At 51.1% G+C, this 52076-nt stretch overlaps 3 protein-coding genes across 3 annotated transcripts in view; 2 read left to right on the top strand and 1 right to left on the bottom strand.

Annotated features, from left to right (window-relative positions):
- Positions 1–6360, bottom strand: part of CEACAM18 (CEA cell adhesion molecule 18) — an 8231-nt gene extending 1871 nt beyond the window's left edge. The window contains exons 1-4 of the mRNA XM_036295951.1: positions 6309–6360; positions 4738–5088; positions 2849–3130; positions 1603–1875 (exon numbers count right to left, since the gene is read on the bottom strand). Of these exons, the coding sequence (XP_036151844.1) occupies positions 1603–1875; positions 2849–3130; positions 4738–5088; positions 6309–6360 (958 nt within the window). The remainder of the gene's footprint in view (positions 1–1602; positions 1876–2848; positions 3131–4737; positions 5089–6308) is intronic.
- A 10954-nt stretch (positions 6361–17314) lies between these two features.
- LOC118649152 (myeloid cell surface antigen CD33-like) lies at positions 17315–28694 on the top strand. The gene is made up of 8 exons (XM_036295950.1): positions 17315–17406; positions 18280–18336; positions 18367–18791; positions 18993–19271; positions 19500–19547; positions 20794–20890; positions 21155–21233; positions 27995–28694. Exons 1-8 carry the CDS (start codon positions 17315–17317, stop codon positions 28169–28171), a joined length of 1254 nt encoding a protein of 417 aa, XP_036151843.1. The 3' UTR covers positions 28172–28694.
- Positions 28695–39511: 10817 nt separating this feature from the next.
- On the top strand, positions 39512–41881 carry LOC118649151 (myeloid cell surface antigen CD33-like). The gene is made up of 5 exons (XM_036295949.1): positions 39512–39585; positions 39651–40040; positions 40242–40520; positions 40748–40795; positions 41829–41881. The coding sequence occupies exons 1-5, from the start codon at positions 39546–39548 to the stop codon at positions 41879–41881; spliced, it is 810 nt and encodes a 269-aa protein (XP_036151842.1). The 5' UTR covers positions 39512–39545.
- Positions 41882–52076: the final 10195 nt, after the last annotated feature.

The raw sequence follows: 52076 nt of genomic DNA, 5'->3' as shown, positions 1-52076 counted from the left end.
GAGAAGAACAGACCATGGAAGGTGACAGAGGGTGAGAGGGCGAGGGCGTGCTGGGGACACAGGGTCACGCACTCGTTGCACAGATGGTGCAAATATTCACTGAGCAGCAACCATATACCTGCACCCTCTCACAATCCGGGACCCCCCGGGAGATGTCAGAGAGCCGGTTTTGGCCCCATCCCTGCAGGCCAGGCTGAGGGATCCCACCGGTGCACAAATTTGTGCACCGGGCCTCTAGTCTGATTAATAAATGCTCCTAAAGGATTCAACCTTGCCTCTGTGTGTTGGCTTAGTGGCGACAGGCAGCCACGGACCTGTGTTGTGTCTGCTATAAAAGCCACGCTTCAGACACCATTACCGTGGTGAACATCTCCTTTCCCTGCACCACTTCCCCTCCATCTTCCCACTTCCCTCATTGTGGAGGCAGCCTGGGGAGGAGGGGTTGTGGGGGGGGGAGGGGGATGGTTGAGGGCAAGGGCTGTGTGGCCAGACTGCCAGGGTTTGAATCCTGCTCCTTGGCTGACTAGAACTGGAACCTTGAGTAAAGCACCCCAGCTCCCCAGCTCCCCGAGCCTCGGTTTTCTCGCCTGTACAATGGAGGCGATGTGTGCAACAGGCACCTGCTCCAGAGGGAGTCTGTGAGGCTCACCCAGGTCGGAAGGGTGGCTGGCACAGAGTATGTGCTCAGCCAATGTCCACTGACCCTTATCTTCCTGGAATTCACATCAACTCGGGTCTGCCCCAGCCAGTTTGGCTCAGTGGATAGAGCATCAGCCTACAGACTGAAGGGTCCCGGGTTCAATTCCGGTCAAGGGCACATGCCTGGGTTGCAGGCTCAATCCCCAGTAGGGGGAGTGTAGGAGGCAGCCGATTAATGATTCTCTCTCATCATTGATGTTTCTATCTCTCTCTCTCCCTCTTCCTTCCTCTCTGAAATTAATACAAATGCATCCTATATAATAAAGCCTAATATGCTAAGTGTCCAGTCATCCATTCAACCAAAGTATAATATGCTAATGATATGCTAAGGCCACTCAACCTTTCACTATGACGTGCACTGACCACCAGGGGGCAGACACTTCGGCTGGTAGGTTAGCTTGCTGCTGGGGTCCGGCTGATCAGGACTGAGCGAGACAGGCCGGACATACCTTGGAGCCCTCCCGTGGTCTCTCCCCAGCTGGCCAACCTCCTGCGTTCCTCCCTGGCCCCAATTGTGCACTGATGGGGTCCCCCAGCCTGGCCTATGCCTGCTTGCAATCTGGGACCCCTCAAGGGATGTCGGAGGGCCAGTTTTGGCCTAATCCTGCAGGCCAGGCTGAAGTACCCCACTGGTGCACGAAATCATGCACCGGGCCTCTAGTTAAAAAATAAAACAAAGAAAAAAGAAAAAGAAAAACTCAGATCTGAGGACTCTGGGGCCTTCCTAGAGGAGGCAACTTTGGGCTCTGACCTCAGAGGATGGGAGGACGTCACCCAACTGTTGGGAGCAGGGCCTGGCCAGGTGGCAATGGCACTGTTGAGGATGGGCACTCGCTAGGCAAAGGCCTGGGGGTGGAAAGACGTGGAGTGTGTGAGCCCCAGAGGGGTAGCGGCTGCACTTACGGGGCCTCCGGATCTGGATGTCCCTGTAGAACCTCAGCTGGGCCACTGGGTTCTCCACGATGCACCTGTACCTGCCCATCTGCTCCCAGGTCAGACTTGGGAAGCTGAGGCTCGCCGCCGAGCTCAGGAAGGAGCCATTGTGGATCCAGTGGTATGTGGGCCTCGGGGAGGAGGTGGAGGTGCAGTCCAGCTCCACCGCGGAGCCGACCTCAGCGGCCAGGAAGCTGCTGAACTTGGAGGGCTTGGTCCTCAGCAGCACGCTGTCGGGTCCATCTGCGGAGACGGGGGCTAAGTGTCTGACCTCCTGGGGCCCTGTCTCCTTCCCTCAGTCCACACAAAGTCCTCCCCCAGGTGGAGGAACCCCACTCTGCACCCTGAGCAGGCCCCTAGACCTGCCCCCAGGCAAGGCAGCTGGGCCAACAACAACAACAACAACAATAATAATGTCTTCCATGATGAAGCATGTACACTATGGGCCAGTCCTGTGGTAGCCCTTTACATCCTCATAAAATAGGTGTAGCCCGGCTGGCGTGGCTCAGTGGTTAAGTGTTGACCTATGAACCAGGAGGTCACCATCCGGTTCTGGTCAAGGGCATATGCCTGGGCTGCAGGCTCAGTCCCCAGTAGGGAGGGTGCAGGAGGCAGCCAATCAATGATTCTCTCTCATCATTGATGTTTCTATCTCTCCCACTCATTTCCTCTCTGAAATCAATAAAAATATATTTTAAAACAACTAAACAAACAAATAAATAAGTAAATAAAATAGGTTTAGAGTAGAAACAGACACATCATGCCCGCTGCATGCCAGGCACCACTCTAAATACTTTACACAGTCACTTCATGCCCAAGGCAACCCACGGGATGGATCCATTTTATGGTTGAGGAAGATGAGGCTCAGAGGAGAGGACTGGGGATTTAACAGTCTTCTATTGACCTACAAAAAGGTTAAGCAAGTCCCCCTATGGCCCCCGGGGGCGGGGGTGGTATTTCCCTGAGCAGCTGTAGCCCCTGGCACCTGGGGCCTGGGGTCTGGTTCAAACCTCCAACTAGTAAACAATGAATGAAGGTCGGAAATTGTCTTCTCTGTGAAGATCCAGAACTGGGGTATGAACCCAGATCCAGCTGGACTGCAGGCTGGCTCAGGATGCTATTACCTTTTTCCGGTTCTGCCCGTCTTACCCCGACACCCCTGGAAGGCCCGGAGCCCAGCCCTGGCGTCACACCCATGACCCCCCAGAACACTTACAGAACACCTTCGGAGAGATGGCATCACTTTTCTGAGGCAACCCTACGACGTTCTCTATGCCACACCAAATTGTGAAGTCATAGCGGCTGAGCTGGTGGAGGGTGAGGGTCTTGCGGTCTGGCGAAATCGTCATCTGCTCATTGCTGGACACATTTAAGGCATTCACATACCACTGGATTCTGGTGGCGTCGGTGACGTTGGTGTCGCAGAAGACGGCCATGGGGTCCCTGTACTCCACTACGGAAGTGGTGTTGGCCGAGATGCCGGGATCGCCTTCCCACTCTGTGTGAAGAGGGGAAGATTAGAGATGGGGTCTGCCTCCCCAAGCCCTGCTTTGTCTCCAAGGGGGAGGGGGTGTGGGGTATGTTGGGGAGAAAGCAAGAGTTGTAAAATCGGGGCGGGGGAGTGTCTGGGGTCTTGGCAGGAGAGCACCCCTGAAACTAAGAGGGACAGAAAAGTAGGGAGTGGGCGCAAGGCGGCCGAGATGGGGGTGCCTGCCTGGGCCCATCATCCTCTGCACTGAGCCTTTGCTGTGGCATACCCTGCAATCGTGGCCAGTTCTTGGCATAAGCATGTGGCGGAAGGGTTGTTTCTGAACCCCCAAATCGGGACATCCCCACCTGGAGAGCCATGAGTGGAATTCACAGGGAGAGGTGGTATTTGGACTCTCCGTCATAATTGCTCTGAGTCCCATTTCTTGTACCAGTGCTCCCTCCAACTTTACGACAGACCACAGGTGTGTATGCTACTCCCATTCTACAGATGAGAAGGCTGAGGATCACAGAGGGAAGACAAAGTCCCAAGGCCATGCAATATATACAGCTGGGACCTGTGACTAACATATAGAATATAGTGAAGGTGATGGCTGTCACACCCATCATTACCTTGTGTCCTATAAGGCTGCCTAGTAGCCGAGAGAGAGAGAGAGAGAGAGAGAGAGAGAGAGAGAGAGAGAGAGAGAGAGAGAGTTTGGCTGACCTTGAGGGAGCAAACAACCAAGACGTGAAACGCCTGTGTACTGAGCCACACTCGAGAACACAGCCATGGGGCCAGCATTTATGAGCCAACATTTATGAGGCTAGGACTTAGCGAAGCCACGCCTGAAATTGTTTTCATATATATTTTTTTATTGATTTCAGAGAGGAAGGGAGAGAGACAGAGATAGAAACATCAATGATGAGAGAGAATTATTGATCGGCTTCCTCCTGCACGTTCCCTACTGGGGGGGCCAGGGGAGGGGGGTTGAGCCCACAACCTGGGCATGTGCCCTTGGCCGGAATTGAGCCTGAGACTCTTTAGTCTGCAGGCCAACGGTCTATCCACTGAGCCAAACCAGCTAGGGCCACACCTGAAATCTTGACACAGAAACTGTGCAATAAAAAAAAAAGGAGTTGTTGCCCTAGCTAGTTTTGCTCAGTGGATAGAGCGTTGGCCTACGGACTGAAGGATCCCGGGTTCGATTCCAGTCAAGGGCACATGCCCAGGTTGTGGGCTCGATCCTCAGTGTGGGCCATGTAGGAGGCAGCCGATCAGTGGTTCTCTCTCATCATTGATGTTTCTATCTCTCCCTCTCCCTTCCTCTCTGAAATCGATAAAAAATATATTTTTAAAAAATGGGGTGGTTCTTTTTTTTTAGCTGCTAAGCCAGTGGCTATTTGTTGTGCTGCTCTACTCACAGATAACTAACTGACAATGAAACTCTAGCCCCGTGAAGGTAGTGAGTGGCCCATCTTGGGCGGGGGAGAAGCTAAGCTACCATCTGCCAAGGCACGCGGGGTCGTCCGGAGGTGGGTGGGAGACTTGGGCGGTAAGATCTCCAAGGCACCCCACTCCCAAAGCCACCAGGTCCAACTCTGGAGTTCAGGGAGTGGGGTGACCTGTCAACTCACTGTGAATCTCCAGCCAGCCGGTTGCTCTTTGGGTCTCGTTGCCAAGGTCTACCCTCACGGTGTAGCTCCCCGTATCGTTTAACAGAGAGTCCTTGATCACCAGGTGGCCTTTCACGGTCACGTTCTCCCGGCTGCTGTACATGGGCCCACGCTGCCAGGCATGGGAGGGAGGTTGGTAGCTGACAATCATCGAGTCTGCACTGTCGTTTGCACCCCGGTGCCAGCTGTATTCCTGCACACCCTCGGGGACATTCTGAAGTTCCAGGAGGGCCTCAAATCCCTCAATCCATGGGGATGAGATGATGGAGACTTGGCCAGAGGCCTGGCAGATCCCACATGCCAGCAGACTTGCTGAGGAAGAGAGGGGGGAGGGGTGCGGAGAATAATTTATATCATCCAGGGAATGACCCACAGACAACCTGTCCTCTCCTCTCCATCCACTCAGCCTCCACCCTCGTCCATTCTTTCCTCTTTGTCTTCCAGCCTGGACTCTTTCTTGGGACACTTCCAAGTGTCCTCCAATCCATCCTCACACGGCAGTTCTGCAGATCCTTATAAAGGCCCAGTTGTGGCCCTGCTCTCTCCCTCTGCTCAGCTACTTACTATGGCTCCCCGTGCTCTCTCGTGATGAAGTTCAAACTCAGAGTGGCCTTTGGGACACCCTGAGAGAGAGCTGGTCTTTCGGACTCATTGAGACTCCTTTCCCATCCCATCTATCCCACCCCCTCACCCCATGCCCTCCCTCATCCATCCATCCATCCATCCATCCATCCATTCATCCATCCATCTATCCATCCATCTATCCATCCATTCATTCATTCATCTGAAGCCATAGCATCCCTCCACACCGTGTGTCCTAGTCATACACACAGCCCTCTTGACCCACCACCCTCTCTCCTGACCGGGCTTTCACATGAGCTGTTCCCCATTTCTGTCCCCCACTTCCTCTTTGCTGACTGACTTCTACTCATCCCTCCGCTCTCAGCGTTGATGTCGCCTCCTCCCCAGCCTGGGTCTGATGGCCCCTGGGTGCTGCCCCAGCCTCCTGAGCCCCCCTTCTCCTGTCCCCACCACTCTGGGTTAAGGGGATAGGGTGGCCGATGGGCACCTGGCCCTGGAAGTGAGCCCCAGGAGGGCGGTATTGGCCACCACTGCAGCCCCAGTCCCCCTGAGCACGGGGCAGAACCCAAAGGGAGTCCTTGGCAGTCCTGGATAAAAGTCCCCCAAGACTTTGATTTAGTGTCTAAATCCAGTGGAGTGGATGTGGACAGAGCTGGAGATCTGTTATCATCTACTGCTTGTGAGCCCGAAGCCTTGGTTCTATGGAGGAGGCAGAGATACTTGAGGCCTCAGCTCCAGGCCTCCAGGTGAGGGGTTGGGAAGGGGCCCAGTTGGAGAGGTGGAGGAGGGGGTCAGGAAGATGGGGCACCCAGGGAAAAGTTCTGTGTGTGTGGGTGGCGGGGGGGGGGGGCTGTATGTCCAGGTTTGTGAGCTCATGAAAGTCCTGGCGAGGGCCCCGTCCCCCCCCCCCACCTCCCCCATCCAGCTCTGCTAGGTCCACTTTCTCTTACCCACAAGGACCAGTTCCCTCCAGGGGATGCGTCTAGGTCTGGAAAGGTGCATGAGTGCCCGTGGGTCCTCCCGGTGGAGGGATCTCTCCAGAGCCTGGGATCCGCCTCTGCTGCGCCAGCACCCACCTGTGTCTCAGGTCTAGAGCTGCTGTGTGTCCATCACCCTCCCACCTCCAGGGTTGGACTCTGCACCACGGATGGGAGGGGCTGGGCAGGAGGGCCTCCGGGGAGCCAGTCATTATCTTTATGACTTTGTGTTGCCTTTATTGACTTAGTTATTTATTTATTATGTATTCACACTATTCTGTCCCGGTTACAAAAACAAAGCAAAACAAAAACCACCAACTCACTTTTATGAAAACTTGAAGATACCAAGCAACAGAACAAGGACAAGACGCTGGACTTTTTTTGTTTGTTTGTTTAACGTGTCTTGTCACATTCAGCTGAAACACACACACACAAATAAACAAGACAGTCTTAAGGCAGTCATTGATTTCTCTATCATATAAGGACTCTAGTGGGGAGCAGCCCCCGGGGAGTTTGGGAGCTTTGTGATAACAAGGAACCCAGGCTCCTTCAGTGTTGTTGCTCTGCATCCCTGTGGCTCCCACCGCCTGATCCAACATGGTTGCTCGAGCTCCACCAGCACTTTCACATGCCAGACAGGAAGGAGGAGGAAGGGGTGGGTATGACTCCCCTGAAGGGTCCCTTCCTGAGAAGGGCTCACAACAGTTCCGTGTATATCTCATTGGCCACAATGTTGTCATGCGGCCACACTTACCTGCAGGGGAAGCTGGAGAGTGCAGCCTTTTTGTGGGGTTCCCCTGTGTCTAGCTTCCTTATTATTAAGGAAAGGGGGGGGGGACTGGGAGGAGATGAGCCACCTCTGCCATGCAGAGCAGCTGAGTGGCTCTATTTGGCAACACCCAACATGGAGCATCTCTGTCTATCACGCAGAGCTTGGTGCCAAGTCATGGCAGAAAAATGTCCCCCATCCCCCCTCATATCCAGACTGTACTGGCCTCTGATGGCGGGTCCACTTACCCAGGACCAAGATGGCAAAGCTGGTTTTATTCACAGCCCATGGCATGAATCTGAGTGGGGGTTTTTTTTTTGTTTGTTTGTCTTAATTGATTTTTTTACAGAGAGGAAGGGAGAGGAATAGAGAGTTAGAAACATCCATGAGAGAGAAACATCAATCAGCCGCCTCCTGCACACCCCTTACTGGAGATGTGCCCGCAACCAAGGTACATGCCCTTGACCGGAATCGAACCTGGGACCCTTCAGTCCACAGACTGACGCTCTATCCACTGAGCCAAACTGGTCAGGGCGGATCTGAGTGTTTAATGCAATGAGACCCTCGTGAGGCCCGTGCCCTTGGGAGGTGACTGCAGGCTTGGCACATCCCTCAGGCTCCAGAGACTCACACTTACTCGCTCAAGCAGACCCCAGAGCTGGACATGGCCCACCTGTCCTGGGTCCCCCACAACTTGGAACACCTGAAACTCTGTCTCTTCAGTCAATGGTGGGCTTCCTATGTCATCAGTCTCTGAACATCTCTAAGCTGAGAAGCCCGATGCATGTGGAGAAGTGATTCCTGTCACCAATGCAGACACTATTTTCTTTCATCTGGCCTTTGTCTAAAGTAATTTTTTATTATTTTTCATTGAGTGAGTGAGAGAGAGAGAGAGAGAAACACATCGATTTGTAGTTCCACTTAGTTATGCATTCATTGGTTGCTTTTTGTATGTGCCATGACCAGAGATTAAACTGCAACCTTGGCATATCAGTAAGATGCTCTAAGCAGCGGAGCTACCCAGACAGGACTCATTTGGCCTTTTTCTCTTGATTTTTTTTTTCTTTGACTCAAACTGGCCTCACCTAGCACCCTGACTCACTCACACACCTCCCTCGGGACAATAACCTTCTAGTCAGCATTCAGGAGTCTTAGAAACAAGGTCTTGAGTCTACTGACGATTGAGTCACAGAGCTCAATCAAGCTAAACATAATAGCTTGGCCTCGGTTGAGTTTTAGCTCCAGACCCAGGAAAGCAGAAGGACCCCACAGAACCAATCCTTCCAAAATTGGACAGAACAACTCCATGACTGACGCCAGGACCAGATGCAATGAGATCCATTATCCCTCCCCTAGCACCAACCAATTAGTAGAGACCATGACCCTAACTCTATTAGTCACCATGGTGAATGATTTTTCCCCCTATATAATCCATCCCCTGAAAGCCATTGGGGAGCCAGGTCTTTGAGCATGAGCCACCTGTGACTGCAGGCATGGTGCCATCTCCTTAATAAGTCTTCACTTTCTTGGCTGAGAACTCCTTATTGCCCTTTGATTTGCACAGGAAAATGGACCCCTTTTGTCTGGTAAGATTCCCTCCAGAAAGACGTGTCCATAGTGCATGTGGTAGCTCCCCTCAGCCACATGCACGATGGGGCAGGTGACAGCCTGGGGAACAGCTTCACGGAGCCCTTCATCTCCTTCTGGAGCTGCCTGATGACCAATGCTGTGGCTGGACCGGCCCTCATGGTTCTTATTATGATTATAAGATACCCTCTGCAATAAGCATCAGGAAACCTTGAGAAAATAAAGGTTTATTGCTTATCGGCCCTGGAAATTACACAGCACACTTGGGGCCACATAGCAAGGTCACAGGAGGGGAGGGAGGGAAAGAGAGAGAGAGAGGTTTTGTTTTTTTATTGGTGAATTTAAAACATAGGGCAGGGATTTAAAGCACCAAAGAGAAAGAAAAAACAACAACAACAACAAGTAGCCTAAATGGTCAGTTATTGAAATGAACCAAGATCTGTAAAGCAGCGGAGCCTGGACAGGTAACTCAGGTGGTTAGCGCATTGTCCTGCTATGACAAGGTGGCAGGTTTGATCCCTGGTCAGAACACATACAGGAATGAACCAACGAATGCACGAATAAGTGGAACAACAAATCAATGTTTCTCTCTATCTCTCTCTAAAAATCAATCAATAAATTTAAAAAAAAAAAAAAAACCTCATGGAGAGAAGTGGCTGGGGTCTTATCTAGTTGTGTGGCTGGCAATGTGTTTTTTCCAGAAAGCCATCTTTGATGTGAATGCCTTGGCCACCAAAGCTGGAGTCAGGCACTTGCATTAGAGAGAGAAAGAGAGAGGGAGAGAGAGAACGGAACTGTCAGAGCTTACAGTACCAGAGCCCTGCTTTGTTCCTTGTTATCAAGAGAGTAAAATGTCACGGCCCCTCCCAGGGCAAGGTACTGCCCAGCACAGCCGGAATGTACTCTCATAAAACAGGCCCTCCTCCCTGCTTATCAGGCCTGGAGACCACAAGGAATGCTCACCTGGAATCTCTATGGACCTGTAAACCTTGTGCGACCATGACCACCAACAGACCCATCTTTGTGCCCCTCCGGACAAACCCCACCACCCCAATGCATCAGGCCACCAGGGGGAGCCCTGGAGCTGTGAACCAAAGCAGCCCTGATCTTGGTCTAAAGACTGACTCATGCGTGAGATAGATAGGGTAAGAGGCGGGCACCCCCTCAGAGAAGAAGACAGTGGGATGGGAAAATAATAATTATAGTAACGATAGCATTGTTAATAATAACATCTATCCATATAAAAGCCTAAGTGACCATTATGACCAGACGACCACCAGGGGGCAGACGCTCAATGCACAGGATCAGGCTCCCTCCTGTCTGGATCGGACCTGTGGGGATCGGGCCGAAACTGGCTATCCGACATCCCCCGAGGGGTCCTGGATTGCGAGAGGGCGCAGGCCAGGCCGAGGGACCCACTGGTGCACGAATCCGTGCACCGGGCCTCTAGTTAATAACAATTTCCTATGTATCGTTCCTGTGTAGCGAGAATGTACATCTTGAGAAAGGTTTGCCTCTGAGTGACAGTGGAAGGAGGCGTCAAGAAGCAGTGTGTGGTGAAATAGGGTGGATTGCAAGAGATGGACTGAGACAGGAGACAGGTGCGATGATCCCAGTAATTCTCTGGGTGAGCAGCAGAGGGCGCCCTCACCAGGGCAGGGAACATGGAGACAGGTGCAGGGACGCAGGTGGGCATTGTGGGCCCGTGCAGCCTGCACACACTCCGCCTTCCAGAGGAGCGTTACCTGATCGCTGAGGGCCTCAGTGTCCTCGCCTGAAAAGTGGACATCATAGCTTCTACTTTTATGAATTGAAGAACAAAAACCCAGCTGAATAAAAGTCAGCAACAGCAGCCTGGCTGGCGTGGCTCAGCAGTTGAGTGTCGACGTATGACTCCCAATCAGGTCACATGCCCGGGTTTCAGGCTCCATCCCCAGTGTGGGGTGTGCAGGAGGCAGCCAATCAATGATTCTCTCTCATCATTGATGTTTCTCTCTCTCTCTCTCCCTTCCTCTCTGAAATCAATAAAAAGATATATTTTAAAAACCAGCAGCAGCAACAACAACACACACACACACACACAGAGGAGAAAATTTGTGTTTGTATCATAATAGAAACCAGCTTCATCCCAAGCTAAGTCAAATTAGGGCCTGAATTTTATTTTTTTAAATAAGAGGCAGAAAGATATAAGATAGGAGTCCCAGATCTGGTGGACAAGTCAGTAATTACTCCAATCCACAATTTGTCCCTCTCTCTATATTTTCTTCTTTGTGGGTTTGGGGATTTGGAGTGTAAAGTTAAAAACATATGTTCCAGAAACAGGAAGATAAGATTCAAATCCCGGCTCCAGCATGCTAGAAAGCAAGATCATAAAATATCTCAATATGACAGTCTACTATTATAAGTGTCAATATAAGAACACCCAAACCTATAGAGAATTATAAAAATATATTTTTATTGATTTGCAGAGAGAGAGAGAGAGAGAGAGAGAGAGAGAGAGAGAGGAAGGGAGAGGGAGAGGGAGGTAGAAACGTTGATGAGAGAGAGACATTAATCGGTTGCCTCCTGCACATCCTCTACTAAGGACCCAGCCCAAAGTCCTGGCCAGAAATTGAACTGGGGACCTCTTGGTTCATGGATTGATGCTCACCCACTGAGTCACACTGGCCGGGCAAGTTTTTTCTTTTAATGTCACCATTTATACCTTTTTATATTGTGTATCCATTAACAAATGGTTGCTTTAAAACATTTGTCTTTTTTAAAAAAAATCCTCACCCAAGAATATGTTTTTATTGATTTGAGAGGAGAGAGAGGAAGGGAGAGGGGGAAAGAGAGAGAGAGAGAGAGAGAGAGAGAGAGAGAGATCAATGTGAGAGAGAAATAATGATCGGTTGCCTCCATACTTGCCCCGATGTGGGATGGAATCTGCAACCGAGGTATGTGCCCTGACCCGGAATCGAACCCACAACCTTTTGTTGTACGGGACGAGGCTCTAACCAACTGAGCCACTCTGCCAGGGCAATACTTTTGTCCTTTAACTTTTATACAGAAATTAAAAGTGATAACGACGTCTCAGTCAACAATGGACAGCACATATGACGGTGGTTTACCAGTTGGCTGAGGCTGCACCATCGAGGTCTGTGTACGGGAGTGCTGTGATGTCCGCATGGTGACAAAGTCCCGGGGGACACAGTGCTCGGAACCTGTAAGCAGCGCATGACTGCGTTGAACATCCCGTCCTCTCAGCTGGAAGAACTCTCTTACGCATTTCCTGTCAAACTTTATGCTAAGTGGAATAAGCCAGTCACAGAAGGACAAATGCTTCATGATTCCACTCGTATCAAGTATCTAAGATACTCAGGCTCATAGGGGCAGAGGATAGAGTGGGGGCTGCCCGGGCCTGGAGGGAGGGGAAATGGTGAGTGTGTGTTCAGCAGGTATAAAGTGTCAGTTATGCAAGATGTATAACTACTGGAGACTGGCTGTACAACCGAATGCCTGTATCATGCACTTAAAATTTTTGTAAGAAAGTAGATCTCACATTAAAGTTTTTTTTATTTAGTTATTAAGTTTTTTTAATGTATTTTTTATTGATTTCAGAGAAGAAGGGAGAGGGAGAGAGCGATAGAAATATCCATGATGAGAGGGAATCATTGATTGGATGTCCCCTGCACGCACCCCATTGGGGATGGACCCCGCAACCTGGGCATGTGCCCTGGCTGGGAATTGAACCTTGACCTCCTGGTTCATAGGTTGAGGATCAACCACTGATTCCTGCCAGCTGGGTTATTTATTAAGTTTTTTTAGAGAAAGAGAGAGAGAGAGAGAGAGAGAGAGAGAGAGAGAGAGAGAGAGAGAGATCAATTTCTTGTTCTACTTATTTACGCATTCTTTGGTTGCTTCCTGTCTGTGTCCTGACTGGGGATCGAACCCACAACCTTGGTGTATCAGGAAGACGCTCTCACCTACTGAGCTACCGGCCAGGGCTTACATTTTCTTACGACAAACAAACAAAGCTCCCCAAAACAAGAGACACAGGGAAACACTGAGAAGTGACAGATATATTTCTTACCTTGACTATGGTCATGGTTTCAACGGGTATATGCATAAGTCCAAACACATCACATTGCATGCATTAACTGGGTGCCATTTTTTTGTCTATCAACTGTACCTCAATAAATCTATTTTTGAAAAATAGAGACACATCTGTGAACCTCATTATCGCTCCTACAGTGGAAAACGGATCATTACTCTGGACCTCAGTGGGTGGTCCTAAAGCTCAAAGGGGCTTTTGTGGATAAAGTAGTCAGAAGAGTAATTAATCGATGCTAAGTATTCACACGAACTGGCTTCAAGCAATTAGCGGGACCCGCTCCAGCTGATGACGGAAGTCTCGGCTGACCTTTCCCCTGATTCCAATGGCTGGTTGAACAGGACCAGAGCTGGAAGGGCCACTGCTGCCACCTGGTGGCGGAAACATGAATTTCTGCCTCTGCAGGTTCTCTTGGCTGAGCTGAAGTTTCCCAGGAGGTTCTAATTTGGTTTGCTGGGCATTGGATGGGAGGTGGTTGCAAAGTAGGGTGTCAGGAACCTCTGGGGAGGAGGGATTGGGGAGAGAGAGAAGGGAGAGAGAAAAGAGAGAGGAGGGGAGAGAGGGAGAGAGAGGGGGAGGGAGGAGAGAGAGAAGGGAAGAGAGGGGGAGGGGGAGAGAGAGAAGAAGTGGGAGAGGGAGGGGGGGTGGGTTTCCCTGGTGCTGCTGGGAAGCTGTAACTAAGCTTACTGCACACAGATACCAGCTCATTTCCTGCGCATTTGTACCAGACACAACATGACCTCTGGGTGACCCCCGGTGGCTCAGAGGAACAGTTGCAGGGTGCTGGGGCCTGTGAAAAGCTAGAGAAACAGCCACAGAGACCAGCCTGGACCAGAGGAGGTGCTGCCCAAAGCAAACGCGGGAGGCCAAGTGCAGAGGAAAACCCGCACTGTGGCTTAGAAGGGGCGTTCCCAGCAGCCTTCAAGCCCTCCCCCAGCCCCGCCCTCATGTGGTGGTGGAGAGAGGCTGGCCAGGGGCCCAGGCCATGAGTGCATTTTGTGTAATGGCATGGCTTGTGGCTTCATCCCCTTTCTCCACTTTCTCTCTCTCTCCCTTGATTTCAGAGAGGAATGGAGAAGGAGAGAGAAATAGAAACATCGATGATGAGAAAGAATCTGATCGGCTGCCTCCTGCACGCGGCCCCTATCGGGGATTCAGCCCGCAACCCGGGCATGTGCCCTGACCTGGATCAAACCCAGGACCCTTCATTCAGCAGGCCGACACTCTATCCACTGAGCCAAACCCGCTGGGGCCTCTTTCTCCACTTCTTAGCAGGATTCAGATGCCTCGGTCGCTGGTACAGAGAGCAGGTGGCAAAGGACAGGCTACGGGAAGGAGCCAGGAGAGAGACGGGGCAGGTGCTGCCCTCCCAGGCTCTGGTGGCCTGCCTGTGGCCCTCTCAGAACCGCAGGCTCCGCCTCTGAGAAATGAGGAAGCGAGCAAGTCTCCCAGGGCAGCACACGCGGTTGTGATGGAGAGCGGCCCGAGGTTCCTCTCCTGTGTGCACCGAAACCTCCTCACCTTATTGTCGGGGCTTCCTCTGGGCTCTGCAGCTCTTCGTTCCTTGAAAGAGGAAACTTCGACATCAGACTAAACCAGGAATGGGTGTGAGAGGTCCCGCTCCAGAGGGGACCCCTGCCCCTGGCATCTGGGGTGAGCTGGAAGGGCAGGGGGTGAGGCCGAGCCGCCCACCCTGGGGTCCCAGGCCCAGCACCTGGATTTCAAGCTGGAAGTGATGATACAGGAGGGCTTGTGCGTCCCCGCACCCTGCACCATCTCCTGCCCTCGGGCGGGTGGCTGGAGCAAACCCGCACCTGCCTGTGGCTACTGGTTCCAGAGCTGGGAGGAGCCTGGGGAGGGTGCCCTCAGGGCCGCAGCCCGCCTTAATCAAGTCTCTGGAAATATAACCGTGCTTTGAATATCCCCTGGATGATGGAGATGGACGTATTTCTTTCAACGGGGAAGAAGGAATGATGCAATTACTTACATGCTTGCTTTCTCTGCACGTACCAGGTGTGTGGTACCGCCTGTAATAAGGACAAGGTTGGCCCTAATCTGTTTGGCTCAGTGGATAGAGCCTCGGCCTGTAGACTGAAGGTCCCAGGTTCAATTCCTGGTCAGGGCACATGCCCGGGTTGCAGGCTCGATCCCCAGGAGGGGATGTGCAGGAGGCAGCTGATCAATGATTCTCTGTCATCATTGATGTTTCTATCTCTCTCTCCCTCTCCCTTCCTCTCTGAAATCAATAAAAATACATACAATAAAATAATAAATACAAGGATGGATGGAAGGTGGGGACCCCAGGAACCTGGATGTTCTAGACAGAATTGGGTCCCCTCCCCCCCACATTCATCTCTTGAAGCCTTAACCCCCAACGGGAATGTTCTTTCAGAAAGAGTGACATTAAAGGAGTCCATGACGGTGGCCCTCTAAAACTGAGGGCCTGATAAGGAAAGGAAGAGAGGACACAGACACTGGGGGGTGGGGGCTTGCCCGGGATGGGAATGACTGGGGGCGGGGGGTCAATCGGAGAAAAAGGAGACCTATGTAAAACTTTTGACAATTTAAAAGAAAAACCAAAAATCCGAAAAAACCAAAAAAACCTCAGAGCCAAATCTGACAAGAAAAAAAAAAGAAAAGAAAGCAAAGGAAGAGAAAGTGATCTTCCATTTCTCTCCCCACATGTAATAATCTATAATAATAAAAGGCTAATATGCTAATTAGACTTGACAGCCAAACGACCTTCTGCATGAAGCCATGGTGGCGGGGGTTGAGGCAGAGGCAGTTAGGGGCGATCAGGCATCAGGCAGGCAGGCAAGCAGTTAGGAGCCAGCAGTCCCGGATTGCGAGAGGGATGTCCCACTGCCAGTTTAGGCCCAATCTGCAGTCAGACATCCCCTGAGGGGTCCTGGATTGTGAGAGGGAGCAGGCCAGGCTGAGGGAACACTCCCCCCCCCCCAACCCCATGCACGACTTTCATGCCCTGGGCCTCTAGTAATAATAATAAAACATAGGCCATGTGAGGCCCAGAGGCGGGCTCACACCAGGAACCCAATCTGCCGGCATTTGACCCTGGGCCTCCCAGCCTCCAAAGCCGAAAGAAACACAGCTCCATCCTTTGAGCTGCGGGTCCTAGGATGCTGTCACGGAGCCTGGAGCCTGCGCTGGCCGAGTTCCCAGTCCACCCGCGGAGTCACATCAACAAGTCCGTGCAATCCTGCCCTGGGAGTCAGGCTCGCTCCCTCCTGTCACTGCAGAGCCTCCTGCACAGCGGGTCGTGTTCACGCTGCCCTTGCCTCCTCCGGGGCAGCCCGCTGGGCCTGCATGGTGGGGGGTCCTACCCCCTAAACTCATATACTGCTGTGCACCTAGTCTGTTCCATGTGAACTGCCAGGAGCGCAGCCTTTCCCGGGACCCGGGGAGAGGGTGTCCTCGCTCCAGGTTGGGGGACTAGGAGATGATATGAATGTCAGAGGCCACGCCCTGAGCCCTGCCAGTCCTCCCTGCCCAGGTGCGGAGCTGTCCCGGGCAGCAGGGCTGGAGACCTGGGGAGCTCACCTTCTGGCATGGCACCTGTGGGAGCCCAGGTCTCCTTGCATGGGGGGTTTGGGGGGGCGGGGCGAGAGAAAGCTGGGGTCTGAGCTGCTCCTGCTTGGGAGATATAAGTGAGGATGGGGAAGGGAGCAGAGGATGGCTACTCCAGGCCAATGGGGACCCCAGTTCAGCCGGGATGGGGTCCAACAGCTCTACCTTATTCTCCGGTTCAGCTTCAGGGATGCGGGGGACACACAGGGGTGTGTGTGTGGTGGTGGGGCGGGGCGCTTGTCCTGGGGGGCCTGGTCCTGGATGAAGGGCCTGGGGCCTGTCTCGTGTGTGGCTGCAGCACTGGGGTTCTGGGGAGAGAGACACGGGAAGGGGGATGTGAGCGAGCCCAGGGCTGGGCAACAGCAGCTGAGCTTCCCTGGTATAGCTGCTGAGAGCTCCCTGCACTCGCCCCCACAGTAGCCTGGCCAGGGGTCAGGGTGTGTCTGTCTGTCCACCCCCAGCTCCAGCACAGGGAATGCCGGGAGAATGGACAGGCCGGTCACTACGTGGAGGGTCAGAGAGTTGATGACAAAGAGGGAGGGATGGCTTCAGAAGAGGTGGGCGGCTGCACTGCCGGAGCTAGCGCCCCTGGTGCCCAGGGATGGCTTCCAGCAGAGGTGACAGGGCAGGAGGAAGGGAAGTGAGAAAGGAGGCCAGACCTGGGGGCCGATGTCATGTGAGCAGGGAGAAAGCAGAGCGCTTCCTACCCACCGCCCTCAGCGACTTCACCCCCTCACTGTCCCTGGGCCCACAGCAGGTCCCATAGCTGGGAATGTTCCTCCTTGTCCCCTCAGAGTCCAGGCCACGTCCAGTCTGCCCTGTTGTGCCCAAGAGCCACCAGCCAGCGGGGCCTCCAGTCATGGCCGCAGCCTTGTAGCACCATCATGGCCTCTACCAGGCAGGTCCTAGGGTCATCTGCCCCCCCCTCCCCGCCCGCCCGCCGCCATGGGGAGCATCGCTGAGCGTGGACAGAGGGCATCTGCACATCTTCTCTCCTCCAGCGCCCACACAGGGCACAGGCTCAGTCTGTTTGTGGGGTGAGTGAATCGATGAGTGAATGAATAAACAAATGAGTGAATGATTGAATGGGTGAATGAATTGATGAATGGCTGAATGAATGAATGAATGAATGGGTAAATGCATGAATGGATGAATGAATGGGTGAGTGGGTGAGTGAGTGACTAAATGAATGGGTGAATGAAAGAGTGAGTGAATGGGTGAATGAATGAATGGGTAAATGCATGACAACTCCCCAGTGCCCACTGAAGGCACCAACAACAACTCTGCCTGTGCAGGACTCAGACACCCACCCGTGGTCTGGCAAGCCTCGGATCTGCAGAGGCCCCTGCTTTCACCCTCATAGGTCAGGCGGGCCTCACCCAGGTCCAGAACATGCTGGATGGACCCGTGTCTGAGGATCTCTGGGCTGTGGGGTGTCCTCCCACTCTGTGCAGAATGAATGGATGAGGGAGAGAATGGGTGAGTGAATGAATGAATGAGTGAATGAATGAATGAGTGAGTGAATGAATGAATTCCTGACATAATGGCTGCCCCTGACACTTTACCTAAGACCCAACTGTACATTTACATGCCTGGTGTAGACACCAGAGCTCAGAAAAGCCCCTAATGGGAGGACGTTAGGAGACTCCTGTGTCCCCTCCTCAGATGTCCTCAGTGGTTCTGGCTCTGCTCTGGAGCTGCAGGAAAGACCCGAGATTGGGCAGGACGCGGGGCTGGCTTTCTGTCTGTCCTGGGCTGTGGGGTGTCTGCCTGCTCTGTGCAGAGAGAGGAAGGGCTTGCACTCTGAGGTTCCTCTTTTGTGAACGGCCGAGATCTCGTGCTCCTCCCCAGCTTCCGTGGTCTCACCACGGTCTCCTCTCCCACTGTCTTGATTCTTTTTTCACCCACAGGAGCCCAGAAACCCTCCATGTCAGAGATGCTGTGGCTGCTGCCCCTGCTGTGGGCAGGTGAGTGTATGAGAGGAGAAGGGGGTGTAGGGTGGGGGCTGTGGCTGACCCTCCTTTTCCTGCAGGATCCCTGGCTCTCCAAGATAGAAGATACACGGTGACAGTGCAGACACCTGTGACAGTGCAGGAGGGCCTGTGTGTTTCTGTGTCCTGCACCTTCACTGCCCTGTGGTTCTATGGGAATTCTATCACTACATATGGCTCCTGGTTCCCAGAAGGAGCTAAGGCAGACACAGATGCTGCTGTGGCCACAAACAACCAGACTCGTAATGTGCTGGAGGAGACCCAGGGCCGATTCCACCTCCTCGGGGATCCCCAGACCAAGAACTGCTCCCTGGACATCAGAGATGCCCGGAGGACAGATGACGGATTATATTTTTTTCGAGTGGAGAGGGCAGGTTACCAAGAGTTTAAATATTCTTACACACAGGACATGCTCACCGTGCGAGTGACGGGTAAGGAATGGGCTCCAGGAGAGGCCTTGGGAGAAGTTCACGGTGGCCCCGGACAGGGCTGGGATGGGACCCCATCCTGGGAGGGGGTCGGGGTACAGTGTGTTGGGCTCAGAGGCAGGAGCTGGACCAAAGCCCGAGGCTGCTCTCAGGGCTGCACCTGGGACTCTCCCTCCTGATCCCCTGTCTCCCCCTCCTCACCAGCCCTCAACCACACACCCCACATCTTCATCCCGGAGACCCTGGAGAGCGGCCTCCCCAGGAACCTGACCTGCTCTGTGCCCTGGGCCTGTGAGAGGGGCACGCCCCCCATCTTCTCCTGGACGTCAGCTGCCCACAGCTCCCTGGGCCCCAGGACGCGCCTCTCCTCCGTGCTCACACTCACCCCACAGCCCCAGGACCATGGCACTAACCTCACCTGTCAGGTGCATTTTCCTGCCACTGGTGTGACCGTGGAGACAACCATCCAGCTCAACGTCACCTGTGAGTGCTGGGTCGGAACAGCCAGTCCCTGAGGGTGTGCAGAGCAGGAGGGCCAGGCAGGTGTGGTCGGTGCTTTTGGCCTGGGGACCTTGCTGTGTAGGTGACTTGCACGAGAAAGCCCTGTCCCTCTTGCATTTCTGTGGTCTCTGAGGGTGGAGCGGGAATGCCTTAATGATCCTTACTCCATCTCAGCCCACTGAAGAAGGAATTCCTCTCTTCCTGTCCTAGGTGCCACGGAGAACCCAACACCAGGTGGTTGCCTAGGAGACAGTGCAGGTGGGAAGGAGCCTTCTGTCATGGGGCATTGACTGACATAGGTCTCTGTCTGGGTGATTCAGAGCTGGACTTCAGAGTTCAGCAGGGGGGTGTGGGTGCGGTTAAACATGAGCACCTCTATCTGACCTCTTCCCCAATACCCTCCAACTGCTGTCTGGCCAGAGTGACCACAACCTTCTCCTTGCCCATCCTAACAGATGCTCTTTATCTTCCCCCAGTTACAAATGCCTTGGGGCATTTTAGAGTAGACTTTAGTTTTAAGAGCAGTTATAAATTAACAGCAATATTGAGCAGGAGACAGAAGGCAGAGAGATTTCCCCTAAACCTATCACACCCTCCCTCACACGCACATCCCCCACCAGAGGGGACATTTGTACAATCAATGAACCGACACTGACACATCATTGTCAACTAAAACTCAAAATTACGGTTTGCTCTTGGTGTTGTACACTCGATGGGCTTGGACATTGTATCATGGCATGTGTACACCATTATAGTGTCATGTAGAGCAGTTTCACTTCTCTGATAATCTCTATTTTTTGCCGGCCCTCCCCTTGGCCCTCACCTTGACCTGTCTCTGGAGCCCTATCCTCCTCCTGCCCTATTCCCATTGGTGATGGCATCTGGTCCCCACCCCGACTGGTCAGTGACCCTGTTAGGACTCTCTGAGCAGTTCCATCAGACTGCAACAGGTGATGCTCAGAGACACATCCCTGACCCCAGGGCTCCTGGGAGGCATGGCCAAACAAGACCAGGAGAGCTCTCTGAGTCTCACCCGAAGGTCTGAGAACCTGGATTTCACCTTCTTCTGGAGGCACAAAAGACCACCTTTGACCCTGAGTGACAGGGCCAGTGGAGGCCAGGAGAGAAGATTCTGACACCTTCCTAGGAAGGAAGAAGAGAGGTCTTTCAGCAACCCACAGCGCTCTGTGTGTGTCTCTCCCTGGAGTGACCATGGGACACTGAGGCTCAAGATCCTACTACAGCCAGCTCTGGGGTCTGTGGCAGGGAAACCCTAGATGGAGAAGAACCCAGGTCCTAGAAAAGATGAGGTTTGCTGCACAGGAGTGTGGGGACTGGATAGGAGATGTCACGTAGACCGTGTCCTTCACCCCATGGTTCTGGAGGACCTAGTTGCTCAGCCCTGGATGGAAGGAGAGGGGAACCCATCTCTTCCTGCTTGAGAAGAGGGGATACATGCCTGCTCATCAAGCTTGGAGTTCACCCATGTCTCTCTTGTCTGCAGTGGAACCAAGGACGAGGGCAGATGTGGTTGGGGCGGCCGTCGGGGGAGCCGGTGTCACTGCACTGCTGGCTGGCTGTCTCTGCCTCATCTATTTTGTGTGAGATGGGACAGGTGTGGGCCAGGGGTGGAGAATAGGGACCTGGAGAGGTTGTGAGGGCCCTGAGCAAGGGTAAGGGGTGCCGTGGTGGTGAGAATCCAGCCCGTAGCCACTGAGCCAGGCTTGAATCAGGAGGTGTGGGGGAAAACCATGTTCCAAAGTCTTGTTATGAAGGCTCCTGGTCTTGCCCCACCCTTGACCTTCCCTAGTCACTCCAGCCTCAAAGAGTGACCCTGTGTCAAAGACCCTGGTGTCTCCCAACAGAGTGAAGACCCACGGGAAGAAAGCCAGGACAGCCATGGGCATGGACAACATCCACACTGCCATGGGGCCAGCTTCCCTGGTGAGTAACATGGACATCCTGGCATGCAACCCTGCCCCCACTTCCTGGGTGGCCCACATTTGCATTGCATTAAGCATGTCCAGAAATGAGCTCTTCACCTTCCCACTCTTTTGGAAAATGTAGGTTTTCTTATTATTCAGGTATGTCAGGCCAACAGATCAGGAGACAACTTGTCGATTTGTTCCTCACAGTTCCCAAGAGGAGGGCAAAAGGTCACACCACAGGGCCACACAGGGCAGCACCAGGGTCGGTCAGGAGGCAGAAGGAGTGAAGGGGAAAATGTGGGCAGGAACCTTGATGGTGGTTTCCATGGGGAAGGTGAGGTGAGGCAGGGGAAGCAGGCTTAGGATTATCTAGTTTGAATAATTTCAACAGGCTCTGGGGTGTAGGGGCTGTCTCTCATTGTCTGGTCCCTGGTCCTGGTGTGATTAGGGCAGGGAGAGCCTGGTCGGAAGTGTAAGAGTTCCATAAAGGAGATGGTTGGAGGCATGGAGTTTGGATTGGACTGGTTGGTTTGCAATATGAAAGTCACACTTAGAGGCAAGTCCTTTACTATCTCTAGCAATTATCTAGTCCTGGCAGGGACAGTTTCTCTAGGGTTATCAAAGCCCCAGATATCAGGACATAAAATGCACATGATTAATACACCCCCAAAATACACTTCTGCTGGTCTCTCCATCTCACCAATGGTATTCTTGTCCCTGAAATCCAAAAGGGACCCAGCCCTGTCCTGCCCAGTCCTCCACCAGCTCTTTCTGCACTAATACACTGCAAAGCATGTCTATTGAAGCCCTCCTGCCTCTCCTCCCCAGCACTGCCACATCACACCCAAGTCTGAAATGCACTGGTTCTCCACACTGCCGAGCACCCAGACAACTTGATCTGGCATTTGAGGCAGGAAAAACCAGTCACTTTCCATGCTTTGTGCCTCCCACACTCGCCTGCTCATTTGCCTCCAACAAAGTAAACTTTTTGCATCTCAGAATCATCGCTTGGCTGTCCCCTCCTCTTCACATGCCTGCCTCAACCCACCCTGCTCCTGCTCATCCTCCAACTTCTGACTCTCATCGAACTCTAACTTATGTGGGTACCACTGTGAGGTTTTTGAGCAGACGATCAGCCATCACCCATGCATTTATCTTTTCCTTCGGCCAATATCTCCCACTTGTCAATATCTGTATTTTTACAAATCATTACGTTACAAATGTAAAATGTCCCTCCTGAGCTTGCAGATGGCCACCTTCTTGCTCTCTCATGGCCTTTTCTCTGTGCCCATGCATTCCTGGGCTCTCTTCTTTTTATGAAGACTTAAGTCATATTGGGTCCTACTCTAATGGCCCCATTTAAAAAATTAAGTACCTCTTTAAAGGCCCTATCACCAAATATAGTCACATTGGGAGTTAAAGCTTCAACATATGAATTTGGGAGACACAGTTCAGTCCATAAAACAGACTTAATCAGGGCATGAGTGATGGATCTGGTGTGAAGCAGTTGGAGTCTGGATACATTTTGCAGGTGGGGTCAACAGGATTTGCCAATAGAATGTTAGGGTACACTTGGGTGTGAGCTCACTGCCTTTATCTCATAGGTGTCATAGATATCAAGGAGGACTCCATAGATGTCATGGGTGTCCAGTGATGTCATAGAGGTCTATCTCTAGTCATAAATGCTCTTAATACTTATAGATGTCCATAGATGTCAAAGATAACTCTATGGATAGTATAGATGTCCAGAAATGTCATAGATATTCAAAGACGGTCAGAGATGTCCATTGATTGTCATGGATATATTCATGGAAGTCACAGATGTCCCACGATGTGAGAGGGGTCCATAGATAGCCATAGATGTCCACAAATGTCCATAGATACCAAGGGTGATTCTAATGTGGTTGCCCTGAGAAACTTAAAGAATTGAAGTACCAATTCTTGAAATTACCAACTCTGCAGGAAGAGTATGTTTTTGAGAGGCGGTCAAACTTTGTTTTGGTTACGATAAGTTTGAGGCACTTCTGAGATGTTTATGTGAAGATGACAAGTAGATGGCCGGAGTCTGTAGTTCAGGAGAGGGGTCCAGGTGGGAGGCACGGAGATTTGGGGGTCTCCCACATGAAGGTCTGAGAGTGGATGAATCCAGCAAGGAAAGAAGGGGCCTGCGGACAGAGCCCTGGGGCCCTCCAGCACTTAGAGTCAGGGAGACGTGGTGGAAAGAGCAAAAAGATCACTGAAAAAAAATAATTCACCAGGAGAGTGTAGAGTTGGGTCCTGGTGGCCACGTGGGGATGGAACTTCAAGGGGGCGAGAGTGCTCACCTTTTTTCAAATGCTAATAAGTCTGGTAAAATAGGGTCTGAGAAATGACTTTAAATCAGTGGTTCCCAACCTTTCTTTGGCCACTCCGCACTTAAGCATCTCTAAAATCCTGATACCCTTCTACCCCTGTGACATATAATTCTTATTATTCAAAAAGTGAACTCCTATTCACGTGGAGGAAGCCTAAAAGGCCATTAAATGGTCTAAACAAGATTCCAAAGAACATAGCATCCGTGAAATAGAAAAATAAAAGAATGAAAGGGCAGTTGAAGTACTGAGGAAGAAATCACTAAGAAATTGTTTTTATTTTATTTTATTTTATTTTTATTAAATCTTTATTGTTCAGATTATTACATTTGTTCCTCTTTTCCCCCCCCATAACTCCCCTCCTCCCAGTTCCCGCCCCACCCTCCGCCCTCACTCCCCACCCACTGTCCTCATCCATAGGTGCACGATTTTTGTCCAGTCTCTTCCCGCATCTCCCACACCCCTTTTCCCCCCAGGAATAGTCAGTCCATTCCCTTTCTATGTCCCTGATTCTATTATAATCAACAGTTCATTCTGCTCATCAGATTATTTATTCACTTGATTCTTAGATTCACTTGTTGATAGATGCATATTTGTTGTTCATAATTTGTATCTTTACCTTTTTCTTCCTCTTCCTCTTCCTCTTCTTAAAGGATACCTTTCAGCATTTCATATAATCCTGGTTTGGTGGTGATGAACTCCTTTAGCTTTTCCTTATCTGTGAAGCTCTTTATCTGACCTTCAATTCTGAATGATAGCTTTGATGGATAAAGTAATCTTGGTTGTAGGTTCTTGGTATTCATCACTTTGAATATTTCTTGCCACTCCCTTCTGGCCTGCAAAGTTTGTGTTGAGAAATCAGCTGACAGTCGTATGGGTATTCCCTTGTAGGTAACTGAGTTTCTTTCTCTTGCTGTTTTTAAGATTCTCTCTTTATCTTTTGCTCTTGGCATTTTAATTATGATGTGTCTTGGTATGGTCCTCTTTGGATTCCTTTTGTTTGGGGTTCTCCGCGCTTCTTGGACCTGTAAGTCCATTTCTTTCACCAGGTGGGGGAAGTTTTCTGTCATTATTTCTTCAAATAGGTTTTCAATATCTTGCTCTCTCTCATCTTCTGGCACCCCTATAATTCTGATGTTGGTACGCTTGAAGCTGTCCCAGAGGCTCCTTACACTATCCTCGAATTTTTGGATTCTTTTTTCATTTTGCTTTTCCAGTTGGGTGTTTTTTGCTTCCTCGCATTTCAAATCATTGACTTGATTCTTGCGCTCCTCTGGTCTGCTGTCGGGAGTCTGTATAATATTCGTTATTTCAGTCCGTGTATGCTTAATTTCTAGTTGGTTCCCCAATATAAGATCGAGGGTCTCATTAGTTTTCTTGTAGATCTCATTAAGTTTATCAGCGGCTTCTAAACAGTTCTTGAGAGACCTTAAAAGTGTGGTTCTGAACTCTATATCTTCCATTGACAATTTTGTCCTGTTTCTTTGTCTCCGCATTTTGTTATGCTTCCTTGGTGCACCCCCTAGTGGTCTTTGTTCGCAGTCTTATAGTTAAATCTTGATTGTTGTAGCTAATTCCAGGGAGGGTTTGACCTCCAGGCCAAGTGGCTATGAGAATCAGCTGTGTCAGCAGTGAGAGAACTTCTGTCCTCTAGGGAGGTGCTAATCTAGCCTTTGCCTGAGGCTATCCGGCAAATGCCTCTGTGCAGGGCTTGGGCGGGGCGGGTCACACAGGATCAACAGGGTGGGCCGGAGAGAGCAGTTATGGCGGCTCTCAGTCCTGTCCCCAGGGGCTCTGCCTCTCTGAGTCCCAGCACCCGCTGCAAAGCTCAGAGAGAAAGCTGCACTCGCTCTGACCGAAGCCAGACAGTCCCGCTTCTCCCGTTTGAGTCTGGGTCACTAAAGACTCGCCCGGATCTGGAGCTCAGAGTCTGCGACTCCCTCCCAATTGAAAATGCCAACCGCGCCCTCCGCCGCCAGCCCGCTCCGCGCACTCCGCACCTCAGAATTTGACTTCAGCACTGTGCCTCCTCTGAGTGTCCATATGCGTTTCTCTTTCCTCCTAGTTGTAGGACTTCCACTCAGCCAGCGTTCCTGTGGTTCTGGGTGATGTCCCTTCCGTTTTTTGGTTTCACTTTTGAAGTAGTTGTTCAAAGCAGCAAACTCCGGCGTTAACCTATGCCGCCATCTTGGTTCTCCAGAAATTGTTTTTAAAAAACAGTAATATAAAGTGATATAAAAAAATAGCAAAGTTTCAAAACACATAATATAGAACTGAAATGCATAAATACATCACAATATATATTTATATACTATATATAAGGCCCCTAGAACCAGAAGAAATGCAAAAAATTCACTGCTAATAACTCATTCCCCAGTTGCCACCCTTAAAATCAAATTCACCCCCTCTGCCCCGTGGGGCATGTGCCCCACATTGGGAACCACTGGTTTAAACTTAGTAAGTGGCATCAGAACTGATCTGGTCAAAGGAAGATATGGTGGCCTTACAGAGGCAGATATCTTCATTGGCTTGAGTTCAAGAGAGAACGGAGGAAGAGGAAGTGAAAGCCTCGTTTGAGAAATGTTGCAGTAACTCTGGAGCCAAGGAATGAGTCTATAGCAGAAAATGGCTGTACTCCTCAGTCCCTTGGAATTTCCAGAGTGATAGAAGAGTTTCTTTTTTTTTTTCTAATGGGGCAACATTTTTGTTGTTGTTGTTAATCCTTACCTGAGGATATTTTCTCCATTGATTTTTTAAAAAGAGTGGAAGGAAGGGAGGGCAAGGGTGAGGGAAAAAGAGAGAGAGATAAACAGAAACACACCAATTTATTGCGTCCCATAGGTGCCAGACTGGGGCCAGGAATCAAACCTGCAACCCAGGTACCTGCCCTTGACAGGAATTCAACCCATGACCCTTTAGTGCTCGGCTGGCACCCTAACCACTGAGAACACCAGCCAGGGTGTAATGAGGCAACTCTTGTGGATTCCTGGGTGGGGGCTGGTCACAAGAAAGACTGAGCTACAATTAGAAGCTTAGACGTTTAAGCTCCATCCTCCATTCTCCAGAGAGGGGAGAGGGCTGGAAATGGAATTAATTATTGATCATGTCTACATGATGAAACCTGCATAAAAATGCTGAGTATGGGGCTGAGGGAGATTTCAAGTTGATGCACTTGGCGAGACATAGAAGCTCCTTGCCCTTCCCTCATACCTGGGCCCATGCATCTCTTCATCAGATGCTCATCTGTATCCTATATCACATCCTTCCATAACAAGTTGTTCTATAGCTACTTACCCTGAATCCTGTGAGTCACTCTAGCGAATTAATTGAACTTGAGGAGGGAATCGTGGGGACCTCTGATTTACAGCCAGTTGGTCAGAAGCACAGGTGGCAACCTGGACTTGTGATTGGCAATTGAAGTGGCAGTGGGGATGGGGGATCTTGTGGGACTGAGCCTTTAATCTGTGGGATCTGACAATATCTTCAAGTAGATGGTGTCACAACTGAGTCCACTTGTAGGATGTCCAGCTGATGTCAAAGAATTGCTTGGTGTAAAAGTAGAGGAGATCCCTGACTGGGTGGCGCAGTTGGTTAGAGTGTCATCTCATACACCAAAAGGTTGCAGGTTAGATGCCTGATTGGGGCACTTATGGGAGGCAACAGATCGATGTTTCTCTCTCCCTCCCTCTCTTTCTATAAATCAATAAAAACATATCCATGGGGGAGGATTTTTTTTAAAGGGAATAAAGGAGAGACACACAGAAGGAGAAGTTCTTTTTCATAAACATCTCCCTGCATATCCAGTGTTTGGCACATAGGAGAGCTCTGAGAGACCAGGGGTTGAGTTCATGACCAGTAGATGTGTGCTCTTGAGAAGTAACTAACTTCTCTGAGACTTACTGTCTTTCTTTGTAAAATAATAGTATTTCCCACAAAGGTCTGTGTGAGTGGTCACTAGAATTGGAAAGCAACCAATAAGAGCTATCTTTGTTGGATAAGTGATTAAATGGGACATTGAGAAATATTCAATAAAAGAATGAAAGAATGATCTGGCCGATATTTCTCAGTGGCTAGAGTGTCAGCCCATGTACAGAAGGGTTGTGGATTCAATTACTGATCAAGGGCACGTACCTGGGTTATGGGTTCCATGCCCGCCCCATTCGGAGTGCATGCAGGAGGCAACCAATAGATGTGTCTCTCTCACATCGATGTTTCTCCTTCTCTCTCTCTTTCTCCCTCCCCGCCTCTCTAAAAATCAATGGAAAAAGATATCCTCAGGTGAGGATTAACAAAAAATAAATTTTAAAAATTTATTTTAAAAAATGGGAGAATGAACAAAGATCCTATTACAATCAAATTCGTTGCAGGAACTCCTCCCGCTGTCCCCGCCCTGTTTTGACTCTGTTGTTCTTTGTTTTCCACACAGGGTCACCAGAAGACTCCGGAGTTAGACAGCCCGGTGGCTGACTCCACTAGCTCTGCAGGGGCAGCCCCGACCTTGAGGGTGGAGCCAGAGGTGTATTATGCCTCCCTCCGCTTTCAGGGGAAGAACCCTCCTCAGGCAAACACCGAACCAGAATACTCAAATGTCAGGACCCAGTGAGAGGCCGAAATGTCCATATCCTCTGGGAGGAAGGGGGACCTACCTACCAGCTGACTTTTGGAGAGCTCACATCCCCCACAGGCAGTGGGTTTATAAACTACTGTATATGCCTTTCCTGGTATGTTGGAACTATCTTAGGCATTGCAATCAGAGAGACCTGGGAGCAAGTTCATGCTCTTTCTGTCGATTAAGAAAAATATGACACCACCTGAGCCACCTTACTCCTCCGGGACTTGATTCCCTGATTTGTGATCAGGCATAAGAAGTTCTACATCGCAGGGTTGCTGTGAGCATTAAATTAAAGTACGCATGGAACCTGGCCGGCGGCTCAGTTGGCTAGAGTGTTGTCCTGTTACGCCAAGGCTGTGAGCCTCAGTAAGGGCACACACAACAGTCAACCAATGGCGCCGCTGGTGTGGTTCCGTTGGTTGAGTGCGTCCCGTGCACTGAAAGGTTGCTGGTCTGATTCCATGCCCAGGTTTCCGGTTCGATTCCCAGTAGGGGCCGTGCAGGAGACAGCTGATCAATGCCCTGCTCTCGCATCCATGTTTCTCTTTCTCTCTCTCTCTCTATTCCTCTCTTTCTTTCAAAGAAAAAAATCAATGAAAATATTTTTAAAAGAAGAACCAACCAATGAATGCATAAGTGGAACAACAAATCGATGTCTTTCTCTCTCTCCAGTCAATAAAAAATTTTTAAAAAAATACATATGGTGCCTGGCTGGTGTGGTTCAGTGGTTGAGTATCAGCCTATGAACTAGGAGGACATGGTTCAATTCCTGGTCAGGGCATATGACTGGGTTGTGGGCTCAATTCTGTCTCATCATTGATGTTTCTATCTTTCCCTCTTCCTTCCTCTGAAATCAATTTAAAAAGATATTTTTTCTTTTTTTTTAAAGAATTCTTAATTGTTGTAAGTCTTACATATGTCCTCTTTATTCCCCCATTGACACCCTCCAACCCACCCCCGACCACCACCCCCACCCAAGACCTTTAGCAACCTATTGTCTGTGTCCATGGGTCATGCAAATATGCATACAAGTTCTTTCATTGATTACCTCCCTATCCACACACTCTCCCTCACCTTCCCTCTGAGATTCTGCACTCTGTTTCATGCTTCCATGTCTCTGGATCCACTCCGTTCATCAGTTTATTTTGTTACGTAGATTCTACCCATGAGTGCGAGCATGTGATACTTGTCTTCCCTTGACTGACTTATTTCACTTAGCATGACATTCTCCAGGTCCCTCCAGGCTGTCTCAACAGGTAAGATATTCTTCTTTTAAAAAGATGTTTTTTAAAAGTACATATGGGAGCCCTAACCGGTTTGGCTTAGTGGATAGAGCCCTGCGGACTGAAAGGTCCCAGGTTTGATTCTGGTCGAGGGCATTTGCTGTGGTTGTGGGCACATCCCCAATAGGGGGTGTGCAGGAGGCAGCTGATCGATGTTTCTGACTCTCTGTCCCTCTTTATTCCTCTCTGTGAGAAATCAATATATATATAATTTTTAAAAAGTACATATGGGAAACACCCTGCAAAAGTCCTGGTATGCTGTGAGAGTTTGATGCACGTCTTCTCCGTCCCTGGGATGGTGTCAGTGGCGTCACTCAGACGCTGCGTATAATCTGTCCTGTCCTGGACACTGTATTGCAACATGTCAGCCTCACTCTCTACGCAGATTCCTTCTGTGGATCCCTTCCCATCACCTCCCTCCACTCCTGAATCTTTCCTGTCCATCCTGCCTGCCTGCTACGGGCAAAATCACTTACTAACACTTATAGAATTTCCTAAAACTCAGAGTCAAAAGACTGCTCTCTCACCTCAGCCCAAAAGACCCATTGACAAGCCTCTCAATTTGACATTCTAGATCACAAATCAGTGAAAAAACTTTGTAAGGGGACAGAGAGCAAATATGTTAGGCTTTGCAAGCTGTGTGGTTTTTGTTGCAACTAGGCATCTCTGTTTGCAGTACAAACACAGCCATAGGCAATCTGAAAATAAATTAATGTGGCTGTGTCTCAACAAAATTTTATTTACAAAAGTAGGAAGCCACCCCCCCCCCCCCCCGGTTATAGTTCTCTGACCTCTGCTCTAAGTTATCCTTTTTTTTAAAAAAAATCCTCATCAAGGATATTTTTATTTGATTTTGAGAGAGAGAAAGAGAGCGAGAGAGAGGTGAAAGAGAAACATCAAGTGGTCGCCTCCTGTGTATACCCTTATTGGGGATGGAACCCACAACCTAGGTATGTGCCCTGACCAGGAATCAAACTTGTCACCTTTTAGCGTATGGGACAATGCTCCAACCAACTGAGCCACCCAGCCAGGGCTGTTCTGAGTTATTCATAATCTCATGCAGTCCACTTTTCCATCACCATAGCCTAAGTCATCAACCCCTCAAGCCATTCTCTAAGAACCCTTGTTCTGGTGCGTTCCTCCCTGTCTCTGAGCATCCACATCCCTCCTCCAGGAACTCCCCTCACCAAATCATCATCTGGGTAACACCCTCTTAGCCTTCAAAATGGGCTCCAAAATATGTGTCTGGGTTGAAATAATGAAGGAAAAAGCAGGAGCTCGTAATCTTCCTCCTGAAAATAAACCAATATTTGAACTTAAAAATACTTTAAACAAAAACAGCCCAGAATTTACTTGCAGCTCCAGACAAAGTCACAGTGGCAGGGGCCAAGGCAGAGGTGGTTAGGGGAAATCAGGCTAACAGGAGAGAGCAGTTAGGAGTTATCAGTCCAGCAGAGGAGCAGTTAGGGGCATCATGCAGGCAGGGAGAGTGGTTAGGGGTGATCAGGCAGGCAGGTGAGTGGTTAGGAGCCAGCAGTCCCAGATTGGAGAGGGTTCAGGCTGGTCTGAGGGATCCCCCCCCCCACTCCCATGCAAGAATTTCATACACTGGGCCTCTATATAGTATGTTCATAAAGTGACCCCTAAGGAAACAAATATGGTATAAGAAAACGCCTGAAACCCTCTGCCCTAGATTCAGAAGGAACAGCTGAGTCAGACTTCTGTTCATCACAGTGTCATTATAGCAATACAGATCAACCCGTCCGCTAAAAACATTAAACATTGATGCTTAAACTTCCAATCCAGAGCAGATGGCATGGACCCATTGTCCCCGGCACCTCCCCTCTACTCATAGCTATAAACCCCATGAATGGTGCAAGAGACAACCCATGGAGAGTTCTGGAAAGTGGTAAGAAGACAGAAAATTAGTTGAGAGCAATACAGAGGCAGGGTACCTCAGTCGCTGACCTAACAGAGGACAGACACTCAGACCAGTGGTTTCCCACATACTAACTCAGAATCAAAAGGCAGCCAGGTAGGCTCATTCCTCTCCAAGTCCCTCTGACACTGTCAGGTGAGTCCAGAAAGAGGAATCACTTGGAGTCAGAAATAAGTATCCAGGAAGTGCTTCCCTTCCCCATCACTTCCGATGGTCAGCTTCTCCCCTGGTTCCATCCATCCCCGCCCCTTTTCCCTCCTGGCCTCAAACTGGACAGAAGCCTCTGGAGACCCTGTTTCAGCACCACAGTCAGGACAGCTCCTCAACATGACTTCGGGGTGTCTCTGGAGCGCCCCCCCGGGAGGTTAACCATTTACCGGGCCCCAGTGCAGAGTAGGAGGAGCCTGGGGAAGGGTCTGGTGACATCCTGGTCAATGAAGCTGGTCAGCGTGTCCAGGACCTTCCAGGACGTGCCGCCCCCTCATGCTTGGGCCCTTCGCCCAGTATGGGTGTTAACTAGGAATTGGATGCTGTGTTGAGTAGTTAGATGGGAATGGCAAAACCAGACTCGGAGTGTCATGGGAGGAAAGCATTCACCACTCCAAGTGGTGACATTTGATGACATTTTATAGCCGTTGCAAGACCTTGGGAGAAATGAGGTTTCCTTTTAATTTTGTATCTGTCTCACGACCAGCTGAAGAACTTTGGGTGTACTGTCTGTCTTTCCCCATCTGAGCTGGTTTTAACTCGTTCAGTCAGGGACAGGCTAATCCGATTTTGGGGTTTTCTCACATTTCTGTCTGGAGCCTTCTGGTCTCTCTCTGGGTGGTCTCAAGCACCCCAGGGCTCCCACCCCAACTTCTGTGCGGACACTTCCTGCTCTTACTAGCCCAGACTGTCCAGAGCCCCACCGTCAAAAAGTGGCAGAAAGTGTGGTTCCCCTTGGGCTGAAAAGAGGAAGTTCATGTCCTCCCAACATTTTCCTACACCTGCCTCTCCTTCCGGACTTCACCCAGCTCAGGAGCACCCACATGGGAAATGGCTTCCTCCTCCCCTGTGGCCTCTCACGGGTGACCCCTTATCTGAGTCCCCCAAACACCAAAACACAGCATGCTAGCTGCTCAGCCCAAAGAGCCAGCATTCTACCGGACGCCAACATCACTCCTGTTTTTCCTGGCAGGGCTGGGTGCCTCCAAAATAAAGGAGGGATGAGAAAAACTTGAGGACACGGGAAAGGTCTTGGACACCGGGTCCAGAAAGAAAGGGCCAGACACAGGGATACTCCAACTTTCTTCCCACCCCAACCCACTACGGCGCATTAGGGAAGCACTTTGCTGACTTGGCCCTGTCCCTAGAGAGAAAAACAAACTTTTGTTCACCTCTCACTTCTGGTTTCTTGAACTATCATTCCCTCTGGTTGTGAGTGAGCAGATACAGGGAGAAGAAAAACAGATATATGTCATTTCCTTTACCAAAATTAAAGCAAAACTTTACGCAAATTCCCGCGACTTGTGCATTCGCTTCTATGGAGATCTGCAAAGCCTGTCATTTCACACATATTTATCACTACTGTGCTGCTACTTTGTGCAAAACACGTCCACGGTGCTTGAGAGAGTTGCACATTCTTGATTTCAAAGACTCGTCTTCCACGTCCCAGCTCATCTGTTCTATCCTCCAGGCACACACTTACCTCCTCCTCAGAGCTCCCCCAGTCCCATAAATCCCTCACCCAGCTCCTCTCATCATTAAAGTCTTCCATCATCATGACGCAATTGTCACAGCTAAGAAAGTTATATTGGTGCATTACTATGAACTAAGCCCTCCTTGGAGATCTTTCTGGATCAATCAGTACATAGGAAACATTCTCTATTCTTACTGATGACTCCATGGTCTTCCAATTGGAAGTATATTATTCTATAAAGTACTTGGCCCCCCGTTGGTGGAAAACTATGGCGCTTTCAGTCTTCAGCAAAGTCAAATTATATTGTAACGAATTACTTGTATGAACATCCATCCTGTGTGTGTGTGTGTGTGTGTGTGTGTGTGTGTGTAAAATAATTTTCTAGAGAAGAAAGTCCTAGATCAAAGGGTATGTTTGTAATTTCTACAGATATTGGCAAATCCTGCTTCCTGGATGTTGTTCTGTTTATAGTCCTGCAATATGCTTATTTCTGTGCTAAACATTTTCATCCTTGATGATATACTAAATGAACTCACTACCATTTTAACGTGCCTTGTCATTTTGTGACTAGGTTAAAGATAACTAGGTTGAGTTATCTTTAAGGACCATATGTATTTCCTTGTGGATTTCTTAATGATTTGAAGACACTCTTTTCATATGAAGGAAATCAGCTGAGTGTTAGTTGAAAAAGTTTATTTCCTGCCTAATGATAGCCTTTTGACTTAGCATATGGTGATTTTGCCAGGCAAAAACATTTCTCATTACATTGCATACAGTTGTGTACTGAAGCTGGCTCTCTCTGGTTGGCAAGAGCCAATTGTGCCCTTCTTTTCCCAACTCCAGGGCCAGTGACTTCAAATTGGGTGCTTGGAATTGGCCAAGATGGCAACATTTACACCCAGGACATTGGAAAACACTGCAAATCAGGACTCTCTCTGTACCCAATGATCTGGTTGTTAAACATTTACCAGTAATCCACTGGTTGAACGTATCAGAATTTTCCTTCATGCCTTTGACTTTCCCCACTCTAGTACTATGTTTATAATTTATTTTTAAATTACAGTTGATGTACAATATTATATGACTTTCAGGTGTATAGCACAGTGGTTAAACATTTATATAATTTATGAAGTGACCCCCTGATAAGTCACGGGGGACACAGTGCTCGGAACCTGTAAGCAGCGCGTGACTGCGTTTAACATCCCGTCCTCTCAGCTGGAAGAACTCTCTTACGCATTTCCTGTCAAGCTTTATGCTAAGTGGAATAAGCCAGTCACAGAAGGACAAATGCTTTGTGATTCCACTTGTTTGAAGTCTCTAAGATACTCAGGCTCATAGGAGCAGAGGATAGAGTGGGGGCTGCCTGGGCCTGGAAGGAGGGGAAATGGTGAGTATGTGTTCAACAGGTATAAAGTGTCAGTTATGCAAGATGTATAAGTACTGGAGGCCGGCTGTACAAACGAGTGCCTGCATTGTGCACTTAAAATTTTTGTTAAGAAAGTAGATCTCACATTAAAGTTTCTTTTTATTTAGTTATGAAGTTTTTTAAATGTATTTTTTTATTGATTTCAGAGAGGAAAGGACAGGGAGGGAGAGGTAGAAATATTAAGGATGAGAGAGAATCATTCATCGGTTGCCTCCTGCATGCACCCCATTGGAGATGGAGCTCGAAACCTGGGCATGATTCCTGGTAGGGAATCAAACCGCGACCTCCTGGTTAATAGGTTGACGCTCAACCACTCATCTCTGCCAGATGGCTTATTTATTAAGTTTTTTTGTTTGTTTTTTTTTAGAGAGAGAGAGAGAGAGAACATCAATTTGTTGTTCTCCTTATTCACACATTCACTGGTTGCTTCTTGTATGTGTCCTGACTGGGGATTGAACCCACAACCTTGGTGTATCAGGAAGACGCTCTCACCTACTGAGCTACCGGCCAGGGCTTACATTTTCTTACGACAAACAAACAAAGCTCCCCAAAACACGAGACACAGGGAAACACTGAGAAGTGATAGATGTATTTCTTACCTTGATTTTGGTCATGGTTTCAACGGGTATATGCATAAGTCCAAACACATCACATTGCATGCATTAACTGGGTGCCATTTTTTTTGTCTATCAACTGTACCTCAATAAATCTATTTAAAAAAATAGAGACACATCTGCGAACCTCATTTTCGCTCCTCCAGTGGAAAACGGATCATTACTCTGGACCTCAGTGGGTGGTCCTAAAGCTCAAAGGGGCTTTTGTGGATAAAGTAGTCAGAAGAGTAATTAATCGATGCTAAATATTCACACGAACTGGCTTCAAGCAATTAGCTGGACCCACTCCAGCTGATGACGGAAGTCTCGGCTGACCTTTCCCCTGATTCCAATGGCTGGTTGAACAGGACCAGAGCTGGAAGGGCCACTGCTGCCACCTGGTGGCGGAAACATGAATTTCTGCCTCTGCAGGTTCCCTTGGCTGAGCTGAGGTTTCCCAGGAGGTTCTAATTTGGTTTGCTGGGCATTGGATGGGAGGTGGTTGCAAAGTAGGGTGTCAGGAACCTCTGGGGAGGAGGGATTGGGGAGAGAGAGGAGGGAGAGAGAAAAGAGAGAGGAGGGGAGAGAGGGAGAGAGAGGGGGAGGGGGAAAGATAGAACGAGAGAGAGAGAGAGAGAGAGAGAGAGAGAGAGAGAGAGAGAGAGAGAGAGAACACTTTCCCTGGTGCTACCGGAAAGCTCTAAGTAAGCTTACTGCACACCACATCGTACAAGACACAACATGACCTCTGGATGACCCCGGGTGGCTCAGGACGAACAATTGCAGGCTGCTGGGGCTTGTGAAAAGCTAGAGAAACAGCCACAGAGACCAGCCTGGACCAGAGGAGGTGCTGCCCCAATCAAGGCGGGAGGCCAAGTGCAGAGGAAACCTGCACTGTGGCTTAGAAGGGGCGTCCCCAGCAGCCTTCAAGCCCTCACCCAGCCTCGCCCTCATGTGCTGGTGGAGAGAGGCTGGCCAGGGGTGAAGGCGATGAGTGCATTCTGTGTGCTAAATGCCCAGGTAATTAGGGGCATGGCTTGCGGCTTGATGGAAACCCATATTTCCATCCTCTTTCTCCACTTTCTCTCTCTCTCCCTTGATTTCAGAGAGGGAGAGAGAAATAGAAACATTGATGATGAGAAAGAATCATTGATTGGCTGCCTCCTGCACGCGGCCCCTATTGGGGATTCAGCCCGCAACCCGGGCATGTGCCCTGACTGGGATCAAACCCAGGACCCTTCATTCAGCAGGCCGACACTCTATCCACTGAGCCAAACCGGCTGGGGCCTCTTTCTCCACTTCTTGGCAGGATTCAGATGCCTCGGTCGCTGGTATAGAGAGCAGGTGGCAAAGGACAGGCTACGGGCAGGAACCAGGAGAGAGACGGGGCAGGTGTTGCCCTCCCAGGCTCCGGTGGCCTGTCTGTGGCCCTCTCAGAACCGCAGGCTCCGCCTCTGAGAAATGAGGAAGCAAGCAAGTCTCCCAGGGCAGCCCAGGCGGTTGTGATGGAGAGCGGCCCGAGGTTCCTCTCCTGTGTGCACCGAAACCTCCTCACCTTATTGTCCGGGCTTCCTCTGCGCTCTGCAGCTCTTCGTTCCTTGAAAGAGGAAACTTCGACATCAGACTAAACCAGGAATGGATGTGAGAGGTCCCGCTCCAGCGGGGCCACTGCCCCTGGCGTCTGGGGTGAGCTGGAAGGGCAGGGGGTGAGGCCGAGCCGCCCACACCAGGGTCCCAGGCCCAGCACCTGGATTTCAAGCTGGAAGTGATGATACAGGACGGCTTGTGAGTCCCTGCACCCTGCACCATCTCCTGCCCTCGGGCGGGTGGCTGGAGCAAACCCACACCTGCCTGTGGCTACTGGTTCCAGAGCTGGGAGGACCCTGGGGGAGGGTGCCCTCAGGGCCGCAGCCCCCCTCAATCAAGTCCCTGGAGATATAACCGTGCTTTGAATATCCCCTGGATGATGGAGATGGACGTATTTCTTTCAACGGGGAAGAAGGAATGATGCAATTACTTACATGCTTGCTTTCTATGCACGCCTGTAATAAGGACAAGGATGGCCCTAATCTGTTTGGCTCAGTGGATAGAGCCTCAGCCTGCAGACTGAAGGTCCCAGGTTCAATTCCTGGTCAGGGCACATGCCCGGGTTGCAGGCTCGATCCCCAGGAGGGGATGTGCAGGAGGCAGCCGATCAATGATTCTCTCTCATCATTGATGTTTCTCTCTCTCCCTCTCCCTTCCTCTCTGAAATCAATAAAAATACAGTAAAATAATAAAGACAAGGATGGGTGGAAGGTGGGGACCACAGGAACCTGGATGCTATAGACAGAATTTGGTCCCCCTCCCCCCACATTCATCTGTTGAAGCCTTAACCCCCAATGGGATTGTTCTTTCAGAAAGAGTGACATTAAAGGAGTCCATGACGGTGGCCTTCTAAAACTGAGGGCCTGATAAGGAAAGGACGTGAGGACACTGACACTGGGGAGGTGGGGGCTTTCCTGGGGTGGGAATGGCTGGGGGCAGGGGGTAAATCAGAGAAAAAGGAGACATATGTAAAACTTTAGATAATTAAAAAAAAAAAAAAAAAGCTCAGAGCCAAATCTGACAAAAAAAAAAAAGAAAAAGAAAAAATCACAAGGAAGAGAAAGTGATCTTCCATTTCTCTCCCCACATGTAATTCTATATAATAAAGAGGTAATATGCAAATTGACCCTCACGCCTTCGCATCACAAGTTGGCCGCTCCATGTCATCATAAGATGGCTGCTCCCCCATAGTGACAGGATGGCCAGCAGGGGAGGGCAGTTGGGGGCGACCAGGCCTACAGGGGAGGGCAGTTGGGGGAAATCTGGCAGGCAGAGGAGCTGTTAGGTGTCAATCAGGCTGGCAGGGAAGCAGTTAGGGGGCGATGAGGCTGGCAGGCAGAAGTGGTTAGGGGAAATCAGGCAGGCAGGCAAGTGGTTAGGAGCCAGCAGTCCCAGATTGTGAGAGGGCAGGAGGAAGGGAAGTGAGAAAGGAGGCCAGACCTGGGGGACGATGTCATGTGAAAAGGGAGAAAGCAGAAAGCTCCCTAACCCCCCAACCCCTCAGCAATTTCACCTCCTTACTGTCCCTGGGCCCACAGCCGGTCCCACAGCTGGGAATGTTTCTCCTTGTCCCTGAAGAGTCCAGGCCGCATCCAATCTGCTCTCTTGTGGCTCTTGAGGCCTCCAGTCATGGCCCCAGCCTTGTTTCACCATCATGGCCCCTCCCAGGCATGTCCTGAGGTCATCTTTCCTTTCCATCCCTATGGGGACCATCTCTGGGCATGGATGGAGGGCGTCTGCTTGTCTTCTCTCCTCCAGCCCCCGCACAGGGCACAGGCTCACTCTGTTTGTTGAATGAATGAGGGAGTGAATAAATGAGTGAATGGGTGAATGAATGCCTGAAATAATGGCTGCCTTCTATACTTTACTAAGATCCTTACATATATTTGACATACCACACCCTCACATAAACATCCCACACCCCTTCCTGCTGGCCTCTGGGTCTAGATCTGGTGTCTTGACCTTGGCATGGCTGACCTTTGGGCTTGCTGTTGGGAGGCCGTCCTGTGCAAAACAGGATGTGCAGAAACATCTCTGGACTCTACCTACTGGCTGCCCATTGCACCTTCCTCTCTAGCCGTGACCATGACATGTGTCCCGACGTTGCCAAATGTTCCCGGTGGGCCCTGGTTCAGAACCACAAGTTTATGCAACACTGTGACTTTCAGGCCAGGAAGTGCCCACTCCCCAGTGCACACTGAGGGCACCAACAGCACCTCTGCCTGGGCAGGACTCAGACACCCACCCATGGTCTGTCAATCCTCAGATCTGCAGAGGCCCCTTCTGGCCCCCTTGTGGGTCAGGTTGGGCCTCACCCAGGTCCAGAACATGCTGGATGGACCTGCGCCTGAGAGTCTCTGGGCTGTGGGGTGTCTCCCTCTCTGTGCAGAATGAATGAATGAGGGAGTGAATGGGTGAATGAATGAATGAGTGAATGAATGAGTGAATGAATGAGTGAATGCCTGAAATAATGGCTGCCCCTGACACTTTACCTAAGATCCTTCCGTATATTTTACATGCCTGGTGTAGACACCAGAGCTCAGAAAAGCCCCTAATGGGAGGACCATAGGAGACTCCCGTGTCCCTTCCTCAAATGTCCTCAGAGGTCCTGGTTCAGCTCTGAAGCTGCAGGGAAGACCTGAGATTGGACAGGACTCAGGGTGAGCTTCCTGTCTGTCCTTCTCTGGGAGGGTGCCCTCGGTCTCTGTGTAGAGAGGGGAAGGGCTTGCACTCTGTGGTTCCTCTTTTGTTAAAGGCCGAGATCTCACGCCCCTCCCCAGCTTCCGTGGCCTCACCATGGTCCCCGCTCCCACTGTCTTCATTCTTTTTTCACCCACAGGAGCCCAGAAACATTCCATGTCAGAGATGCTGTGGCTGCTGCCCCTGCTGTGGGCAGGTGAGTGTCGGAGGGGAAATGGGGGAGTGGGGCGGGGGCTGCAGCTGACCCTCCTTTTCCTGCAGGGTCCCAGGCTCAGGATGAAAGACTCACGCTCACAGTGCAGACACCCGTGATGGTGCAGGAGGGACTGTGTGTGTTTGTGCCCTGCACCTTCACCCACCCGGGGCGCGACTGGAATCATCTTTCCCCTGCATATGGCTACTGGTTCCAGGGAGGAGCTAATATAAATCAGGATGCTGCTGTGGTCACAAACAACCCCGCTCGTAAAGTGCAGGAGGAGACCCAGGGCCGATTCCACCTCCTCGGGGATCCCCAGACCAACAACTGCTCCCTGGACATCAGAGACGCCAGGAGGACCGATGATGGATTATATTTTTTTCGGGTGGAGAGAGGAATTTCCCAGTGGCATAAATATTCTTACATACAGAACATGCTTTCTGTGCGTGTGACGGGTAAGGAACGGGCTCCAGGAGAGGCCTTGGGAGAAGTTCACGGTAGCCCTGGGCAGGACTGGGAGGGAACCCCATTCTGCGAGGGGGTTGGGGTACAGCCTATTGGGCTCAGAGGGAGGAGCTGGACCAAAGACCTAGGCTTCTCGCAGGTCTGCACCTGGGACCCTCCCTCCTGATCCCCTGTCTCCCTCTCCTCACCAGCCCTCAGCCACACACCCCACATCCTCAACCCGGGGCCCCTGGAGAGCGGCCTCCCCAGGAACCTGACCTGTTCTGTGCCCTGGGCCTGTGAGCGGGGCACGCCCCCCATCTTCTCCTGGACGTCAGCTGCCCACAGCTCCCTGGGGCCCAGGACCCGCCTCTCCTCCGTGCTCACCCTCACCCCACGGTCCCAGGACCACGGCACCAACCTCACCTGTCAGGTGCATTTTCCTGCTGCTGGTGTGACCGTGGAGACAACAATCCAGCTCAGTGTCACCTGTGAGTGCTGGGTCGGAACAGCAGGTCCCTGAGGGTGTGCAGAGCAGGAGGGCCAGGCAGGTGTGCTGGTGGTTTGTCCTGGAGGCCTGGCTGTGTAGGGGACCTCAAGGACACAATAACTGTCCCTCTTGCATTTCTGTGTTCTCTGTGGGTCGAAGTGCAATGCCTAAAAAATCCTCACCCCATCTCTGCTCACTGACGAGCAAACACCTCTCTTCCTGTCCCAGGTGCCCCGGAGAACCCAACAACAGGTGGTTGCCTAGGAGACGGCACAGGTAAGAAGGAGCCCCTCATGGGCTGTAGGGAGCAGGGCCATTTCCAAATATGGACAGGGCTAAACTCTGTCTCATCCTGGACTCACCCGGTGACCAGACACCCCCTGTGGGTGGACCCAGTGCTCCCACTTCTTCCTCAGCCCCATGGCCGCTGTGAGCAGCTGTCCCCATTGGCCCCTTGCTCCCTGAGGACTTCTCCCAGCCCCTGTCAGCTGCACCAGGAGAACTAGGCACCCTGCACGTGGCTGAGCTGCCTCTCAAGGCCTTTTTCCTCCATCTCCTGATGAATCCTCCAGGCTCACGTTTTCATTTTCTTCCAATAGTTTAATTTATGTATTTTTGAACAAGCAATATAGTCACATGGCCAATAATGAAGGAAGCACTGAAGTTGGCCTTGGCCAGGTAACTCAGTTGGTTATAGTTCTGTCCCAGTGCACCAAGGTTGTGAATTTGATCCCCCTGTCAGGGCACATACAAGAGTCAACCAATGAATGCATAAATTATTGGAACAGCACACCAATGTTTCTCTCTCTCTCTCTCTCTCTCTCTCTCTCTCTCTCTCTCTCTCTCTCTCTCCTTCTCTCTTTCCTTTCCTCTCTCCCTCTAAACATCAATTATTAAAAACAAAAGACTTTTCCCTTAGAGGCACTGAAGTCTGCCCTCAGAAGCTCAGTCTTCCCCTGCAAGTGAGCAGGGTCCATACACTGCTGTGAGCATTGGTTGTTCACCTGAAGGACCTAACAGGTTCTTTGCCATCAGAAAGATAGACGTTACCCCCCCCCCCCACTGCCATCTCTGTGACTGTGGAATTGTCCATGGTGTGAAGGGATCTGGCTGTGTGCACATCTTCTCTAATGGAGAACAAGGGCATTAAGGGGTTTTCTGAATAAATAGTCCATTGTATAGATGTACCACATTGAGTTCTTCTGTTGATCAGTTGATAAACATTAGGGTGTTCCCAGTTTTGGGCGGTTATAATACTGCTGTGAACTTGATGTACGTTTTTTGTTCAGACATGTTTTCTGTTTTTTAGGTCATGTACCTGGGAGTGGAATTGCTGAGTCAAATGGTACTTTCTATGTATAACTTTCTGAGAAAATTCTGGACTGTATTCCACAGTGACAGCATCAGTTTACATTCCCACCAGCAAAGTATAAGGCTTCCAATTTCTCCACACAATTGCCAACATTGGTATTTTCCTTTAAAAAAAAATCATAGCGGCCCTGGTGAGGCTGAAACGGCTCTGGTGAGGTTGGGACGGTCCCGGTTAGGTTGCAATGGCCCCGGTGAGTTTGGGATGGCCCCGGTAAGATTGAAATGGCCCCGGTGAGGTTGGGACAGCCTCGGTGAGGTTGAAACGTCCCCGGTGAGGTCGGGATGGCCCCGGTGAGGTTGAAACGGCCCCAGTGAGGTTGAAACGGCCCCGGTGAGGCTGAGACGGCCCCAGTGAGGTTGGGACTGCTCCAGTGAGGTTGGGACAGATAAAGGGGACCAGTATAGACCGATGAACAGGGGTAGATGCAGAGGCAGAGCAACATTGAACAGACTGTCAAACTACAGTGGGAAGCCTGGTGAGGGTTTGAGGGGGGGATTAAGAGAACAACCGAAGGACTTATATGCATGCATATAAGATTAACCAATGGACACAAGACACCGGGGGGGGGGGGGGTAGGGGCCGGGGAAATGTCAAGGGGGGGAGGGAGACATATGTAATACTCTTTGTAATACTTCAAGAAATAAAAATTATAAAAAAAAAAAACAAAAAAATCATAGGCTACTAGTGGGTGTGAAAGGCTACTTCAGCGTGGCTTTGATTTGCATTTCTGTGATAATTATGATGCCCCTTTTTTTATCAGAGAATTATTGTTCATTTATACATCACCTTTAAAGAACATTTTAGTTCAAATCTCTGCCAGTTGTTTAATCAGGTTCTTTGACTTTTTGTTGCTGAGTTTTAAGAGTTTGGTATATGGGCGGGTTATTAATGCTTATCCAATCTATAGCTAGCAAATGTTCTCTCCCATTAAGTGGGTTGGCTTTTCATTTTCCCCATCATGTCCATTGGTCAACAGAATGTTTCAATTTGATGAATTCCAACTTACACATTTCCATTTCTGTCCAATTGCTGGGGATCAGGGCGGGGTCTATGCTGAGAGCCCAAGTGGTCCCGAATCCAGAGATGCAGGAACGCCTGGTGAACGACATCCAGGGTCCTACTGGGAGCAGGAGGACATGGGATTGCGGCCGAGCAGGTGACTCCATCCTCGTCCCTCTTTCCTGCAGGATTATCAGGACCCAGGGCAGAGGTGGTGTTGGTGGCCATCGGGGAAGCCACTGTCAAGATCCTGTTCCTCCTCCTCTGCCTCATCATCCTCATGTGAGCTCAGCTCAGGGGGAAAGGGAGGCCTAAAGAGGGCAGGGGACAGGAGGCTGAGTGCTGAACTGAGACCTTGGATCCCGATGGGTCAGGGGCAGGGCTGGAAGGAGGCGAAGGTGTGGTGAATGAGGACTCCATACAGACAGACCTCTTGAGTGTCCCATAAGCCAGGTATCCATGGTGGGAGGTACCTACAGTGATCAGGAGGGTCTGTCAGGCCAGACACACCCTTTCCCACTTCAGTCTCCTCTCCAGGCCTTGAACAGGGAATAGAGGGTTGGGTCTGCTGCCCATTGGACCTGATGCGATCATACTGAAAGATCCTGGTGTCTTCCCTCAGAGTCAGGTACTACAGGAGGAAGGCCCCGAGGCCCCAAAGGAGCACAAAGGATGCAAACACAGTCTCAGGTTAACCCCTCAGGTGAGTGATACAGGTGTGTCACCACCCAACACCCACTGAAACCTTTCACAAGTCTGCCCATCAGCATTGCTGAAATGGAGCTGTCACCTTCCTCCCCAAACCCACTTCTCTGCTGGGCTTCCCATCACAGTGATGACATGGTGGCCCTCTTCTCTAAGACCATCCTGTTCTCCTCAACCCACTAAGACTTGTCCATCCTTCTTCCCAATCACAGCCTATATTGATGGCTGTCTCCTGCTCATCATGCTGGGATTGTTCCTGTGGCCTCATCTCTTCCCTGGGTCCCTGAACCCACCAGCTACCTGTCTCCAGATTGTGTATCCAGAGACATATGGCCCACTACCTGCAGAGTGTGAACAATGACACTTCCTCTCCATGGCAAGAGATGAGGAGCAACCACCACAGGCTGGACTTGAGGGCTCAGCGTGGTCTGTCTCCTGCTGGACTCTCCACTAGATTCTATTATCTCCCTGCATCTCACGTCATCTCCACATCTGGCTGGGCCACGGCCTTTGTGGCTCTGAGACTTTGCATGTGCAGTTCCTTCGGCTGAAATACCCTTCCCCCCGATCCCTACATCTCCAACGGATGATCATACTTCGAACTTAGTTAACAGTCATCCAAGTGAACATGTGTGTGTATGTGTGTGTGTTATTCTTGTATGGATTTGAATGAAATCATATTTAGTCATTTATATACAGACACTTTAGAAAGTATAACTGAACACCTACTATGTGCCAGCAGTGTTGTAGGTAATGGATATGCAACCATGAACCTGGCATCAAAAATCTCTGTCATCCAGAAGCTGTCATTCTGGAGACAAGAGGATAAATTAAAAATAAATTTAAAAATTATTACAGCCTGTTGGATGGTGATATACGTTGGGGGAGGAATCATACAAGGAAAAGATCAGGTGACATGGAGGACAATTCCAACATCTGGGAGTATGAACTGTGATTCTGAGCCTAGACTTGATGCTGGTGAGAGCAGACTGTGTGTTGCCCTCAAGGAGATTAGCCGGAAAGATGGAGAGCAGTGTCCCAGCTCTGAGGCAGAAGCAGCCTGGTGTGTGATGGAGACAAGACTCTGGCATAACAGTCCAGGGGCGCCTGGGAGGGGAGACCCCTGGAGGGAGGTGCAGACCTCATGGTGTGCAGCCTAGGGAAAGCTTGCAGCAAATGCAAGAACCGGGGAGCCATTGAGGAAATCAGAGATATGGTTGAACATTCTTTGTAACCAATTCTCATGGCTGCTCTTTTCAGAATAGACTAGCGTGTCCATAGCAGCCAAACAGAGAATGGGAAGGACACAGAAGGCTAGAAGGGATGGTGGCTGAACCAGGGAAGTGAGGTGGATGGTGAGGTTTAATTTCTGGATATATGTTGAAGTTCAAGTTGACTTGGGGACTGCAAGTCTAGAGCAGGGAGAGGAAAGAGAGAAGGGGAGAGAGGGGGAGGGGGAAAGATAGAAGGGGAGAGAGGGAGAGAGAGAGAGAGAGAGAGAACACTTTCCCTGGTGCTACCGGAAAGCTCTAAGTAAGCTTACTGCACACCACATCATACCAGACACAACATGACCTCTGGGTGATCACGGGTGGCTCAGGACGAACAGTTGCAGGCTGCTGGGGCTTGTGAAAAGCTAGAGAAACATCCACAGAGACCAGCCTGGACCAGAGGAGGTGCTGCCCGAATCAAAGGCGGGAGGCCAGGTGCAGAGGAAACCTGCACTGTGGCTTAGAAGGGGCGTTCCCAGCAGCCTTCAAGCCCTCACCCAGCCTCGCCCTCATGTGCTGGTGGAGAGAGGCTGGCCAGGGGCCCAGGCGATGAGTGCATTCTGTGTGCTAAATGCTCAGGTAATTAGGGGCATGGCTTGTGGCTTCATGGAAACCCATATTTCCATCCTCTTTCTCCACTTTGTCTCTCTCTCCCTTGATTTCAGAGAGGAAGGGAGAGGGAGAGAGAAATAGAAACATCGAGGATGAGAAAGAATCTGATGGGCTGCCTCCTGCACGCCCCCCCCCCCTGTTGGGGATCCAGCCTGCAACCCGGGCATGTGCCCTGACTGGGATCAAACCCAGGACCCTCATGCCGCAGGCTGACAGTCTATCCACTGAGCCAAATCGGCTGGGGCCTCTTTCTCCACTTCTTAGCAGGATTCAGATGCCTCGGTCGCTGGTATAGAGAGCAGGTGGCAAAGGACAGGCTACGGGCAGGAGCCAGGAGAGAGACGGGGCAGGTGTTGCCCTCCCAGGCTCTGGTGGGCTGTCTGTGGCCCTCTCAGAACCGCAGGCTCCGCCTCTGAGAAATGAGGAAGCAAGCAAGTCTCCCAGGGCAGCCCATGCGGTTGTGATGGAGAGCGGCCCGAGGTTCCTCTCCTGTGTTCACCAAAACCTCCTCACCTTATTGTCGGGGCTTCCTCTGGGCTCTGCAGCTCTTCGTTCCTTGAAAGTGGAAACTTCGACATCAGACTAAACCAGGAACGGGCATGGCAGGTCTCGCTCCGGAGGACCCGCTGCCCCTGGCATCTGGGGTGAGCTGGAAGGGCAGGGGGTGAGGCCGAGCCGCCCACCCTGGGGTCCCAGGCCCAGCACCTGGATTTCAAGCTGGAAGTGATTATACAGGAGGGCTTGTGCGTCCCTGCACCCTGCACCATATCCTGACCTCGGGCGGGTGGCTGGAGCAAACCCGCACCTGCCTGTGGCTACTGGTTCCAGAGCTGAGAGGAGTCTGGGGAGGGTACCCTCAGGACCACAGCCCCCCTCAATCAAGTCCCTGGAAATATAACCGTGCTTTGAATATCCCCTGGATGATGGAGATGGACGTATTTCTTTCAATGGGGAAGAAGAAATGATGCAATTACTTACATGCTTGGTTTTTCTGCACGTACCAGGTGCGGTACCACCTGTAATAAGGACAAGGATGGCCCTAATCTGTTTGGCTCAGTGGATAGAGCCTCGTCCTGCAGACTGAAGGTTCCAGGTTCAATTTTTGGTCAGGGCACATGCCTAGGTTGCAGGCTCGATCCCCAGTAGGGGGTGTGCAGGAGGCAGCTGATCAATGATTCTCTGTCATTATTGATGTTTCTATCACTCTCTCCCTCTCCCTTCCTCTCTGAAATCATTAAAAATACATACAATAAAATAATAAATACAAGGATGGATGGAAGGTGGGGACCCCAGGAACCTGGATGTTCTAGACAGAATTGGGTCCCCTCCCACCACATTCATCTCTTGAAGCCTTAACCCCCAACAGGATTGTTCTTTCAGAAAGAGTGACATTAAAGGAGTCCATGAGGGTGGCCCTCTAAAACTGAGGGCCTGATAAGGAAAGGAAGAGAGGACACAGACACTGGGGGTTAGGGGCTTGCCTGGGGTGGGAATGGCTGGGGGCGGGGGGTCAATCGGAGAAAAAGGAGACCTATGTAAAACTTTTGACAATTTAAAAAAAAAAAAAAAACAAAAAAGAAAAAAAAACAAACAAACAAAAAACAGCTCAGAGCCAAATCTGACAAGAAAAAAACAAACAAAAGACAAGGAAGAAAAAGTGAGAAAGTGATCTTCCATTTCTCTCCCCACATGTAATCCTATCTAATAAAAGAGAAACATGCAAATTGACCATAATCTGACACCCTTCCCATTGGCTAATCAGCAGGATATGCAAATTAACTGCCAACCAAGATGGCGGCCGGCAGCCACACAGCTGAAGCGAACAGGAGGCTTGCTTGTTCCAGTGACAGAGGAAGCCAACGTTCCCAGCATGCCACTGCTGGGCTCTGAGCTGCACTCTAAGCAACTATATTGCAATTATAGAAGCTAAACAAGCTCCAGAGACCTGCTTTCAGCCAGCTTCGGCCTCAGAGCTTAGAGCTGCTGTGATGGCAACAGAGTTTCAATTATAGAAGTCAAACAGACCCAGAACCTGCTTTCAGCCCTCAGAGCTGGAGCCGGCTCTCAGCTCCAGTGACAGCTATAGAAGGTAAATAAATCCCAGAGTAAAAAAAAAAAAGAAAAGAAAAAAAGGAGAGGCTGGGAGCTTAAGTTGCCCTCCAGCCTGAAAATGGCTCTCAGGCCCTCACTCAGACTGGCCAGACACCCCAGAGGGGACCCCCACCTGAAGAAGGTGTGGCCAGCTGCAAATAGCCATCAGCCCATCATCCAGGCTGGCCAGGCACCCAAGCGAGACCCCCACCCTGATCTGGGACACTTTCAGGGCAAACCAGCCGGCCCCCACCCATGCACCAGGCCTCTATCCTATACTACAGGCAGGGCGGGACAGCGCGAGCTGCCATCTGGATCCCATGTGCAGCCCTGGGCAGTGGGGCATAAGCCCCGCCCCCAGCTGGGACCCCTGTGTGCCACCTGAGCCCCCAGCCGGGACCCCTGTGCCACCTAAGACCTGCACTGCTAAGCCCCGCCCCCAGCCAGGACCCTATGACTATTGGAGAGTAGGAAAGTGCCGCTGGGCCCTGGGTCACTGTGGTGATCCAGCTATCGGTAAGTAGAAAAGTGCTGCCTGTAGGCAGCCCCCAGCTGGGCCTGATCTGGGAGCAGGAAAGCAAGCCTGGACTGCAGGCAGCCCCAAACTTTGCCTGCTCCCCAGTTGCCATGAGGATCCGGGAACAAGAGAGCAAACCCAACCTGTGGGAAGCCCCCAGCTGGGCCTGACCCCCGGTCACCATGGTGACTGGGAGCAGGAAAGCCCGGCTTGCAAGCAGCATCCCCATCCTGGCCATAGCTCAAGGGAGAGTACAACATGCAGTGGAGGCCAGGAGCCTGAGAGATCAACACAGAGGGGCTCCTGCTCCAAGCCTCCATGGTGTAGCTGGGAGCAGGCCCCCAGCAGACAGACACACACACACACACACACACACACACACACAGGACGCCTGCTCCAAGCCTCTGCTGCCAGACTGTGGCCATCAGTAGGACAGCCACTGAGGGCTCCCGGACTGTGAGAGGGGCAGGATGGGCTGAGGGAACCCCACCCCCCAGTGCATGAATTTTGTGCACTCGGCCTCTAGTAACCTATAATAATAAAAGGCTCATATGCTAATTACACTTGACAGCCAAACGACCTTCTGCATGAAGCCATGGTGACGCGGGTTGAGGCAGAGGCAGTTAGGGGCGATCAGGCATCAGGCAGGCAGGCCAGCAGTTAGGAGCCAGCAGTCCCGGATTGTGAGAGGGATGTCTGACTGCCAGTTTAGGCCTGATCGGCACTCTGACATCCCCCGAGGGGTCCTGGATTGTGAGAGGGTGCAGGCTGGGCTGAGGAAACACCCCCCACCCAACCCCATGCACGAATTTCATGCACTGGGCCTCTAGTAATAATAATAAAACATAGGCCATGTGAGGCCCAGAGGCAGGGTCACACCAGGAACCCAATCTGCTGGCATTTGACCCTGGGCCTCCCAGCCTCCAAAGCCGAAAGAAACACAGCTCCGTCCTTTGAGCTGCGGGTCCTAGGATGCTGTCATGGAGCCTGGAGCCTGCGCTGGCCGAGTTCCCAGTCCACCCGCAGAGTCACATCAACAAGCCCATGCAATCCTGCCCTGGGAGCCAGGCTCGCTCCCTCCTGTCACTGCGGAGCCTCCTGCACAGCGGGTCGTGTTCACGCTGCCCCCCCCCCACCCCCTCCGGGGCAGCCCGCAGGGCCTGCATGGTGGGGGGTCCTACCCCCTAAACTCATATACTGCTGCGCACCTAGTCTGTTCCATGTGAACTGCCAGGAGGGTGGCCTTTCCTGGGACCCGGGGAGGGGGTGTCATCGCTCCAGGTTGGGGGACTAGGAGGTGATACGAACGTCAGAAGCCACGCCCTGATCCCTGCCAGTCCTCCCTGCCCAGGTGCGGAGCTGTCCTGTGCAGCAGGGCTGGAGACCTGGGGAGCTCACCTTCTGGCATGGCACCTGTGGTTGCCCATGTCTCTTTGCATGGGGGGTTTAGGGGGACGGAGCAAGAGAAAGCTGGGTTCTGAGCTGCTCCTGCTTGGGAGATATAAGTGAGGATGGGGAAGGGGGCAGAGGATGGCTACTCCAGGCCAATGGGGACCCCAGTTCAGCCAGGATGAGGTCCAACAGCTCTACCTTATTCTCAAGTTCAGCTTCAGGGATGCCGGGGACACACAGGGGTGTGTGTGTGTGTGTGTGTGTGTGTGTGTGTGTGTGTGTGTGTTGGGGCGGGGGGCTTGTCCTGGGGGGGCCTGGGCCTGGGTGAAGGGCCTGGGACCCATCAGGCATGTGGCTGCGGCACTGGGGTTCTGGGGAGAGAGACACGGGAAGGGGATGTGAGCAAGCCCAGGACTGGACAACAGCAGCTGAGCTTCCCTAGTATAGCTTTTGAGAGCTCCCTGAACATGCCCCCACGGTAGCCCAACCAGGGGTCAGCGTGTGTCTGTCTGTCCACCCTCAGCTCCAGCACAGGAAATTCTGGGAGAATGGACAGGCCGGTCTCCCCACGTGGAGGTCAGAGAGTTGATGACAAAGCGGGAGGGATTGCTTCAGAATACGTGGGCGTCTGCACTGCTGAGCTAGCGCCCCTGGTGCCCAGGGATGGCTTCCAGCAGAGGTGGCAGGGCAGGAGGAAGGGAAGTGAGAAAGGAGGCCAGACCTGGGGGCCGATGTCATGTGAGCAGGGAGAAAGCAGAGCGCTCCTTACCCACCGCCCTCAGCGACTTCACCCCCTCACTGTCCCTGGGCCCACAGCAGGTCCCACAGCTGGGAATGTTCCTCCTTGTCCCCTCAGAGTCCAGGCCACGTCCAGTCTGCCCTGTTGTGCCCAAGAGCCACCAGCCAGTGGAGCCTCCAGTCATGGCCCCGGCCTTGTATCACCATCACTGCCTCTACCAGGCAGGTCCTGAGGTCATCTGCCTCCCTCTCTCCCCCCACCCCCCCGCCAGCCATGAGGAGCATCGCTGGGCGTGGATGGAGGGCGTCTCTGGTCTTCTTTCCTCCAGCGCCCACACAGGACACAGGCTCAGTCTGTTTGTCAAGTGAATGAATAAACAAATGAGTGAATGATTGAATGGGTGAATAAATGAATGGGTGAATGAAGGAGGGAGTGAATGGGTAAATGAATGAATGAATGAATGGCTGAATGGGTAAATGCATGAATGGATGAATGAATGGGTGAGTGAGTGAGTGAGTGAATGAATGGGTGAATAAATGAATGAATGAATGGGTAAATGCATGACCACTCCCCAGTGTCCACTGAAGGCACCAACAACACCTCTGCCTGGGCAGGACTCAGACACCCACCCGTGGTCTGGCAAGCCTCAGATCTGCAGAGGCCCCTGCTGGCCCCATCGTGGGTCAGGGCGGGCCTCACCCAGGTCCAGAACATGCTGGATGGACCCGCGTCTGAGGGTCTCTGGGCTGTGGGGTGTCCTCCTACTCTGTGCAGAATGAATGGATGAGGGAGTGAATGAATGGATGAGTGAATGAATGAATGAATGCCTGAAATAATGGCTGCCCCTGACACTTTACCTAAGACCCTTACGTGTATTTTACATGCATGGTGTAGACACCAGAGCTCAGAAAAGCCCCCAATAGGAGGACCTTAGGAGACTCCCGTGTCCCCTCCCCAGATGTCCCCAGCGGTCCTGGTTCTGCTCTGGAGCTGCAGGGAAGACCCGAGATTGGACAGAACTCGGGGTGAGCTTCCTGTCTGTCCTTCTCTGGGAGGGTGTCCTGGGTCTCTGGGCTGTGGGGTGTCTGTCTGCTCTGTGCAGAGAGGGGAAGCGCTTGGGCTCTGAGTGTTGTAAATGTTTCCCTCCACGTCCTGCGTGGTTCAGGGTTCAGGATCTGGAAGAGGAGCTGCACACAGATGAGATAGAAAAGACAAGAGATAATTTGGGAATATTGGGGGACCAGGCGGGTAAGTCCAACTCAAGAGGAAGGACTTCCACCCGTGCTCAGTCCGCACCGACCTTTTATAGTCTGAGGTAAACAATGCAGTGGTTACCATAGTTACAGTTCTTGTGCGTTTCACCTGTTTTGATCATGTTTACACTCCCTGTACTTTCCTCAGCCCATTAGCTTCCCAGGTAAGATCTGGGGAATGTTATAAGGTCAAGCCCAATTATGCTAAGAGGACTGAGCCCTCTAAGCTGGGACTTGTTTGTGACTTTGCCAGCAGGTCAGTCCGAGGCTCAACCCTATATCAATTTCCCACATTTCACCCTTTTTTAAAATTATTATTAGCTACTATAATGAAAATAAAACTTAAACATCAAGAACAAAACTCTGGCTATTAAAACAATAACAAAACAATGCCAATCCGTAACCCAAAACATTTTAAAACTTAAACATAACATTTTAAGAACAAAGAATGTTTAAATCCCAATTTCAATGTCCAACCATTCTGAGTCCAAGTTTCAATGTCCGACAGTTCCTTATGTGTACATGTCAGCAATGATATTTCAGTTCTGGATGGTGGACAAATGGTGGCAATGCAGGTCCGACTCTCTCTCTGGTTTGATCCTGGGC

Source organism: Myotis myotis, unplaced genomic scaffold, assembly GCF_014108235.1.
Source record: "Myotis myotis isolate mMyoMyo1 unplaced genomic scaffold, mMyoMyo1.p scaffold_m19_p_28, whole genome shotgun sequence".
NCBI lineage: Eukaryota > Metazoa > Chordata > Mammalia > Chiroptera > Vespertilionidae > Myotis > Myotis myotis.
This window is presented reverse-complemented; position numbering and strand designations above follow the sequence as displayed.

Bases quoted from the DNA above. Each gene is read 5' to 3' on its own strand.
- LOC118649152 (XM_036295950.1), top strand. From the start codon at position 17,315: ATGGGGAGCATCGCTGAGCGTGGACAGAGGGCATCTGCACATCTTCTC. The intron at 17,407-18,279 runs GTGAGTGAATCG...TTTCACCCACAG, and splicing joins AGGCTCAGTCTGTTTGTGGG to GAGCCCAGAAACCCTCCATG. The intron at 19,548-20,793 runs GTGGGAAGGAGC...TCTTGTCTGCAG, and splicing joins TTGCCTAGGAGACAGTGCAG to TGGAACCAAGGACGAGGGCA.
- LOC118649151 (XM_036295949.1), top strand. From the start codon at position 39,546: ATGTCAGAGATGCTGTGGCTGCTGCCCCTGCTGTGGGCAG. The intron at 39,586-39,650 runs GTGAGTGTCGGA...CTTTTCCTGCAG, and splicing joins GCTGCCCCTGCTGTGGGCAG to GGTCCCAGGCTCAGGATGAA. The intron at 40,521-40,747 runs GTGAGTGCTGGG...TTCCTGTCCCAG, and splicing joins AATCCAGCTCAGTGTCACCT to GTGCCCCGGAGAACCCAACA.